Source organism: Sciurus vulgaris (genome assembly GCF_902686455.1).
Source record: "Sciurus vulgaris genome assembly, chromosome: 4".
In the NCBI taxonomy this organism is placed as follows: Eukaryota; Metazoa; Chordata; class Mammalia; order Rodentia; family Sciuridae; genus Sciurus; species Sciurus vulgaris.
The window spans coordinates 76,212,878-76,284,966 of NC_136464.1; the positions used below are offsets into that span (position 1 = coordinate 76,212,878).

Below are 72,089 nucleotides of genomic sequence, written 5' to 3' on the forward strand. Positions count from 1 at the left end.
CACAAAGAACTATCTTTTATGCTGCAGGATATGAAATCAACATATAAAAGTAGTGTTTCTATACACTAACAAGGAACTACTTGAAAAATAAAATACAATGCCACTTATGATAGATACAAAAAATACTTTAAAAATCTCCATAAAAATTCCAGGGACAAAAAAAAAAATCCTACAAATCACAAGGAACCACAAAGATCTTCAAATATCTAAAACAATCTTGAGCAAAACCAAATCTGGACACATCGTACTACTTGAATAAAGCCTTAGAGATAAAACTATAGTAATCAACACAGGATGGTAACAGCATAAAAATAGATAAAAAGGCAAATGGAATGAGAGTCCAGAAAAATAATCCATGCACTTGCAGTCAATAAGTTTTCACAAGTGCTGAGAATACACAATGAGGAAAAGACTGTCTCTTTAATAAATGGTAATACCTGGAAATCTAGCTCACTAAATACAGAAAAATTAAGTTACACTGTTTCCAAATCATATATAAATAAAAGTCAGTACAGGACAAATTAAAAACTTAAATGTAATTATTAAAGCTGTGAATATACTTGAAGAAAAAAGGAGAAAAACCCTCTCCAGCATTTAAAAATATTTTTAAACCTTTATTTTACTTATTTATTTTTGATGTGGTGCTGAGGATAGAACCCAGGGGCTCCACATGTCCAGCTTTCTACCACTTAGCCACACCCCCAGCCCTCCCTGACATTTTTAGGCGTTGATTTTTTTAAATATATAAATCTAAAGCACAACCACCAAAGCAAAACTAGGCAAATGAAATTATATCCACCTAAGAAACTTCAGTAAAACAAAGGGAAAGACCAAGAAAAGGAAAATTCAACCCACCAAAAGTTAGAAAGTGCTTGCAAGACTTAAATGGAACATGTTGTTAATATCTCAATTGAACAACTCATCAGTAAGAAAAAAAAAAAAGGCAATTAAACAATAACAGTGCACCTGAATAAATATTTTTCAAAAGAAGACAAACGGCCATTAAGTATTATGAAAAAAATGTTCAACATCCCTGATCATCAAGTAAATGCAAATTAAAATCACAATGAAATATCACACAGATAGTAGCTTACCTACTACGAAATGACAAAAATTAAATGTTATTGAGGATACAGAGAAAAAGAAGCCCTTGTACACTGTTGGTAGTAATATAAATTGGTACAGACCATTAGGGAAAAAAGTATACTAGTTCCTGAAAATATGGGAAATAGAACTATCAATTGATCTAGTTATCTCACTCCTGAATATGTAGGTCAATGAATATAAAATGTCTATGTCAAAGACATATCTATGCTTTCGTGTTTATTGCAGCACTATTCACAATCTAAGTGTCCATCAAAAGATGAATCGATAAATAAATGATAGTATATGTACACAGTGGAATACTAGTAAGGCCTAAAAGAAAAACAAACAACAACAACAAAAAAACTTCCCTTTTTAACAACATAGATAAATCTCAAGGACATTTTATTAAATAAGCCAGGCATAGAAAAATATATACTGTGTGATCTCAACTCATATGTTTAACAAACATAAATAATTAGAAGCCACAGAAGCAGAGAGAATCCTGTTCACCAAGTATTAGGGCAGGGGAGTGGGGGATGGGATTTGGTATAAATTGGTCAATGGCTAGAAAATCCAGGATAGCTAGGGGGAATAAATTCATGAGATCAACAAGACGGTGACTGCAGTCAATAACCATGTACTCTTGAAAATCACTAAGAAGTCAGTGGCGGCAGAGCGGCGGGCGCCAGCGCTCTTCCGCGGCTGCGGGAGCCATAGCCCGATGCCCGAGGCGGCTGCAGAGAAGTCCGGGGACGCCGCCCCTGCGGCGCCCGCCTCAGCCCACAGGGCTCCCAGGCCCGCAGCACTCGCCTCCATGAAGTGTCAGGATGTCTGACCCGAAGGCCGTGATCAGGAAGGCAGACCTGTTTATGAGGACATGCAACAAGAAGCCGCCTGTTTCCGTTTGTGTATAAAACACCTCTCCCTTTTGTGGTCCAAAATTATTACTTTCATATTGCTGTATTCCACCTACTGGGTCCAAGTTAATTATTTTCTTCTCAACATCATCCTTTACTTTTAATTATAATGAGGATATGCATGGGAGAAATTCTTCATATCTCCATAGGTACAAACTCATTCATATGTGTAAATTCATTCATATTTTTAAAACATATTAATATTTATTGAATCTTATTAAGATCAGGAAGGTCTCCCTATACTTGCAGCCAGTACAGAAAGCCATTAAGGACTGATAGGTTGTTACATAAACAAAAGTCTATTGTGTGTAGGTCAATAAAACAAAGGTTTAAGTGTTTATACTATTGAACAGTAAATTAAAAACAATAAACAGTGGCAGCAGCATAAATTCACTCATTGATAAACAGTATATATTATTATGCACATGTATATTTGATGTGATATTTTAATAAGGTACAAAATTTCCAGTTAAACGTATTTTCTTTTGAATTTTAAATATCACTAAACTGCTATCATATACATAGCAAAAAAAAAAAAAAATCACAGCATATCTGATTTTATAAATAATATTCTTAGAAATATGTTCTGTGATATAAAATGTATAATAAAGAATAAAATTGAAAAGATTTATGATGCAGTAAAAGTTAATAAATCTGAATGGAACAGAAATGAAATATTATTTATCAGTCTTAGAACTACCCAAAAATGGCCAATGAAGGATGTTTGAAAAAAATAAAATTACATAAAAAGGGGAGACAAGACACTGAAATGAAAAGATAAAGAGAAAAATAAGCTCTAAGTAGGTGGATAAGCAACAGTGAAGCACTGTTTTATGTATATATCATGTTATGATTAAATAACTAATAAATTTCATTTAGAATTGAAAACTCAAAAATAAGGCAGATAAAAGTTAAATGTTGGATGCAAAATGAAATTCTATTTCTACATAGCTAAAAAATTTAAAATTTGTTAATATCTGATATATAATTTCCCAGAAAATAAAATGGAGAAGCAAACCGTTTTAAACATTCAGGACATATATTAAAGGAAATAATATTGAATAAAGAAAATGACTTGATTTCTACACAAATTTCTACTCAGATTTTTCTCTATTTATGCAGAATCAGCCCTTCGAATCCTCTCAATTACCTTCAAAACCAAGACTTTTCATGAATTCAATAATTGTCCTTAGAGAATAATATTCCTTAGTTCACAGGAATTAAAAATATGAGAATTAAATTTAAAGTTTCCTATTGCGAAGTTTCATCTCTTCTTCTATGTTTGGTATTGTTTCTGGGAGTTTGATATTTACTTATTTAATTCTTTCTCACTAACACTGTGATAACCCCTCCTTTCCAATCCTAATTTCAGCAAAATAAAATCATCCTCCAAGCCATGTATTTTTCTTATTTTGCCACTTTTCTTCCTCTAACACCTGTTGCCTATTTTTCCCTCAAATAATTACAGAAATAGCTACTTGCACACATGTTCTTCAATTCTATTCCTTTACACTTTAAACCTGCATCAGCATCTCTCCACTAAAATTCTAGTGGCTCAAATTTCTAGAGGACTCCTTTTTGTTTCCGCACCTAAACACAGGACATTGTTATACTATTCTTTATCGACTAAAGCACACTCTGCTACATTTCTATAGTAATATCTTCAATCTTGCTGCTAAAACTTACTCAATTCATTAAAGAATTCCTAATTTATCTTTTAATTCATGTGCACAACTAATCTACAAGCAGGTTACAGCCGTAAGACCGCTAAAAAGTATCTCAATATTTTTATTTTTGTGTATGTGTGCCCAGATTCTTCCTTGGAGTAGCTGAAATTTCCTTCTACTCAACTCTCTACTGTCACCCCAAACCTAACCTCAAACTACCTGAGTATTACAGCCATCTGTCTCCCTTACTGATCAACTTTTAGCTCATTTCCTTCTGCTCTGAGAACAAAATTTGAGTTTGTCAGCTTTCTTACATTATGTTAATGATGAGGCCCTTTCAAATATTGTTTCTTTTAAGAGGAAAGAGAACACCAAACCAATGAACCTATGATCTAGTCTGAAGCATGCAACCTACGCTCAACTCTGCCTCGAGATTAGCTGGTATTCCACAAAAATTAGATTCTGGCATCGCTTCCGAAAACATCATTATTCAACCTTCCATATCAACAAGTCTCATTTTCATTGATACTGTGAATAAGTACACATACCTCTCTGAAAAGTCCCTGTGGTGAAAGGATTTTTCTTCCTTTCATTGGTAGGTGGGTTCAGTGGAAGCGGCAAACCCGGAAGCTCACGGCCAACCGCGTGGTTCATGTCTTCTGAACCCAAAGGCCTCCGTAGTTAATGTCCCTGCTCCCCACGGGGCCGTGGGGGGGAGGGGCGGGATCAAATCCTCCTCACAAATCCCACAGCACTTTGCCTCTAGAATGTGTGACTCCAGTGGTAAATATGGGGCTTGGGTCAACGCTATTGGTCCAGATTAATGCTAATCAGGGTTTGGATAAAGTAGCATCGCTATTGGTCCAAATTTATGCTAATGATGTTTTGGAGAACTACACAAGCTATTGGTTAGCATTTGAGCCTCGAACTTTGGCTCTGCCCTTAATTCCGTTTTTTCTGGCTGGGGGCGGGTGGTGAGAGACAGGTCAGTGTGCCCTGATTCTCCTGGGCCCTGACATGTACCTGCATGACGGGACTCATGGACACAATTAAACATCAGCATTTGAGTCAGTATCAGGCATGTTTTGTCAGATTGATTTTTTTCTAGGTTGAACTATATACATAATAGTACAAAACGTACTCAGCTTTGATAAGATCAACTTTTATAATTTGCATGAGTAAAATAATGTGTTATCTATCTTCCTGTGACTCATTTCACTTAAAATAATGATTTTTATTTTTATCCCTTTTGCTGCACATAACAAGATTTCATTATTTTTTATAGGTAAATAGTATTTCATTGTGTGCTGCATCTTTTAAATCCATTTATCAGTTGATGGACCCTTCAGTTATTTGGCCAATGTGAATAGTGCTATAATAAACATGGGAATTCAGATCCTTTTTGACATACTGATTTAATTTGTATATATTTTCAATATTGGAAAAGCTGGATCATATGGTAGCTCAATGTTTAATTTTTTTTTGTTTTGTTTTGTTTTTTGTTTTGTTTTGTTTTGTTTCAGTGCTGGGAGTTGAACCCAGGGCCTCCGTGCTTGTTGGGCAAACACTATACCAACTGAGTTATATTCCCAAACCCTCAGTGTTTAATTCTTTTAGAAAATACTTCATTTACCATTTTCCATTATGATTATGCTACTGTAGATTCCCACCAATATCATGCAAGTGTTCATTTTCTCTCCATCCTCACCAATTCTTGTTCAATATAGGTTTTCTATAATAGCCATTCTTACTGGAGTAAAATGATATCTCATTCTGATTTTGATTTGTATTTCCCTGATAATTACTGATGTGGAGTATCAGATCTTTATTGTTTTTTCTTGAATCTTGTTTTCCCAAAAAAATAATTTTTAAATTCTACATTGCAAAAGGACTTAAATTTGTTTATTATTTCAAAATAAATGTTTGTTCATTTTGAATTATTCAGTCTGAGGTATTCTGTTACAGCAGCAAGAAAATGGACTAAGTTAACTTTCTGGATTCAATTTTGATTAAATACATCACTGTCTTATCTCATGATTTCCCAGAAACTGATGGAAGCTAAGTAATTATTACAAAAGTAAGAAAAAACAGGAAGTGAGGAAATGATACAGAAAAGAGAAAAGTACCCAGTAAAATGGGTATTCCCATGCCAGCTACCATTGCGAGCCACCATCTGGTCCTAATCTCTACAGAAAAACTCCAAAAGCATAAGTGTAGCACACAACTCTGATGTATCCCCTGTTCTTCACCCAGGAGGATAGAAGACATAGAGTATTTATATCTCACTATCATCAATCTTTTTTTTTTTCTTTTTGAAGATGTCTTAAAACATTAATCCCCTGACACGTGATACCTTCCTGAATGAAAGGCTGATAAGGTACAAGAAAAAGCTCTCAGGAAGCTAAATGAGGTGCTGCTTGTGCAACCAGACGGACACATGCAGAAGCGGTAAAGACAAGTGAGGTAGTGTTCCCCGCTAGTACTCTCATACTCTTTATTTTCCAATGATCACTTGGCTGTGTCAGAGGACCAGGCCAGTTGTATTAAAATTAAATACCTCCAGTATGACTTTTTCTACTTGTCTCATGATGTCATCTAAATTGTCTCTATACTTACTGAATTTCTTAAAAATTAAAAATTAGGGGGAGTAGCGCAGAGCAGCTGGGATCGCAGTGGCGGGGTGGGGAGCTGCTCCTCAGGCCTGGGAACCCCGGACCGCGACATCCAGGCTCAGGTCCTTCACTGCCATAGGCTGGACCCTCGACCCTGACAGGAGTGTCTCCCTCAGCAACCGCGCCCGCGACCAGGGATGCAGCCCAGCAAGGCGCCGCCAAGGAGGCGGCAGGCAGCGACGTGCTGGCCCACGACCTCCGGTGCAGCCTCTTCACTGCCTCTGCACTGCAGAGCTACACGCGACTTGGTGCTGTGGCCCCTCCCCTCCTCCTACACCCACCACAACTCTAAGGACTTGGAGGCCCTGCTTGCAGATGCCAGAAAGTTACCCAACCTGAAGGAACTTCTCCAATCGCCTGGAGACAAAGACCAATGGGCCCGGGACCTGGTGAGCTGGATATTATCCTCAAAGTTCCTGACAATCCACAGTGCAGGGAAGACAGAGTTTGAAAAGATCCAGCAACTGACTGGTGCTCCTCACACGCCTGTCCCCAACCCGGACTTCCTATTTGAAATTGAATACTTCTAACCAGCCAACGGCAAGTTTTATGAGACCAAAGGAGAACGAGACCTAATCTACGCCTTCCACAGTAGCTGCCTAGAACACTTCCATTCCATCAACCATAATGACTGCACTGCAACCTGAACAAGGGCTTCAAGCCAGCTCTCCTGGTTTCCCAGCCATTGGTTTATGGTCATGATGTTCCTGTATCTGCTGTTGCTGCTCATAGTGAGTGTCATCAACTCCTCTGCTTTCCAACACTTTTGGAATCATGTTAAAAGATAATCTTTCTGGGTCTGGTGTGGGGACCACCTCAACCATGTGCCTTATGATATTGTTTCCTACCTCCTGTGCCTCATGTCCGACCAGGTCAAGCCTGGGGACTAGTTAGGGGCCACAGGACAATTTTTTAATATGCCATAAATATATTGATTGCCTTTGATGATGCTCCCAGTCACACTCAGTCAGTTGGGACCCCTAGCCCATCACTTGTAGTTTTCCCAGGAGCCCTCCCATCTGCTCCTTCCTAAGCAGACTGAGGAAGTTGGTTCTTCAGCCAGGGCCAAAGGAAAGAGTCCTGCTGCATTTAAAAACAAAGTTTCCAAGCTGTCAATGGTGTCCTTACAGTCATTGCTGGCGGAGGTTGGCCCTTTCTCTAATGCCTTCTGGAAGGCGGGAAAGTGCATAGGGGTATTAAATCACTAGGCGGCAGTGGCCTTGTGTTGGCTTGAGACACCCAAGAGGGACAGTCATGTTTCTCATAAAAATCAGTGGGATGGTTTTTGGATTCCATCCGTTCTTTTATGTGAGTGCAAAACATTTTAACAGTTTTCTCAAATCAACAAATAGGCTTCTGCTATAGCTGTACCTCACTCCCCACAAACCATGCATGAGAAAGGAGGGAGTCAGGTCCCTGATTTTTAAAAGAAATATAGACTTAACAATATAGAGCATCTCAAGGCATCTTTTTCTAAAAATTATCAACTGTTGATTATAGCTGAAATGGAACCAAATGTTTGTTTTCTGACTTTTTAAAAATAGCTACTTAACAAATTAGTCTTTGTGAGCTAAGAAAAGGAAATTTCTAAACCTAGAGCACCCTTTGGCTGGGATGCACAGCCTCTCTCCTGGCTGTATTCTAGAGTGAGGGATCTGAGTCTCAGGCTTGCTTCTGTTCGTATTCTCATGAAGCTGCCTTGATTGTGACCTGCCAACCTCAAGTGCCACATTATAGGCCATCAGTGGGCTGCTGGCCTTGGAGACAGAGGCCCACTCAGTGTGTCACAAATCCATATGATTGAGCCCCCTTCAGAGGACTCATCCTGGGCTTTAATGTGTAGGAAAAGTTTTGGCTGCCCAGAGAGCTGCAGCCTGAGTTTGCTGTGTGTGTTGTGTGTTCCCTTTTTCCTGCTGAGTTTCAGCTGTAATGGAGCCCTGTCCAATTTCCGAGTGAAATTGCTATAAAGAGGGGGAAGAATCATTTTTCTACAATTTATAAATTGTGAAAAAGCCAATAACATGGTTTTTACATTGCTATTGAAACATTTCAAAAATAATAAAGATATTTTCCTAATTAAAAAAATTAAAAATTAGTACTACACGATTGAAATTTTTGCAAAGATATTCCACAAAAGATGCTGTACTTCTTCATGCTCTATCATATCATCTATAAAATGTCCAATTCTCCTATTTTTATGATGTACCCTTTAGTCATCCACCTATGATTGTAATCACTAGATTCTTTCATGATAAAGGTAACGTTTTTTTTTTTTTGTCATAGCTACAAATAGCAAGTAAACTATGAGCTAAAATTTTTGTACTTGGAATTAACCAGCATTCATTGCTTCTTCAAATTTTAGTTTTTTTTTTTTTTTTTTATATCCACTGATGATTCTTGTCTGAGTAAATTATTTCAGAGAAGTAACAAAGGTGATATTTTACTAACATTCATTTTTCAAATATTGTCTAGATTTCTCCTGTTTATCTGTTTATTTGTTTTTTAAAGAGAGAGAAGGAATGGGGAGAAACACTCTTTCTTCAAAGGGAATAAATCATGGATTCTTTTAAAAAGATAACCTAAATGTTTATATGAAAATTTCTTTTCCTTAAGACACTTCACTGAAAAATTTGGTTTTATAGTGCTGTAATATAAGGCATAATAGTGAACACCTGTAGTCCCCAACCCAGGAGTTCTAGTATAGCCTGCACAATAGTAGTCTGTTTTAAAATTTCTGTAGTACCACTCAGTGTGATTAAATGAGACTCCCAAATACTTTCCTTCATGTACACTAAGTCATCTTCCAAAGCAAAGTACCCCTCCCAGTGCCTTCATAGAAAGAAAGCACTGCACCGGCTGCAGGCTGGCTGTGGAGATATGAGACAAGTTTGAGGCAGCTTGGAAAAGTACAAAGAAACCAAACTAGACATGGTGTTGCACAGCCTGTAACTGCAGCAGCTCTGGAGACTGAGGCAGAAGGATCACAAGTTCAAGGCCAGCATAGACAATGGGTAAGACCTATCTAAAAAGTAAACTTTAATAATGAGTAGGAATGTAGCTCAGAGGTAGAATGCAGGCCCTGGATTCAATTCCAAGTACTACAAGGAAAGGAAAAGGGAAAAAAAAAATCTGGATTCAGAGTAGACTCTTAGAAGTGTAGCATATAAACTGTACGATTGTAGTAAATAGGACTTTACTAGCAGTACTTTACTATCAATAAAACAGGGCTTGGACATCTGACAATGTACTCTACAAATGTGTGAGATGCAAAGAGCCATCAAGTCTCAAAGTATCCATGGAAACAAGGTGACATTCAAGAAGGGAATAAAAACAGGAAAAATATACCATTTTGGCAAGGTATCTGGACAGCAGACTATTGTAGATTATTACCAAACAATGCAGCTACTCTGAGTCAAACATTCAGAGACAAGAGTTTTGAGCTATCAAAACTTACTGCTCTTTGAACTATGCTTCAGTTTCCAATGCATAGAACATTGGTTTTTATCCTTTATTCTTACATTCTGGCATCTGACTAAAACCGACCCAGTATTGTTCTAATAATTGTCCAGCTAAATCCTTTCAGTGAAACTATTCACCAGATTTGCTCCCTATTTTTTACTTTAGGTGTTTACCTGAAGTAAGTTCAATTCATTCCATTGACACCATCAATAATGATCAGCCACTTTATTATTGTCCTTTCTCCCACATAGATCCAGTCATACCAATTACTGCCTGCACAAAAAAAAAAAAAAAAAAAAAAAGTAGTGGGGGCCACATTTGTGAATAGCAGTTTTAATGGTGAAAACAGGAAGCCCTTAATAAAGAGAAAAACAAGTGACTTGGTTCATCTTTCCATATAGTTTTTTGTGAGAACCTTTTGAGGGTTATCACCACAGGAGGTTGGCCAAAATATACACCTAGCTAAAGTTACATCTAATAGGGAGACAGAGAATTGCAATAAAATGTATTAGAGATAAAAAGTAAGATACATCTCTTTTGTCATGCAGGAAAATCTAAACATATATAAAAATTCTTCATTTCAAATACTGTATGTAAAATTATTGAATGTTGTATTCCCATAGCCCCTGTTATCAGAAATATGTATCATAAATAACTCGCATCTCCAGAACATAATTCTGCATACTAAAGTACACAAAGTGTAGTTTACAGGTTTTTTTTTTTTTTTTCCTAGTTAACACAATAACCCTAATGCTTCCAGGCAAAGTATTTTTACTAAGAACCTACTTGATGGATTAAAGAGAAAGTTATTTATCTCCTCAAATCAAACTGCATTTCCTCTCATTTAACTCACAGGGAATTCATTTTCATGGATGTTCTTTCAGAAATTCTCTACTGTATCAATGTACATGAATTATTTGGGGGAGAAAATGTTCCTCACTCAAATACATTTTATTTTGCAATAGCTATCCAAGCAAGATAAAAATATAAATAAGTCTGAAGATATTTTAAGGTAGATGGAGTTTCAATCTTAAAAAAGTAACTATTTTAGACATTTTTAGACTTTACTAGACCTCGTTATAAAATGATTTGCTGAGTATCTTAGCAAGGACCTAGTCTGCCTTACTTATTTTTAAAATCATGCCTCTGTATTCACAAAGAAGACCATAGCAAATGATAATTAAATGTTTCTTTAATTAACTACTATAATAATTTATAATATTTTAAATCACTAGATGTAATCACTAATTTATTCTCTTCATAGCCAGTTTTACTTCATATTACTCCACTTTTATCCACTTTTATTTAAAAATGTTTACTCAAATGTCATGTGCTCTCATCTAATTTTAACTTCCTTGTAATATGCTATTTGCTTTTTTTTAACTTTTTTTAAAATTTAGATTCATTGTACACAACTGGTGTACAATTTTGTTTCTCTGGTTGCACATGAAGTAGAGTCACACTGTGTAATCATACATGTACATAGGGTAATGATGTTTGTCTCATTCTATTATCTTTCCTTCCCGTCCCTTCTCCCCACCCCTCATTTTCCTCTATACGATTCATCCTTTCTCCATTCTTGCCTCCCCCCAATTATATATCATCATCTACTTTTCAGAGAAATCATTCAGCCTTTGGTTTTCTGAGATTGGCTGATTTCACTTAGCATGATATTCTCCAACTCCATCCATTTACCTGCAAATGCCATAATTTTATTCTTCTTCACTTCTGAATAATATTCCATTATGTGTGTATACCACAGTTTCTTTATTCATTCATCAATTGAAGGATATCTAGATTGGTGCCACAATCATAGAAATAGAGAAGGCAATCATGAAATTCATTTGGAAAAATAAGAGACCCAGAATAGCCAAAGCAATCCTTAGCATGAAGCGCAAAACAGGTTGTATCATAATACCAGAGCTTCAACTATACTACAGAGCAATAGTAACAAAAATGGCATGATATTGGAAACAAAATAGACCAACGGTACAGAATAGAGGACACAGAAACTAACCCACATAAATACCATTATACTAGACAAAGGTGCTAAAAACATACAATGGGGAAAAGATAGCCTCTTCAACAAATGGTGCTGGGAAAACTGGTAGTCCATATGCAGCAAAATGAAACTAAACCCCTATCTCTCACCCTGTGCAAAATTCAACTCAAAATGGATCAAGGACCTAGGAATTTGATCAGAGACCCTGCACCTAACAAGGAAAGGTAGGTCCAAATCTTCATCATGTTGACTTAGGACCAGACTTCCTTAACATGACTCCCAAAACACAAGAAACAAAAGTAGGAATCAACAAATGGGATGGATTCAAACTAAAAAGTTCTTTCTCAGCAAAGGAAACTATCAACAATGTGAAGAGAGAGCTGTTTGCTTTTAAATGTAGCATCTACTATTAATAAACATGGGTTAAATATAGAAACATCTTAGCATTTAGAAGTTAATATCTGTATTTTCACATACACTAAGTTTATCTATTCCATTATCTAAGCCATGGTTTTCCAGTCCTGGGCTAAATTTCTTGGGACAATATATGATCAGGTTTGCTGCTTCTGCCGATTGAAAGGATATCCTTCAGCACCTGCACTCCTCCATAGCAATGCCTGAGTGTGACTAGAGTGTGGCAATTGTCCATTTTTTTAGTTCCAGAATTTTGTGCCTGGTCTGCATACCTATCTGCAAATCAGGACAGAATGTTTGCTTTGTTATAACCTGGTTATAGAGAACACGACAAGAGGCCACACATATGCACAAAGGGAGAGGAGACAATGTTATAGGTGTAAGAATGAGGCTTAAGCCTCTTGATCATGAAACTTATGCCTTCAGAATTATTTGAGGGTAACTTATGTACACCATTAACCTAGAGAGATAAAATGCTGCCATTATGGTTCACACCAACTTTATGGATGAATGGATCCAAATAATCATGAAACTATTTGTTGGCCAATGGTTAAGTCTTCTGTCTCTTCAGGGTCCATTGGCAAGCTGTATACTTTCTGTACAAACAAGAATCTTATCTGTGAACAATGGCATGGTTTCTCCCCTAACCCCAAAGAGTTGCCAAAGCCTTCCAATTCATTAACAACCATTTTAACTTTGCATGGACCCTGAGGGGAGAGCAGCTTGTGCTCACACCAGACGCCCTATAAAGTCTCCTTTTGCTCTAGGCACCACTCATGCCAGGCATCTTTCAGGAGAATCAGTACATGGCATGGACTATCAGGCACAGATTAAGTATATATTGTCCCTCAAATTCAGAAGTCCATGTATCATTATTTCTTTCATATTATTAGAAGGGACCAGATGCAGTAAACTTTTCTTTTTTCTTTTCCAGAAAGGATATCTTGTCAAGTTTCATATTTCTGGACTGCTAGAAATTTTTGAAACTTGGCAACTTCTGAATTTTTTATGAATTATTTCCTATCCTGTGGAATGTATATGTCTCCCAAAATTCAAGTAATGTGATATTATTGTTATGATGAACCAAATGAACCAAGATGATTTTTTTCATGATGGATAGATGCTCCAGGCCGCTGGAGAGCAGATTGGGACAGTAGGGAGAACAGTTGATATATCCCTGAATTGGGACATTTAAAATGTATTGCTACTATTGAAAGTTGAAGCAAACTGCTTCTTATTGTATTTACAAATGGACAGAGCACAAAGCACTCTCTAGGTCAATAGCAGTATACAGGTGGTAAAGGTTGAATTTTATGCTTGAGTAAAGATACCATATTTAGACTAAAAGTTATGATATAAATCACCAGTTAGTTAAGTTAATAATTTTTCATATTTTTTCCCTCCAAAAATCATTGCTATCTTCATAGACCAAATAGGTGAGTTAAATGGAAATAAGATAGGAATTATCATTCATCATTCATCATTCCTATAGGAATTATTATTCATCCATACTAAAACTCCTTGATAGAACAATATTTGGAATCCATTAGTAAACAGGTATTGCTTTTGTCTTGATATTTTCTTGGTTAGGACACATTTCTAGAAACACATACTTGACCTCTTCTAATACAAATACTCTTTCATCAAAGATTAAATGATAAAAAATATCATATGTAATCTTGCTGGTGAACACAAAAAGTTTTGAGATCATATGAACTCATTTCAGTTTAGAGTTAGTGTTCAATACATTTATTTCAATGAATTGTAATCTTGAGTCATAGTGTTTTTATACAATTTCTACATGTATACACATAAGTAAGTTATGAAAATATTATGAATTAGAATTTAACAATCATTTCACATGATTTTTCATGATTTAATAATTTCTTAGATTATTAAACATTTGTATTTCAAGATAAGTTTAATGGAATTTTTTTCATTTTGTTTCTTATACATGTAACCAACAGGTTTGTTTAAAATATTATCCTAGATTAATAGTTATTAAGAAAACCTAAATACTTTACGAGATATTAGGCTATGCTTTCTTACAAATATCAATATTCAATATTATTTGTGTGCATAAATTATTTCAAAAATTATACTCACTGGTGTGTTTATAATTGTGAATCAAGAAAATGAAATTCATACCCTTACTGCAGGTATAAATGCAACTCATGATATAGGTCTGTTTTTTTACACATGAGTAAGTAGCTCACAGTAAAAGGTAAGTTAATTATTATTTTATTCATTTGACAATTTTAAAATTTAAAAATGATACTAGTAGGAAATAAGCAGTTTATTTATAGAATAAATTAATTGTATTCTGGCATATTCTGCTAATCTCCATGAGATCCACACTTAGAATGAAAGAGCTATAGTTTACCCAAAGCATGAACTAGTAGTCCTCTAATAAATGCCTTCTATATCTCCTACTCACTATAATTACAGTGCCCAGTTTACTCTAGCCTAAAGGTCTTTGCTTGTATGGTTACTCTATATGATTGTTACTTCATCCAAATTTCACTGATGTGCTTAAACTTCACTCATCAATTGAGATCCACTTTCTCAAGGAGCTCGCTTATAACTTCAGAAATGGGATCATGCCCTTGTGTTAACCACACTTTTCATCACTTGACAAAAGACCTGACGAAAACAGCATAGGGGAAGAAAGTTTATTTTGTCTCATGAATTCAAAGGTGTAGTCCATGGTCAGTGGACTTCATAATTCTGAGCACAAGTTAAGGCAGAACATCATGGCATTAGGTGCCAATGAAGAAAGCCGCTCTGGACATGGCAAGATCTCAAAAGGGACAAAATACAACATGTAAATCCCCAATCACCTATCTCTTCTGGCCAAATCTACCTGCCTACAATTACCATCCAGTAAATCCATATCCATGGGTTATTCCTGATTAGGTTAATCCAATCATTTCACCTCTGTACATTCTTGCATTATCTCATACATGAGTTTTTGGAAGATACCATATATCTAAACCATAGCCCTGCTGTTACAAATTATTTTGTCACTCAGAAGCTGTCTTCAAAAGTACTTATTGAAGTATGTAAATGTGATATTTCTATTTGGCTATATAATTCATGTCTAGATCACTATTGCTAAATGTTATAAAATAATAACTAAAAGTTATTGAAAAACTATACCAGTTAGACACTATAATCAAATGCATTATATATATATATTTTTTTATATACCTATGCTATTCTTTTTGTGTGTACATATGATGTGTATATTTATCCATATACATTATATATATATCCATATGCCTGTACATAATCTCATTTGATATTAAGGAGAGGCAGATATAATTGTACAACATAGTAGCTTCAGACCACCGATGTCTATTTCTGACCTTAATTTTTCTCATTTTGTACACAAAGCCCCTTGAGTGATTATTGGTGGATCCAAAGGCAATGAGATCTATCACATAGGATATCTCAGTAGTGTAACTATATTCCTACATTAGAAAATTTTATAATTATTTACAGTAATCAATTCAATAACTTAGAACAACCACAGGTAATATTAATAGGAAAACAATATTCACCATAGTGCACAACTTTTTAAATAACATTGTAAAATAGATATGGGAAATATCTTCCTTTCTTTTAGAACCTAGAAGAATATTTTAGCACAAATACTACATTAAATTTCAAACTAGGCATGAAATGTGATAAACATCTACACTATCATCAGAAAAAAACAAGATATCCTTTATGAATTTCATTAGTCATTATCACTCTAAAGCTCTGAGTCAGAGCACAAATGTTTGAAAATACAGTTATAAAAACAACATATTAGTTGAATTTTAGTTGCCAGGGCCAATTTTCTGATAAGAACAATAAAGAGAAGAAAAGTTTATTTTGGCTCATTGTTTCATATATTTAGTCCGTGGTGGGCTGACTTCAAAAGTGTGGGCCCTTATGAAAGAGAACATCATGGCATAGCAGAGGAAAGCCACTTAGCTACTGTCGCCCAGAAAGAAGAAAGAGAGTGTGAAGGTCCAGGGACAGAGTATAATCCCCATAGGAATGCTTGCAAAGACCTACTTCTTCTAGTCATGTCCCAGCATCCTACAATTACCTCCCAGGCATCCATTTGAATCAATAATTCATCAAATATATTAATCCACTATTATGAGAGAGTACAGCTCTCATAATTTAATCATTTCACATCTGAATATTTTTGTTACTATATAAACTTTTCAGGAGACACCTTATATCCAAACCATTACATTCTGTCTCTGGTCCTAAAAGCTCATGTTCATTTCAAGATGGAAAATTCATTTAGTCAATCTTTAAGAGTTCCCATAGGCTTAACAGTTTCAGCATTGTATAAAAGCCCTAGTCCAAAGTCTCTTCTAAGACTTAAAGCAAACTCTTGACAGCTCCTGTAAAGATCAAATGCAAACTACATTCATTCGATATCCAATGGCACAAAGTAAACATTTCCATTAGAAGAGGAAGAAATTTTTCTGTGTGTGTTAGTAAGATTTATTATTGTAACCAGAATGTTTGACAAGAATAACTTAGATGAGGAAAAGTTTATTTTGGTTCACAATTTCAGTGATTCAGTACATGAATGACCAATTCTATTGATCTGAACCTGAGGGGAGAAAGAATATCATGGAAGAAGGGCATAACAGAGAATAGAGTCACTGATCATAGGAGACTGTGAAGAAGAGGGAAAGCATGGAGAGCCTTGGACAAAATACAATCCCCAAAGGCACACCATCTCCAAATGACCTCCCCAAAGGCACACCATCAATGACCTCCTTTCAGCTATACCCCACCAAGTTACAAATACCAACCTCTAGTAATTAATCAAATTATTAATCCACCAAATGGATTAGCTCAATGATGAGTTTATAGTGACCATAATCTAATCATTTCACCTCTGAATATTTCTGCATTGACCCATGAACTTTTTAGAGAACTTCTCATATATAAGCCATAATAATCAATACATAACTTATTAACGATTCCAGATATTTTTTCAATATCTCAATATTACACAAGATAAATTATAATGAGAAAAATTAAGAAAATTATGTACAAGATTTATTACTAAAATATGTCTAACAAGATCTGAAAAAAATGTGTAAGGCATTATAATAACAAGCAATTATTGGGAGCTTATTTTGTACATTGCACTGTTCTACATTATTTGTATTGACTTATTTAATGCCTAGCAAAACTCTGCAACAGAAAAAGAGATTTTTAATTTTGCACAGTCAAGACTCATAATAAAAGGTGATTTCTGGGTTGATATTCTTTTTAAATATTTGTGTCACATTGACTTATTATGAGACACAAAATACAGAAATGAATAGGATGACTGATTTTATTTTGGAAGATTTGCTTGTACAATAAATATGGGTTCTTATCAACTCAATTTAAGCATTTCATGAAATCCAATGCATAATCTGATGAGGATCTTTTTAAAGCTATTTCTTTTCTAAAATTACACACAGAATTAGAAATATAAAGAAGTTATAAATAAAAACGTTGAAAAAGGAAAGTTTGAATATATTCTATAGGGTATCCAAATAAACTTACCTGGTATACCTATAGAGATAGTATATAAGAGAGCAGAGAAAGATAACTAATGAATAGAATATCTAAAGTATAGAGTACATATGCATATGTAGAATTATTTTGAATGAAAATGATGTTTAAATTAATTATCAGAAGCATTAATTATTAAATGAACAGTATTGAGAAATATTATATTTTACATTTGGAAAATGATGGTTTTTCTTTTTGTCTTACATACATATAAAATAAAGTTCAAATTATTAAAGACCAAGGTATAAAAATGGGACAAAATTTTTAAAAGTTAGAATTGCTTTCAAAAACCAAAAGTTGAATATAAATTGTCTCTGATATAAAGAAGTCTTTTAAAAATCTCACACAAGTGATCAGTTTAATAAATATGAGGACATTGAATTTTTAGTATCTTTTCTACATAGAAACGCCAAATACGTTGGTTAAGACATATATGTCTCTTCACTGACATCATTGAATTAGACAAAGCTGAGCCCACTGTGTGGTGGTGATACCCTCAGTTTTGTGCAGGTGCTGGGAACTAAACATGTTAATACAAGTGACTATTTTCAGACCCAGTTTTCTACTGGGCAGAAATCTAATATATAGCCAGGATTTTTTTTTTTATATTTTAGGATCCATTGAAAGTGAATCTCTAGACTGTATCTTTTTATGAGCATCATTAAAAAAAAAAGAAATTGAAACATTTGGAAAATAGCACAAGTAAATAGGGTAAAGCAATATTTGTATATATCCTTCCATAATTATAAAATTCCTTCAACCTACTTAAAAATTAATCCATGTAAGATCATATGTTTTATTAACTTGTACATCCTTGAAATCTCAATACATAATTTATATTGAAGGAAAAGTTTTAGAATCAAAGACATTCCTTAATAATCCAGGCTGGAAGAAATCTAATTCAACTATTACATTCTAAAATGAAATAGCAAAATAATTACTTATATAACCAGTTCGATGGATCTTAAAGGCCTAGCAATTTCAAAAGGCTTTGGATATATCATTCACAGGTGATTCCTCTTGGAGGTTTTAGTGTACTGATACCATTCTGGAAAACCCTACATAAAAAAAAAAAAAAAAAAAAAAAAAAAAAAAAAAAAAAAAAAAAAAAAAAAAACAGCAGTTATCATTTGCCTAAGTCTTTGTTGCATTGCAATCATGATCTTGTCTTTTAGAGAATATTACTTGTCAGAAACAAGTAAATGTTTTCCATTCTTTATGGTGATAACAATGAGAACTCAACTTAGAATGATAATTTTGCTGGTGATTGATGTGCTTATTTTTAAACTTTTTATATGACCTTTGTTTGTTAAATGCACCTTACTAACTGCTTGCTTCATTATTGGATTGAATGAATTACATAATTTTTCAAATCTGTGTAAGAAATGAATATAAATTTAACAGTGGAATATACATGTAATTATTTTTTCAGTCTTTCCCTGCAGAAACTGTCTGCTGTGTTTCAAGACCATGAGGTATTTTATTATTACTCCTTCTTGGCATTCAAAAATGTTAAAAAGGATGAAGAAACATTTCAACAAAGCACATTATTTTGGTTTCCAAGTGATTTGTGTCATGCATCATTATCAATTTTAAAATATTGAGTAATAACCCTAAAATATGATAATTTATTGATATTTGCAGTTTCCCCTTATTTTTATGACACTACAAAAGAAATACAAATATCAGTGTTTAAAATAATGAGATAAAGATAAGATAAACTGATTTAAATGTTTTGATATGGACAAATAAAATGTAATGTCATGATTAAATACTAACATTTTTCTTTAAAAGTTTTAGCTTAATACTTGATGAGATCATTATTTGAAGACAAGGTTCTCATTACAGTTTATTTCCATTATTTTAAAATTATAATTAAAAATATTTTCTAAAAGAAACCTAAATTTAAAGGAATAAAAGCCATTTTGGTGGTATTTGCTGAAATGATCACTTTCATTTTCCAGTATGAACTGCCTGCTGTGCAAAATCTTTTAAAATATAAGGTAGTACATTTTTATTTCCCTAATGTCAATTAGACAATTGGGGGGGGGATTAAAAACTTTCCCAGGTTCATATTTAATAAATTTTATTTATCAGATTACAAAGTATGATTTTACAGTATTTTAAATAGAAATCTGAGCATGTTAACAACTGATTGACTTTCCAGGTTGTACCATCTCTTTTCCTTGAGAAAATCAGTTAAAAAATCTCTGTGAGACTTGGACTAATTCTAATCTTATTCTCCATTTTTATCACCCTGCACTTAAAACTATTGACTATGTAAATTTGTTGCATATTCTCTTAAAATGGGCCTTCACAGAGATTTCTATGGACTAATTGACATGATTATATTTCCTGCTTGAAAAATCACTCTGTCTACTCATAAGAACTGTGTGGAACGGAGGAGGAAGTGGGCATATGGCCTAGTAGGATATTCAACATTGTAGGCGAGAGATAATGGTGACTCAGAAGTAGAAAAAGAACAACTGGGGTATATTCAAAGGTGATATTAATAACATTTTCCATTGAATTGGGAAATGTTTATCTAGTTTGGCTGATTGCATAAGCCTTAGTCTATCATCCTAACAGTTATAAAGAGTGCTTCACTTCAATTTCAAATGTGAATAAAGCTATTTAATTTAACCAATTGTATTCAAAATTTAGATTAATGGGGACTGAAAGCTGATTATTTGAAGCAAATATTAGGTAAAAACATAGAAAATATAATTATTATTTTATGAAAAGTCATAAAATAATAGCTTTTCATATATAGTCTTAATTTCTATTTTTTTTTGTGGAGAGGGTACCTGGGATTGAGTACCTGGGGTACTCAAGGCAATAGACCACTGAACCACATCCCCAGCCCTATTTTATATTTTATTTAGAGATAGGGTATCACTGAGTTGCTTACCACCCACCATTTCTGAGACTGGCTTTGAACTAGCGATCCTCCTGCTTCGACCTTCCGGAGCTGCTGGAAATAGAGGCATGTGCCACCATGCTGGGCTTCTGTTAATATTTTCTTTACAAACTTAGTTAATAGAGTTTCTAACAGCATTCATTATGATGTTTGTATCGGAACTTATGTATTTTTTTTAAATATGGAAAGATATTAGATTCTATCTTTTACACTGTGATTCTACTATGTCTCTGGATTATTTTTATTAACCAAGTATTCCTTGTTCTTTCTGAGTTTATAATATGAGCTATTATAGTATTTAGTATCTCAGAGAACACCAACATATTTCATAGCCCTGTGGGCAGAAACAACTAGGAAAATAGAGAAATATGATACAAAATAGTGTATGACATAAGACTATCTGAGTTTCACCTGATTCTACAGCTAAAGAAATGCATGAATTCGATTTGTAAGTTACAAATACAGTTTAATAGAATTAACTGTTACCTTATAATTTTCTAAATTGTTTGATTTCAGTCTCTATCTGATTTTAAGCTCTGTGCACATACCTTCATTTTAAGTTAAATGTTATTTGCCTCAGGAAACAGATATGTTTATAAATGTATCATAAAATAGGTGATAGAAATGAAAGTGCTGCATATTAAAATCTTCTTTAATGACTAATTTGTAACATGAAGAAAACTGTGGAGGAAGCAAATAGGAGTTTTCTATAAAATGAAATATTTTTTATCTGAAATATTTCCATAAAGATTAAATGTGTATCATTACAGATAACAGGTTATTTGTCTTTTTTAAGTTTACAGTATTTAATGTTCACAGTTTGTAACAAGAATTCCAGCCAGCACACCTGTAATCCCAGCAGTTTTAGGAGACCAAGGCAGAAGGATAGTGGGTTCAAAGCCAGCCTCAGAATGTGGTGAGGCACTAAGTAACTCAGTGAGACTCGATCTCTAAATAAAATACAAAGTAGGGCTGGGGATGGTTGAGTGCCTTTGAGTTCAATCCCCATTATCAAATTAAAAAAAAAAAAAAAAAAGTTCCAGAAGAAGGCAAGCATTTAAAGTGAGGTCTGAACACTCACAGAACTACAGAGCATGAAAACTATTCAAGACCAACAATCTGTGAACATGTAATTCAGAATTTATATTGCAAATTACTACTTCTGGAAAAGCAGTTTGAATACTGCAAGAATCAATATATTTGTAGTTGTTTATAGTTATTTACACTTTGATAAGAATTTACAGTGATTTTGATGGTAATATATTTATTAATTCATCATGTAAAATGTTCATCTCAACACTAACTTCATGAGAAGCATGGAGAATGTATACATTGATGAAATATTTGTGAATAATTTGACAAAAAAGTTATTGATTACCCCAAATAGTGACTCAATCAGGAGGGTCAATTTTTATGACCCAATTTGCCAATTTGTATCTAGAGCGTTATGTTTTGTTTTTGTTTTTGTTTTTGCTTTTTGGCACTGGGATTGAACTCAGGGCACATTACCACTTAGCTGTATCCCCAACCATTTTAATTTTTTTTATTTTACAACAGAGTACCACTAAGTTGCTGAAACTGAACCCTTGAACTCATGCTCCTCCTGCCTCAGAGTCTCAAATTGCTGGTGTTACAAGTGTGCACCTCTGTGCCCAGCATCTATCCTAGAGTGGTTTAAACATGCTTCTGGTTATGAACACCACTGAGCAATACTCTGATACTAATATTTTCTTACATTTGTCCAAAATTGATAGGAGTTGTTTAACAACATTGAAAGAAAAAGCATTAGTTGTTTTTAACAGTTTTTTTCTTTTTTCCAAATGGATATAGATTACAAAAGCCTAAGAAGTAGGAATTGTAAAGGTTGTTGTTAATCTCACCTCCAAAACTGATGAAGAAGAGTTTGAAAGAAGGCTGCCTGAACCTCTGAGCTAATAAATCACTGTTACCGAACCATATGCTTAATATTTAAGTCTAATTGTAACCACTACATTTCTGCTTTTTGAACCACTAACATCACGCTCTGAGCAGGAGTTGACCACACTGACTTTCTGAGTCCATGAACTTCAAGGACCTTCATTTAATAAATGGAGATTAGTGGGAGGGATAATCTACCTCATTTTAAGACTTATGACATACATACCTTAAATCAAGACAGTTTGCTATTTGCATAAAAATGACTCATAAATTAATGGAACAGAGTCCATAAATGGCCCCATATGAATACGGGCACTTATTTTTACAATGGTGCCAAAGTAATTCAATGAGAGAAATAAAATTATTTTCAAACAAACAAAAAAAAGGAACAGAACTTACAGTGTCTGCTGCCTTCTTGACTCTGCTATTGTAACAAATGTACTGGGTGCTCAGTCTCTTCCGGCTTTGAATATTGTGATATGCTTACAGACATTAGCTAAAATATTGACCTTCAATGCTGGTCTGAATCTGGGTTTCTGCTGTCCAAAAATAGAATTTACAGACCTCAAAGGGCATCCTGCCTGGAAATTTAAGCATGAACTGCAACACGCATACTTGAATATTGCTTTCTCCCCTTACATTATTTTTTGCTGTTAAATTATTTTGGCCCTCAAAAAGCACTTCTTTCTATCATAAGAAATATGATACCACCCTTAGACTCAATAGTTTCCATTTGGTTTCCAGCTGGATTCAATCAACTGTCTGCAGTAATTGATGAAACTTTCCTTATGACCTCCAATGTCCCATTTAGTACATATTTTAACTGAAGTTATGTGCACTTCCTGGATTCATGATCTTGTCCCTTCTAAAGTATAAAATGAGATGATGGGATAGTACAATGATAGAAATTTATTTCTCACAATTCTGGAGGTTGGAAGTCTCCTATCAAATTGCATGGTCAGGACAGTTCTAATGTGGACCCTTTCCTGGATTGTATACTCTCTGCCCTTTCTTGCATCCTCACAAGGAAGAAAAAGGGCTGGAGAGATCTCTAAGGTTTCCTTTATACAGGCACTAATTCCATTCCTAAGGACCCCACCCTCGTGATGTAATTACACCCCCAATGCTGCTCCTCTGACACCATTACATTGGGGTTTAGTATATCAGCATAAGAATTTGAGGGGAACACATCTAGTCCACAACAAAGAACATGAGCACACTAGATCAGAAAGGACTCACATTGTAATACAGACAAAACCCAACTGAGAGTGAGCATTTTACTTTGAGAAAAAAACTGTCTTCTATATGTGCTTGCAACATTTGTCCTTGTACTGGACCAACACAAGGGACATTTTCTTCATTTAAAGTATTTTCCTATGTTGCTTATAGAATATTTTGTGTAAGAGTAAAAGTGTGGAAGTTAAATGCTTCTAACACAAGAGGAGATCTGTAGTGACAGATTAAAAGACAGGTCACAAGGGGTCCTGGAGGTACTGTGACAGTGAACTTCCAGGCAACAGCAGGACCACTGGCGGTCCCCAGTTTGCTGGCTGCTGTGGGACAATTGGCAGATAAGGCGTGTAGCAGATATGCTGTTAACAACACGGGTGACCATGCTGATGACCAGGACGGTGACTCCAGGTTTTCAGATGTTATTTTGGCAACAATTTTGGCAACCAAGTCTGAAATGTGCAGCCAAATTTTTGAACTGAAGGTAGATAATGTGCTGTTTGTTGGGCACCCGACACTGCTGCAGCATGCTCTGGGGCAGGTCTCCAAAACAGTTCCGCCCCGAAGAGGGAAGCGCCTACCATGATTCTTTTTAATGTGGTGTTCGCCCTGAGGGCCAACGACGACCCTTCGGTGATCAACTGTCTGCATACCCTGTCCCGGCGCATTGCCACGGTCCTGCAGCATAACGAGCGCCGCTGCCAGTACCTCACTCGGGAGTCCAAGATGATCCTGGCGCTGCAGGATGAGGTGTCCGACGTGGCTGACGCAAATGAGGGTCCGCAGTCCCCGTTCCATCACATCCTGCCCAACTGCAAGCTGGCAAGCGACCTCAAGGAGGCTACAACAGTCTGTGCACGTCTGGTGTGGTGCGGCTCCACATCAACCGCTGGCTGGAAGTGAGCTTCTGCTTACCGCACAAGATCCACTATGCTGCCTCCAGTCTGATCCCCCTCTGAGGCCATTGAGCGGAGCCTGGAAGCCATCCGCCCCTACCATGCCTTGCTACTGCTCAGTGATGAGAAGTCCCTGCTGGGTGAGCTGCCCGTCGACTGTTCCCGGCTCTGAGGTGGATGATCAAGACCACATCTGCTGTGAAGAACCTGCAGCAGCTAGCCCAGGACGCTGACCTGGCTTTGCTGCAGGTGTTCCAGCTTGCGGCTCACCTGGTGTGCTGGGGCAAGGCTGTCATCATCTACCCTCTGTGTGAGAACAACGTCTGTGTGCTGTCTCCCAATGCTAGCGTGTGTCTGTACCCGCACTGGCTGAGCAGTTCTCCCGCCAGTTCCCATCCAAGACCTGCCATCTATCCTTGCCAAGTTCTCCTTGCTCTTTTCCTTGTTGGTGTTCAGGAGCCCCCTGGCGCCCCCTGCAGGAGACCAGGCTCATCCAGATGGTGGTGTGGATGCTGCAGCCCTGGCTCCTCATCCAGCTGCACACCAATGTCTGCCTGATGGCCTCCCCCAGTGAGGAGGAGCCCCGCCTGCGGGAGGAGGACGTCCCTTTCACTGCCCGGGTCGGTGGCCGCAGCCTCAGCACACCCAATGCCTTAAGCTTTGGCTCTCCAACCAGCAGTGACGACATGACCCTCACCAGCCCCAGCATGGACAACTCAGTGCAGACCTGCTCCCCAGTGGGGATTCATCACTGAACAAGCGGATGACAGAGAGCCTATGGCCAGTCTGTCAGAGCAGGAGCGGGCAGCCATCCTCAGTGTCCCTCCTGCCCAGAACCCTGAGGATTTGTGCATGTTTGCTAGGCTCCTTCACTACTTCCGCAGCCACCACCACCTGGAGGAGATCATGTACAATGAGAACACTCAGCCCTCCCAGCTGCTTCTGCTCTTGGACAAGTTCCGCAGTGTGCTGGTGCTGACCGCCCACGAGGACCCTGTCATTGCTGTATTCCAGGCACTGCTCACATAAGCCAGGAAAAGAATGGGGTGTGAGGGTAGGCACTGTGGGTGGCCAGCCCTGGCCTGACTGAAGACCTGCAGAACGTTGATCTTCTTGCCACAGGCACCTTGCTCCCATTCAGCAGCTGCTGTGGGATCATTACCCTCTGGGCTCTTAACTCGCACCTAGTCCTTGCAACAGCCTTAGCATCACCAGGCTGAAGGGGACTGTCTAGACTTGTGTCTGGTGAGAACCATGTCCTTACATGTGCACAGAGGCTGTTCACATGTACATACTTGATGTGACCTTGCCCCACTCTGTGTGGCTGTCAGCTTGTGTGGCCCCCTCACCCAGCCCCACTTCTGTTCACCATGCAGACTACTTCTGTTCACTACCAGACTACTGTGATCCTCTCCTGGAACCAGCCTCACCACAGCACATAGGCCACCCTTGTGGGTGGCAGCTGAACTTCCTGCCAGGTCCCTGTCCCAGAATGTGCATGTACTGTGTGGTTCTCCCTGTTGATCCGAATCCTGGAGGAAGGACTGGCTTTAGGCATATGCTGATTAGCCAGGGGCTCTGCAAAGACAAACAGCGAAGTAAAAGCCTTTATTTGGTTTTGAAACAATTAACATGGCTTTCTGAAGGGGGGAAAAAATAGGTCACAGAGGCATCAGGGCTCTTTCTCTAAAAATAATTTCAGTAAACCATATATAAATTAATAACTAGAATTATAGCAGTAAGAGTACATAGAAAGGGATGAAATTAGGATATATTTAGAAGATAATACACATGTGTTTCAATGGTAACTTAATATAAAACAAGATACGCTTCCATAGTATTACTAGGCAAACAAGGTAAATGCTTTAATTCTTAATTTTCTTTAAATGTAGTTAATAAAAGTGCCCTCAGTTTTATAATGAAGATTGAATGAGGTATTTCTGACTTAATGAGCTTTATATCACTGTAACAGATACCTGAGATTATCAATTTATTATTTATTTTGACCCATATGTTTGGAGGTTTCTGTTCATGGTGGCTTGTCCCCCATTGCTCTTTGTCCTGTGATGAGACAACAATATCCACCACAGCCAAAGTCCCTGGTAAAGCATGGCAGGGAAGTGAAGAGAAAGAAGAGACCAGGGTCTCCCAATTTTCTCTGAGGACATACCCCCAGTGACTTAAGACCTCCCACTAGGTCCAACGTCTTCGTTTCCACCACAACCCAAAAGTATGATGTTGGGGACAGTTCCCTAAACACAGGGACCTTTGGAGACACTCCAGGTCCATACTACGGTGGTCAGGTTCTTGATGAGGGATGACTTAGTTCATGTGATGTTACCTTCAGTTGGTAAGGAGTAAACAAGTTTTATTCATTAGAAATAATTGAAAATGGAATTTATAGAGATGAAACAAAAAACTTCATAACATGATTTTATTAGAGTCTTGTATGTATCACAAAGTAGAATGATGGGATGTTTTAATGGTTTATAACTAGGATCTTTAGTCTCAGAGATTAGTTTTTAAATAATTAATATGAACTCACAAAATTTCACTACAATTATAGCTAAAATAACTGGTAATATGATTTGAGGTTTTTTTTTTTTAAACTATTCCTTATAGTAGACAAAAAGAATACAAATGTTTTCCTTTTCTGACATTTGTAGGATTTGTTGTATAAAACATATAAAAATACTTTTATTTAAAAAAATTAAGATTAGATTAGATATTATTCAAATACATAATTCTACAGTTTTAACAAAACTTTGTTCAATTTTGAGCTTTTATAATCCGATAAACCACTAGTTCCACCATTTTTGGGGTTTTTATTTTTTTCATAAGTATTTCCATGAAATTATTTTAAATGTGTTTTTACATTTATTTAGAAGATCATGAGATTTTTTTGTCTATGTTTCTCTTTGTGGTGAACTGCATTTATTGAATTGCATTTGTTCAACCATCCTTCATTTTTGGAATTAAACCAATTATATGATGTTGTATGATCATTTAAATGTGTTGTTCAAAATTGCTTTGAAGTATTTCATTACGGTTTTTGGAAATATGTTCAAGAACATTATATTTTATTTTATTTTATTTTTATCTTTTTTTATTTTAAGTAAAAATCATATATTTACATAGGGCAATGTTGTTTGATTCATTCTGTTATTTTTTTCCTTCCCCCCTCCCTTCCCACCCCTCTTTTCCCTCTATACATTCCTTTCTTCCTTCATTCTTACCACCCTCCTTATCCCTAACCCTAAACCTAACCCTAACCCTAACACTAACCTCTCCTACCACCCCATCTGTCCTCATCCACTTATCAGCGAGATCATTTGTCCTTTAGTTTTTTGAGATTGGCTTATCTCACTTAGCATGATATCCTCCAATTTCATCCATTTGCTTGCAAATGCCATAATTTTGTCATTCCTCATGGCGGAGTAATAGTGCATTGTATATATATGCCACAGTTTCTTTATCCATTCATCAACTGAAGGGCATCTAGGTTGGTTCCACAATCTGGCTATGGTGAATTGAGCAGCTATGAACATTGATGTGGCTGTATCTCTGTAGTATGCTGATTTTAAGTCCTTTGGGTATAGGCCAAGGAGTGGGATAGCTGGGTCAAATGGTGGTTCCATTCCAAGCTTTCTGAGGAATCTCCATACTGCTTTCCAGAGTGGCTGCACTAATTTGCAACCCCCACGAGCAATGTATGAGTGTACCTTGTTCCCCACATCCTCGCCAACACCTATTGTTGCTGGTGTTCTTGATAATCGTCATTCTAATTGGGGTGAGATGGAATCTTAGGGTAGTTTTGATTTGCATTTCTCTTATTACTAGAGATGTTGAACATTTTTGCATGTATCTGTTGATTGCTTGTACATCTTCTTCTGTGAAGTGTCTGTTCATTTCCTTAGCCCATTTGTTGATGGCATTATTCGTATTCTTGGTGTAGAGTTTTTTGAGTTCTTTATATATTCTGGAAATTAGTGCTGTATCTGAAGTATGAGTGGCAAAGATATTCTCCCACTCTGTAGGCTCTCTTTTCACATTGCTGATAGTTTCCTTTGCTGAGAGAAAGGTTTTTAGTTTGAATCTATCCCACTTGTTGATTCTAGCTTTTATTTCTTGTGCTATGGGAGTCCTGTTAAGGAAGTCTGATCCTAAGCCAATAAGTTGAAGATTTGGACCTAATTTTTCTTCTATAAGATGAAGGGTCTCTGGTCTGATTCCAAGGTCCTTGATTCATTGTGAGTTGAGTTTTGTGCAGGGTGAGAGATTGGGGTTTAATTTCATTCTGTTGCATATGGTTTTCCAGTTTTCCCAGCACCATTTGTTGAACAGACTATCTTTTCTCCATTGCATATTTCTGGCCCTTTTGTCTAGTATGAGAAAATTGTATTTATTTGGGTTTGTGTCCATGTCCTCTATTCTGTACCATTGATCTACCTATTTTGGTACCAATACCATGCTGTATTTGATACTATTGCTTTGTAATATAGTTGAAGATCTGGTATTGCGATACCCCCTGCTTCACTTTTTCTACTGTGGATTGCTGTAGCTGTTCTGGGTTTTCTTATTCTTCCAGATGAATTTCATAATTGCTAGCTCTATTTCTGTAAGGTACATCATTGGGATTTTAATTGGAATTGCATTGAATCTGTATAGCACTTTAGGTAGTATGACCATTTTGACAATATTAATTCTGCCTATCCAAGAACATGGGAGATCTTTCCATCTTCTAAGGTTTTCTTTAATTTCTTTCTTTAGTGTTCTGTAGTTCTCATGGTTGAGGTCTTTCACCTCTTTTGTGAGATTGATTCCCAAGTATTTTATTTATTTTTTGATGCTATTTTGAATGGAGTAGTTTTCCTAATTTCTCTTCTGAAAATTCATCATGTATGTATAAAAATGCATTGGATTTATGAGCATTGATTTTGTAACCTGCTACGTTACTGCATTCACTTATTCTAAGAGTTCTAAGAGTTTTCTGGTGGAATTTCCTGGTTCCTCTAAATATGTCATCAGTGAATAGGGATAGTTTGAGTTCTTCTTTTCCAATTCGTATACCTTTAATTTCTTTGGCTTGTCTAATTGCTCTGGCTAGAGTTTCAAGGACGATGTTGAATAGAAGTGGTGAAAGAGGGCATCCCTCCCTTGTTCCATTTTTTAGGGTGATTGCTTTCATTTTTTCACCATTTAGAATGATTTTGGCCATGGCCTTAGCATAGATGGCCTTTACAATATTAAGGAATGTTCCCACTACCCAAATTATTTCTAGTGTTTTGAGCATGAAGGGATGCTGTATTTTATCGAATGCTTTGTCTGCATCTATTGAAATAATCATGTGTTTCTTAATTTTAAGTCGGTTGACATGGTGAATGACATTTATTGATTTCCAGATGTTGAACCAACCTCAAATCCCTGGGATAAAACCCACTTGATCGTGGTGTACTATCTTTTTAATATATTTTTGTAATGTGATTTGCTAAAACTTTGTTGAGAATTTTTGCACTGGTGTTCATTAATGATATTGGTCTGAAATTTTCTTTCCTTGATGTGTCTCTGTCTGATTTAGGTATCAGGGTGATATTGGATTCATAGAATGAGTTTGGGAGGGTTCCCTCCTTTTCTATTTCATGGAACACTTTGAGAAGTATTGGAATGAACTCTTCTTTAAAGGTTTTGTAGAACTGGGCTGAGAACCCATCTGGTCCCTGACTTTTCTTTGTTGGTAGGCTTTTGATGATCCCTTCTATTTCATTGCTTGAAATTGATTTATTTAAGTTGTGTATGTCCTCCTCGATCAGTTGAGGTAATTCATATGTCTCTAGAAACTTGTAGATGAGTTCAAGGTTTTCTGTTTTGTTGGAGTATAGATTTTAAAAATAGCTTCTAATTATGTTCTGTACTTCACTCATGTCTGTTGTGATATTTCCTTGTTCATATTGAATTTTAGTAATTTGAGTTTTCTCCCTCTTTCTCTTTGTTAGTGTGGCTAAGGGTTTATCAATTTTGTTTATTTTTTCAAGGAACCAACTATTTATTTTGTTAAATTTTTCCAATTGTTTCTTTTGTTTCAATTTTGTTGATTTCAGCTCTGATTTTAACTATTTCCTGCTTTCTACTACTTTTGGTTGTTGTTCTCTTCTTCTTTTTCTAGGGCTTTGAGGTATAGTTTTAAGTCATTTAGTTGTTGAATTCTACTTCTTTTGTTGAATGAGCCCCATGAAATAATTCTTCCTCTAAGTACTGCTTTCATAGTGTCCCAGAGATTTTGATATGATGTGTCTTTGTTTACGTTTACTTCTAAGAATTTTTTTTATTTCCCTCCTGATGTCTTCTGTTATCCATTCATCATATGATAGTGTATTATTTAATCTCCAGGTATTGGAGAAGTTTCTGTTTTTGTTCTGTCATTTATTTCTTATTCCAATCCATTATGATCTGATAGAGTACAAGGTAGTATCTCTATTTTCCTGTATTTGCTAACAGTAGCTTTGTGGCATAAAATATGGTCTATTTTGGAGAAGGATCCATGTGCTGCTGAGAAGAAAGTGTACTCATTCTTTGTTGGATGGTATATTCTATATAAGTTGGTTAATTCTAAATTGTTGATTGTGTTATTGAGATCTATGGTTTCTTTATTCAATTTTTGTTTGGAAGATCTATCCATTGGTGAGAGAGGTATGTTAAAATCGCCTAGTATTATTGTGTTGTGGTCTATTTGATTTCTGGAATTGAGAAGGATTTGTTTGACTTACATGGATGAGCCAATTTTCGGGGCATAGATATTTATGATTGTTATGTCTTGCTGATTTATGCTTCCCTTAGCAGTATGTAATGTCCTTCTTTATCCCTTCTGACTAGTTTTGGCTTGAAGTCCACATTATCTGAAATGAGGATGGATACTCCAGCTTTTTTGCTGTGTCCCTGTGGATAGTATGTTTTTTCCCATCCTTTCACCTTTAATCTATGGGTATCTCTTTCTATGAGATGAGTCTCTTGCAGGCAGCATATTGTTGGATTTTTCTTTTTAATCCAATCTGCCAGTCTTTGTCTTTTGATTGATGAGTCAGGCCATTAACATTCAGGGTTATTATGGTGATATGACTTGTATTCCCAGTCATTTGACTCATTTTTGTTTTTGGCATGATTTGGATTCTCCTTTATTTGGCTATTCCTTTAGGCTAGTTCCTCCCATTGCTGATTTGCATCATTTATTTTTGTCTCTTCCTCATGGAATGCTTTGCTGAGAATGTTCTGTAATGCTGGCTTTCTTTTTGTAAATTCCTTGAGCTTTTGTTTATCATGGAAGGATCTTATTTTTGTCATCAAATCTGAAAGTAAGTTTTGCTGAGTATAAGATTCTTGTTTGGCATCCATTTTCTTTCAGGGCTTGGTGAATGTTGTTCCAGGCCCTTCTCGCTTTTCGTTTCTGGATTGAAATATCTGCTGATATTCTTATTGGTTTTCCCCCTGAATGTAATTTGATTCTTTTCTCTCACATCCTTTAAAATTCTGTCTTTATTTTGTATGTTAGGTATTTCCATAATAATGTACCTTGGTGTGGGTCTGATGTAATTTTATATATTTGGAGTCCTATAAGCCTCTTGTACTTGGTTTTCCATTTCATTCTTCAGATTTGGGAAATTTTCTGATATTATTTCATTGAATAGATTGTTCTTTACTTTGGTTTGTTTCTCTAAGCCTTCCTCAATCCCAATAATTCTTAAATTTGGCCTTTTCATGATATCCCATAATTCTTGTAGATTCTGTTCATGATTTCTTACCATCTTTTCTGTTTGGTCAACTTTGTTTTCAAGATTTTGTCTTCAACGTCTGAGGTTCTGTCTTACAGGTGCTCTATCCTATTGGTTATGCTTTCTATGGAGTTTTTAAATTGGTTTATTTTTTCCTTCATTTCAAGTATTACTGTTTTTTTTTTTCAGTATCTCTAACTCTTTATTGCATTGATCTCTTGCTTCCCGTATTTGCTCTTTTAACTGTCTATTGGTGCGATCATTTAATGCCTGCATTTGCTCTTTCATCTCCTCGTTTGCTTCCCTGATTGTTTTAATTATGTATATTCTGAACTCCCTTTCTGACACTTCTTCTGCTGTGCTGTCATTGGGTTTTATTGATATAGTATCTAGGTTTGTTTGGGACATTTTCTTCCCTTGTTTTCTCATATTGGTCACATGTAGGACTCTATCATATTGCGGTGAAATGCAGAGAATCAGAGAGTGGGATTGTGGTCCAGGGACTGGGGAGAAGAAATGAGAAGGTTGGTCAGAGTTCAAAAGGCTTCAGTTTTAGAAGATTGAGTCCTTGAAAGCTACTGTATGTCATAATGCCTATAGTTTACAGTACTGTCTTGTGTACCTAAAACTTTGTCAATAGTATAGATCCTCTATTAAGTGTTCTCATTACAAATCAAATAAAAACTTTTGGAGCTGATGGATGTTTATGATACTGCTTATAGCAATGATTTTATGGCTGTATCCTTATCTCATTAAAATGTATACAATAATGTGGACATCTTTCATATTCAATCACACCCATATAAAATGGTTAAACTAACAAACAATAATGACAGCAGTTCATTATCACATTTCTGCTGCAGAATTTTCAGGGTAAGAGCTATAAATACATCTTAAATGAATGTGAGAAGTTATAAACTTATCCATTCAAATTGCCTCCAGTTCATTTCCACTTTAATTTATATATACTCAATATCTTATATTGGAGGTCAGCAAAAGGAGAAAGAAAGACTCCTGAAGTTTTCCCAGGCAAAAGAATGACACTTTTCTGATGACCCTCTCCTTCCACTCTCACAGCCTCCAGATTAACTGCTAGTCAGATTCCTACCTCCTTCAGGATATCAAGAACTTGAAAGATAAAGGTAACAAAATAGGAGAATTGATACCTTTCATTCTTATAATAGCAAGAATCTGAGAAATATGTGTGAGAATGTATATTTCTTGTGTCAGATACATAAAGACAGATAATTGTATATTAAAATAAATACATTGATATAGATTAACATTTGAAGATACATTTTTGTATCCACATACTGGTTCTAACACCTCTCAGTGATCATGAATTTTTTTTTTTAGATTTGCTTTTGGCTTTGATTAATAGCTTATAGCCTCCATTAAATAGAACCTATGATAAATGAAGTTTAGATATTAGAAGTTGGTAGAAGTTAAGATATTAGAAGTTTGGTAGAGAGAATTAATCTAAATGTCTGTGGAAAAGTTGAATGATATAAAAATACAATTCATGACCTGCTCAACTCCTACCTGAATGCATCACAGAAAAAGCTGTGAAAAATATTTCTTTTTTATTTTGGAATATGCTTTTGAAGAGAAATTCAGAATAGTTGAAAAGTTCTGTCTGGAGTTTGGGAAAACCAGTAGAAGACACAACCTCTGAAATAAGATTTCATTTCATCAGTGTTGGCATTATTGAGTGAAAAATACAGATGTCAACATGTAAACTGTGAAACAAACAAAAAAGAATTTGTCATTTAAGCTAAAGATAGGTAATGAGGACTATATCGATCTACAGTGTTGTTTTTGCAGGGACTGAAATTGTGGGTTTTAAGTTCAAAAGCAATGAACGATCCAATAAATGCTATTTTGATCTATATAACAAGAAAAAAGAGAAACTATAGGCCTGGAGAATGAAGGCTGATATGATCCACAATGAGAAAGTCATGCTCCCTCATCCAATTTGGTCTTGCATCTTCACACAATAATGATAACTCTACCAGCATCATGTTATCGTATAGGAATTCTGTGTGTGACAAGACAGAACCTTTGAAGATGCTTCTTAGAAATAGGCATCACAATTTCAGAAAAAAATATTGTTATGTAAAAAAGTCATCAGATTCATTAATCATTCTCTACATTTCTGTCTCCCATAAAATTAGTTGTTGCCTCTGATATCTAAATGTTGCTTCCCTCTATCACTCTACTGTGCTTGAAACACCTCCTTTGTAAACTTGAGAGTTGATAGTGAACCACTAGGTATTTATTTCATTTGTTTGCTAAATAAGGCCCCTACTTTTGGTTTTGCAGTGAATGCACCAGCTCTCCTCTGCCTCCAGGGAAGGAGTCAGCTTGTGCTAAGTTATCACTTTGCTGAAATCTTTATGTACTTTAATTATTCTGTTCCCCATTTCTGAAGGGCTTTGATTTTATGACTTGAAATAGGTTACCATGGAAAACGTTTCCAACTATATTGAATAAAATATGTGATGGAGACATTAAATGCTCACCTTTTTAATGACACTTCGATGCCACATTAGCTTGCACCTGTAGATGTCCTTTTCTCTCTCTCTCTGTCAACTGATAAATATTCAGTACCTCTATTATCTCATATGTCAATCTGCTATAGAAATTTTCTTTTTCAAAGCAGATATATCAGAACTTCTTATTAAGCTTGTAATGTTAAAATAGCTTTCCTTTTATCTGGTATTTTTCACTATCTTCTATTTGTTCCCATTTCTATTATATATTTTCTCAAATATTAGTCACATAACTAAAATTTGAAAAATGTAGAAAATAGAAAGGCAGGAAATATAATGTATAATTTTTAGATTGTGTTAATCATTTTATTTTTTTAATTATTAAATGCACATTTAATATAAAATTCTATATATACATACAGAAAAATACTCATTAGATAAGTGAAATTATATTCTATATAATACATAGAATACTACATATATATATAATATTATATGTAGTATTTGTTAAATTCAAAATTCAGTGCTATTTTACCAGTTGCCACTTCTATTCTCTCTTAATCTGTTACTGTAAATCATGTTTTACACTCTTCAGTGTTCAGCATTGAATTTTAGTTGTTCATTGACTATATTTAATCTATGTCTTTCAGGTAATTGGTAACACATTCAAATAGATGTTTACCTAGCTTATGTATTACCAGAGATATGTCTTGATTTATACTTAAAACCACACAATTATGATTTTTTTCCCTTACAACTCAATCCAAATGGTTCATGTCTAAAAGCCATTGCTGTTTCTTCAACAATGGCTGACAGAACTTTGAAACAGTCTTTGCATTTCTCAGGACTTGCTCCTCTAGGTTTCCATGGAGTCACAGTCTTTTGAATTTTGCCATACCAATGGTGCTCTCCATGTTCAGCCTTCTTGCCGTTTATCCTCTTTCTAACCTTTTATGATTGCTCTTCAGCAGTTGGTCTTCAGACCGCCTCCCATCTCTAGATACACCTATTTTTAATTGTACATCTACTTAAATAGTTCCAATAAATCTGCTAATGGTTTCTAAATTTGTACCATTAGGCAGGTCCTGTCTTTGGAGTTGCCTCATCCATTAACACCTCCCTCTAAATAGTCATTTGAATCCCTGTTGTACCACTGCTCACATCAAAGTGAATTGCTATTTTTTCTTATTTTTCTTATGCAACTTTTCATTCTTTGTTCTTAAAAAGTCTAGTGGATTTTCCATAATGTATCCTGGAGGTTTTATTATTTATGACACTTTCTTTTTGCCATTAGGCAGGTTCACCTGCCTTTGGATCCACATATTCTGGATTTAGTCAATCTGTCAATTATTAAGTAATTAGTTTTAAATCTATACAGAAAAAAAAACCCTGTCACTTTCCTCCGAGGTGCTTAAATAACACATGTGTGGTTAATTGCTTGGCAGAAAAACCTTAAATCATTTGCTCTGATGGTTTCAGGGCAGGGATTTGTGCTCATTTTCAAAACATTTTAACTGATTTAAAGGCAGATGGAATTTAATGAAATAAATCATATTTTGTATATTTTAGTATGTCTACACATACCTAATCACTTCTTCTAATTATATTTGTATAAGTAGTAATGGAAGTTTTTCATTTCTCCATTTAGTGGAATGATAACAGAAAATCAATGTGGACTGACCTGAAATTAGAACAAGTCTTGAACAAGACTTTTTTATCATCTTTCTGTAATTTACTCTGCTGAATGCATTATGATAAGGTTATAGGAATAGAACATGAGAAAATTTTATATTTTTTTTCTTTTTGGTATTTGAAAAGAGAATGTACTGATCTTATTAATATTCTTCCATTTTCCTGGCCATAACACTTGACAGTGGGAACATTCATATGAAAACAACATTTTATTTCAAATTGGTCTGCTTTATAGATGATTTTGGTGTTTTAAATATCTAAAATTTCAGCATTAATTTCAGTTTTACTGTGCCTAAACTGTATAATTCGTGAATTTTTTTCCCTCTTACTCCAGAAATTTTTTATGTTTTATACCGTAAACTGTACAATTTTGAAGATAATATGGGCGTGATACATATACACATAGAAGATCAGAATTTTTAGGACTAGATGAAGAGAGAGATTAAAAAATAAAGGAATAGAAAAGAAAGACAAGCAAAAAAAAAAAAAAAAAAAAAAAAACCAGAAGAAAGTACAGTGAGTGGGCTATATATAAAATATTTTGCAGCCAAATTTCATTATGGTAGGATGAAGAATGTATCTTTGGCACTTAATCCTATAGTACATAGCACCAGGACTTATGCCTGACCAAAGGGCCAGTGGATTTGTACGAAGGAAGGAATAAAGTCAAGCATGCATTGAGACTTAATGACTCGTGGACTTTCTTATGTCAAACTTACATAATTTTATATTTTACTATATTGCACTTTTCAATTCACTTTGTAACTATTTTAATGTGATTTATTCATATGAACATTTAATCATTTTATAATATATGGAATATAATACAAAATATTGGGATTCTGGTTAATAATTCATAGTTTTTGGTCTCCATTATGTTAAGATGGCACACATGGGAAATGGTCTTTGAAAAACAAATTAAAAATTAATATAAGACTAACTCCCAGATCTTAGTTTCTAATGCCATTTCCCAACAAAATAAACTTACAGAAATTACTGATTCTGGAGATAAGGCAAGAATATGCAAAATAAGACTGAAATAGCCTCTAGTACCAGAAAGGAAATATTCATGAAACAAAAGGATGGGGGCTCTCAGAGGGACATGGAAGCAAACTAAAAGACAGACCTATAGAACAGAGTTTTAGCAACTTGAGCACCAATAAGGAAAGTACGATTATATTATAACCTAAAGCAAGAAATAAATATCCATTAGTCCAAATTGATAAAAATATGTGATTGGCAAACTAAATAAATGGAGATGAGTAGACAAATATCCTGTAATTATAAATATTTGTTTGGTTACTGATGGCTCAAGGATATAAAACATAGCTTCTTTCCAAAGAATATAGCATGAAAAGAAGGCAAAAATTTAATTAGTTTTAATTGGATACATACAATCTCTGGCCTGCAATAAAGAGCACACTGTCAATTAAATAACCTTGTTGGTATTAGATATCTTTCCCATGATATGCTGAGGGTGTTGGTACTTTTCTTCTGTAAAGTGTTAATTCTGTTCAGTGTTAATTTCCTTTTAAATGACATAAAAGCTTAAAACTCTAGACTCTGTTCTGTAAAGCACCTCTGTACCAGTCAAGATTCTTAGTTGTAAGAAATAAAAAATAACCGAATACTTGAAAAAGAGAATGAATTCATTAAATGGATACTGGATAATCCATTAATGCTCTTGGTTGGGGGTAGAAAACTATGATGGGAAGCTTATTTTGTCACTCCACTAGTCACATACAGTAATTAGTTTGCACCTCAGGAAGTTTCCAGAAACACTCTCATAGTCACATTCTAAGAATATGAACTGCCACCATATTTTAGTGTTAAAAGCCAGTGCATATAATGGGAACTTTTAAAGCTCCAGTTTAGTTTAAAGCTCTCTATGATCGTTCAATTAAAATAGACAAATGTGCATTGACCACCCACTATGAGCACTTGGCTAGTCTCCGATCATGAGCTCTGCCATGTTTGACTTGGCTTGGAAACAACTTAGCCATGTTAAGTGTATTTCCTTGCCTACCAGTGAATGAGGAAGGAGAACTCTCCACCTCTGTTGGGCTTTGATACTACACAGCACATCCCTGAGAGCCCTGCTGCATCTGATATATACAGAGAGAGCAGGAAAAAGAGTAATTACAATAAGGCTTCTGCTAGCTGTGCTTAAGATCAACAAGTCAGCAGAGTGCCAATCAGTGCATTTTTGTAGAAGCTTGAGTTGGGAGCTTCCCTTTTCTCACAGCAAGATGACTGGTCTGTGGGAAACAAATAACCCTTGCATGCCTTTCCAATCTGTAGTGGCGCCACTTCAAAAAAACAAAAAAGTGAACATGCACACACATACACACACCAAATTGGGAGTGCAGAAGTGGTTCCCTGGGGTGTTATATATAAGGGATGTCTTGAAGACATTGCTCTAAGGAGTTCTTTATGGCAAGCAAGCAATTTGACCGAAGCAGCAAAACAATCAACCTTTATAAATTTGTTTATGTGTTATGGTAAAGGCCTTAGCCAAGAAACATTGTGTCAGGTCCATTATTTTTGTGGATCCTGAGACTACCTTTGTATATACTGAAATACAAAAGCTTCTGTTGGTAGCATAAACTCTTAGTCATGGGAACACCAAATGAGAGGGTGAACAAGGTTTAGTTTTTAATGATATATTGTGTATTAGAGTTTAAGCTTACTATACCTTATAAATAATAGATTAAATTTATTTGAGTATAATACAAAAGTATTTAAAAAGTAAAATTGATTTCTGACTTTTTAGATGTCATCAGTATGATGTATTTTGTAATTACAGCAATTTATAATACGCAATGAAAGTAAATTTATTAGTCTGTTTCTGTTCCTGCAATGGCGTACTGTACTAGAGGCTGAGTTTTTTACAAAGGTAAAGGTTAATTTAGCTCACAGTTCTGGAGATTCAGACTTGACATCAGCATCATTCAATTCTGGTAAAGGCATCGGAGGAGATTTCATCACAATGGCAGCACCCATAAAAGGAGAGATCACATTGGAAGACAGGGAGTCAAAGTGAGGGGAAGAGTAAGGCTTGCCTTATTATAATAGCCTGCTCCCAAGAACTGATTCAGAGTCCCACAAAACTATGTTAATCCTTCCAAGGGTACATTCCTGATGACCTTGCACCTCCTACTAGGCCTCATCTTTTAAAACTCCTATAACTTCTTCACAGTGTCACTCCAAGGACCAAGCTTCCAATATATTAACCCTTGAGGGAAAAATGCCAAGGTCCAAATTAGAACAGTAACAAAGAGGGCATTATTTGGAAATGGTAAATATTTTCTGATGGAATGAATTTGGAGTAGAAAACATAATTTTTAGCATATGTTTTCTGTTGGTACACTGTGTAAGTGCATGTGAGTATGCATGTGTGCGTGTGATGCACATGTACAAACAGGGGGGTAATGAAGACAAGATATTTTCTTAAAAATAAATGACCAAAGGCCCTTGGCAAATATATTAGCTATTTATTGCTACATAACAAATGACCTCATTAACTAATTAAATAATAAACATTTATTATCTCAGAGATTCTTGGGGTAGTTTAGTTGGATGATTTGGCAATGATTCTTTCAGTAAGTTATAGTCAAGGTGTCAACTGGGATCGTATTCATCTAAAGGCCTGGTAATGAATGTCTGGAGAATCCACTTCTAAGATGGTTTATTCAACATAGGGATTATTTGGCTGTGTTCTCACTGGCTACTGGCAAAAGAATTCACATATTGTCTCTATTGACCTACTCATAGTGCTATACCTATTCTCTTACAACATGCCAACCAGCTTCCCACAGACTAAGTATAGCAAGAGACAGAGTAACAAAAGCCACACTGTCTTTTACCTGCTCCTGGAGATCACATTCTATACCCTATTGGATGCACAAATTTTCTCTGCACAAAGCCATGAAAATCAGGAAGCGGGGATCCTTTGGGGCCATTTTGGGGACTGACAATCATTATACATATAAATGTTTATTTTTTTAGTTTTATTTTATTTTTAATTGACAAATGTAACTTTATTTATGGAGCACTATGTGATGTTATCATGCATGAATATGTTGTGGAACAAATAAGTCAGGCTAATTAACAGATCTTTCTGTAACACTAGGATGAATGTTTTTTGACAGAGTTGAGTTTTATCTCTCCATTAAGTAATGATGTATCTTAGTTCTTACCATAAACACAATGTTTTTCTTTTCTTTTGTTTTTCAGTGTTAGTGAATCAAATCTATGGCCTCATAGCACACTAGGCAAGTGTCATACCACTACTGAGATGCATCACCAGCCCTGAACAATTTCTATATTTGACTTACATGAAAACATTCAGGATACCCAAGTCTGAAGATATTTTGTCTTTATTTTGTAAACAACTTAATTCTTGGGCATAGATTGTTAATATCCCATTTCTTAACATTCCTTTTATTTCATGTATATAATTCATTGATAACATATAGATGTGTCTTACTATTTATATTGAACAAAAAAGTCAACAAAAATTTACAAATTTATTTCTTTAAGTTTTGCATTTACACTAATTATTCCATCACTCAATACCTCCTTCATCTAATGCAGTGTTGCTTCAAGAATCCACCATGAAGAATGCCTTTAGATTTAAAAAGAATGGTAATTTACTTGCCAGATCTCTCTATTGTAAAAAAGGATCTAGAAAATAGGTGTAATGGTGTGTTTCTGGAAAAATTGCACAACAGTATGATTTTCTTTCCTCTCTGTTCTTCTCTCACTGGAGGAAGGATAAATTGGGAATAAAATATATGTATTTCTTCAAGAAAGACTCTCACAATAAAACAATCCCTTAGAGAGGACACAAAGATGGTTTAAAAATCTTTAAAGTGTTCTTTTAAAGTCTATTACATTCCGAAGTATTATTTCTAAATGGAAGCTTTTTTTCCTTGCTTGATAACTTTGATTTTCTAATATTATATACAATTGCTTGCCTTAATGTGAAAATTCAAATTTCAAAAAGCATTTATTTTTCTCCAAGAACATTCAGGTTGAGTTTTGCTTCATGTTTTAACAATGGTTTTGTTTCTAGGCAGATATTACATTTCTAAAGCATGTCTTTAAGACGATTGAATAACTAATTTTTATCTACTTTGATATGATTTTATTGCCTATAACATGAAAAAATATCTGTTTTTAATGGAAGAAAGAAGATTAAAGGGTTTCAAATACAGCATTTTATATTTTCTGACTTACTATTTATCATTGAAAACAAGTTGTTACTGAAATTTATTCATTAAAATATAACATGAAAAAAATTAAGATGTTGTAATTTTGATTTGAATGATACATTTTTTAAATTTTCAGACAAAAATGGAATATTTTCAAGATGTTAGTTAAGTCTATCTTGCTCAAATGCTTTGGTCCTAATTAATTCCACAAATGTCCAATATGGAACTGCTATTACAATTAATATGAAAATATATAAATTATATTTTATAATAACCAGTGTCAGAATGTGGTTGGAGTTTGCATGGCACATTGTCTAACTTAAAGTTATGTTCAGTATTTTTGAATTAAAGAGCAAATCATTACCCTATGTAAATGTATGATTACACAAATGGTATGCCTCTACTTCATGTACAGAGAAACAAGATGTATCCCATTTGTTTACAATAAAAATAAATTTAAAAAAAAAAGAGCAAATCAGAAAACAATTCGAGATGTGGTTAGTAATAGCTGATGGGTGAATCTTGTAAAATCTTTTAGGTCATCCTAAGAAATTTTGTCTTCAATCTGTTTGAATTGACATTTTTAAAAGATGGCTCTGACGACAAATAAGAGAACTATTGCAGTATTTCAGGCAGGACATGATAACTTAGACCAGGGTGGTGGCAATGGATGCAGAGGTAATGAAATAGTTTCTGCAGAAAGTAAAATAGGAAGTAAAATGTACAGAATTAGGAGATGGATTTAACATGAGAAAAGAAAGAGATACAAAAAAAAAAATTGTGAATAAAGGTTTTGTCTTGTGTAACCGGTTTACTGGTCATATCAGTCATTGAGATGTGGCTCCTGTGTCACCGGCCAAAAGTGTGGTGTTAAGATCCCTATCCAATGATGAGGATCCTTCACTTTTTGTAGGAAGAACTTTGAAAGTCTCGATAATTAAAAAAAAAAAAAAAAGAGAGTGGTTTTTAACATTTATTCTGTTTAGACTAAAATTTCAAATTGAAACTGTATTATTAGCATAATTATGAGAAATTCGTAAGCTATTCTTAGGAGTTTCCAAATCTACCTTTATATGCAGGTATGGACTTTCTGACACTTGGTGGCAGCCACCACTTTACAGAACGATGCTTTTAGAATATCGCCCTCACTCTTTGGACTACTTAGTATATGAGAGCAGAAACTTATTTATGACACATTCTCCAAAGGGAATTGACATAAAGGAAGCCCTGGGATGGCTGGAAGAGTATATGGGTTGTTTCCCATCTCATTGTTTGTGGGAAGCCATCCATGTTTAGCAGAATCAGGCCTGGCTGAGCCATGGGATACAGAGGTCTGACTCCCAGGAACTTACAGTCATGAGAGACTGTTTCAGATAGCCTAGGGTAGGTGATCCTGTACAGAGTTGGTTCATCATCTGACATGTTAATTCTTGATATGTGAATGCTAATTCACAATAAGGGGCAGGGGGCGCTAGATTAGGTAGAGGGGAGTGAAGGGAGGGGAAGGGATATAGGGGTGCGAAGGATAGTAGAGTGAAATAGATATCATTACCTCATGAACATATATGACTGCATGATCGATGTGATCCCACAATACAAACAATCAGAAAAATAAGAAATTATACTCCATTTATATATGATTTATGAAAATGCATAAATGCATTCTACAGTCATGTATAACTAATTAGAACAACAACAACAAAAAGAACATTGTAAGTACATCACAACCCAATAAAATGTATGGACTTTTCACTTAAATTTTGATTTGATCAAAGTAAATGTAGAAAGAAAGATGAAAACTTTGGTGACAAGTTTGGTGATTGGAAGTTCAAGCATATTAAGTTGTTATTAAATATTAGGATGATAATGGTTTGTTATTATATTTCAGGAAGTGTCCTTTTTTTAGTGATACTATATTTCAGAGCATAACTGTGGCATATTTTATGCTAAATCTTTTCACAAAATAGTGGGGTATGACAATTATGGAAAGCTAAAACATGGTGTAATGATTACAGGTGATGTGCAGTGAAAGTAAACACTAATTGTTTGGATGAAATTTAGGACCTATGCAAATGTACTAGAATATACTAGAATGGGGATAGATAACAAGACTACTCATGATTAACAGTTATACTGGAATTTGTATAAATGGGAGGAGGGTATAGTTTTACTATTTTGCATGCTTTTGAAATTTTTCTTAATGTAATATTTTAGCACTTTAAGAAATGGCTTCTAGTAAGACTGAGGAATCAAATATAGGACAAAAATATTGAAATTAAATGTCAGGAATAAAAAATATACTTTACAACAAAATGTGCAGATATTATGATAAAAGAAGTATAAAGTCATGCCCATTTTTACTTTAAATTTTAATAAAAAAGACTAAATTGATGACTTTCTAGCAAAATACAACCTACTAATTATGATGAGAGGAAAAAGTTCATAAGCATTGTATATTATTATTAAGTATTAGATTTACAATTTAAAAGTTTTTCAAAACCTTTACTGATAAATTATATAAATTATTTAAAAAATAATTACTGTCAATATTAAAGTTTTAGAGAGGAGTGAAATCTGGGAAGAGTGACTAACTTGTACTATGAATCCAGCATAAACTTTATGCTAAGTAGAGAGAGATTATTAACAGATTTTGAAATTAATAGTCTCTCTCCTCATGAATATTGAAGCTAGAATCTTACAATCAACAAGATATGGAATGAATAATAAATGAAGAACATGCTGGATGTATTCAAAGAATGCTTGTTTAGTTTAACATTCAAAAAGCAGTTATTATACTTTGCCACATCCATACATTAAAGACCCAAGATTATGTAATATTTTCATTAGAGGCAAATAAAGTTGTTCATAAAATTTGACACCCATTTTAATAGCACAGACCTAGGTACTGAAGGAAATTTTTTTGACCTGATGTCACATATTTTCAGAAATATAAAGCCAACATAAAGGTGAAGCATAAGGAGCATTCTTTCTAATTTCTGAAACCTTAGTAGTTCAGGTAAAAACCAGCTTCATGTTCAAAGAGCAGGACACACTTTTCAATGCCAGAGGACTTTCTCCTGCTGCTGGAGCCAGCTCTGTTGTTCTTCTGACAGGAAGTGCCAGGGAATAAATGGTCCCAGGGCACCTCTCTTCCTGGCTGTCAGGACTTGCTATCCACACACCCCACCATATGCATCTGGTCCTTGGGTGGAATAGCAGAAGGCACATGTTCTACATTGGTTCCTAGAGTTTCTCTCCAGTCTGAAAGTTTCAGTGTCCCATGGAAGAAACTGCTATCTTTTACTGGCCATTTTACGGTTCTTTCCTTTTTCTTCTTCCTTGATAAATTATTTGCCCTAGAATCTTTGTCTCAGTGTCTGGTTCTAGGGTAATACAAACTAGTTTATAATATAATTTTTTAAAGATTGTTTACTTTGATAAGAATAAATTTCTAGCTAAAAAACATCTCTATTTTTTTTCCTCTGACTTTCCTTTCTTGGAAAAAATATAAAATGCCTAATAGTCTCACTCACAGAGTTTAATTAAAATGCATGTAGCACAACATTTAGTAGTCAGGGTCAAGCCTTTTATAGTTACAGAAACATGATTCGATATTTTTACAGACAGGTATGAGTAGACCAAATTGTGTGTCTTGTTATTGTTTATTATCAGGAACTACTTTAACTCAAATTGTAAAACTACCGACTGTTGTACTGATGGAGGTGGCTTCTTTTCATATATCTAAATGTTTATCATGAAAGTATTTAAAGTCATTTAACAACAGTGGTCAATCCTCCCATCTCATTTATTCTTCTTCCTGGGAGGAGGGGAGATTTATCTCCAGCATTGGTTTGGGAGAAGGAACTGATCCTCATTAGCTCACCAGTTTTCCTTTGAAGTCAGTTTATTCTAAAATGCATGAATTCTGGTGAAAGGCTTCCTCTCCAGCAAAGCCCTGGGATTATATTTACTGCAGATGCAGGTTGGAGATACCTGGCTAATTCATGAGTAAGGTCTGAGTAAATTCACTTAGCTGCTAACCTCAAACTCTATTCTCAGTCCAAATATCCATTAAAAGTAAAATTCTTGCCCCGTCTGATCCATTTTGAGGTGTACCTCTCATCTTGTTTTGAACTCAGGAGGAAATGAAAGGATGTTATTTATAGGCTCCCTAAAATCACAAACTAATAAAAAGGAATCTATGGGAGTGAATCCAAGACCTTTATGCTTAACAAGATCTAGAGATGATTCTAATGCACACTGAGCTTTGAGATTCTTATCGATGATATATAAGCACACAAGTTACTTTGCTGGAAAGACATGCATATTCAAAACTTTAAATTTGCAATCTTTCAAGCTTCCATGTAAGTTTATATTAAGCATGCAATAGGATTCTTAAAAGCATTACTTTAAAATTATACTACTATGAATTAATGAATCATATAATATATTTTATGCAAAAGTTTACTTAAAAAGTAAAAACAAGTAATAAAATATTTAAAATTTTTAATTAAATAATCACAAAAAAGTTAAAATCCTTGTAACTCTCAATATGTCCAACAGCATTCCAGCATATAGGGAAATTCTCTCCATGTTCTCCATGTTCATGGTCGAACAAGAACAAGAGAGCTCCCTCCAATATTCACATCTGTATTCAGTGTGCCCATGTTCCACATCTTCTGTTCAATGGGCTTCTACACACATATGAACACTTAGATAATTGCCCAAGATGGTTAGGTAGCTGGTTTGAATTAGAATGGATTGGTAGTTTTGTGTGAATACTCACATAGAACAGTTGGAATTTGCACCCCAAGCTTTCTTCCCTTTTATTTTAAAATTTTTATTTGTTCTTTTTGGTTATGCATGACAGTAGAATATATTCTGACATATATACATACATGGAGTATCACTTTCCATTCTTATGGTTGTACATCATGATATGGAGTTACACTGGTGGTGTATTCATATATGAACACAGGAAAGTTATGTCCTATTTATTCTACTGTCTTTCCCATTCCCTTCCCCACTCCCTTCCCTTCATTCCCCTTTGTCTAATCCAAAGTTATCTTTTTCTCTTTATGTTTCTCTTCAGCCCTCTGGCTTCCAGTTGAGGGAATGTGCAAGCTATCTCTGTATGTATCCAAACATTTCTGTCTTGTGCTAAAGCCAGTGTCTCTTTTGAGCATTTATTTTTTGCTTTGTGTTTTCCAAAAAGTAAAAATGGCACTGAAGTAACTAATGAGAGAGAAGAGAAGGAAAAATTTGGAAAGTACATAAATTAATGATTCAGAATATGACATAACTCTGTTAAAGAAAATCAAAATTAGGGAACTAGAACTTCCCCGTTGATTTCAAAACGTACACAAGATAAATGGAAATGTATAAATGATGAGAATCCACAGATGTGTGTGCATATGCATGTGTGCAGGTATTCATATGTTTCTAACCTTAATCTCTTTCACCCTCTCCTCTCTCTAGATCTTTCTGACCACTTTTATAAACATTGCTCCCATGTATGCAAAGGGCTACATAGTAAATAATTTAGTGAATAATTTACACAGAGTAAATAATTTACACAGTCTTTGCAAACACTTTGAGTCTTAACTCTCTCTTTAATACAAAACAGTCATATAAAATATGAAAACAAATACACATGTCTGTGTTCCAATAAAAATATTTTCAAAAGCAAAATGTAGAATGGGTTTTTCTGATTCCTAGTATTGCTTAAAAGAAGGAAAGGGTAGACTATGTACTAAATGGCACTTTAGACTTGACAATTAATATGACTACTATACAGCTTGAAAGAAAAAGCAAAACATGAGCATTAAACTTTTGAAAACAAAATAATACAATTTCTCTGAGCTTAATTTTAATATCTCTGTATTTAATGCTTTGGTGACATTAAGACCATATTGCCTTAAGACCAGCTCAAATCACTGTCATTCTAGATATAAAATTCACTTGGTTATATTTCCATAAGTATTTTGACATGGTCAAATAATCATCATTGAAAACTGATGAATAGTTTTCAGGACATATATGATTGTGGTTCAATTAATACTACCGGGAAATGTAAAAGCCTATTATTTTAGGCAGTGTCATAATCTGATTCCACTATTTTGGTTTGCATTCTTGGAATATCACTAAATTTTATTCTACTTTTCAAAAAGAAAGGCTAAAAAGAAAATTAATAATTACTAAGACCAAAGTTGAATTTCATTAGAACGAAAGGTACAAAGTTTTCTTTTAAGGTTTGGTCTCTTGATTAAGAGTGCCATCTACAGATGTGAATCCTATTTCTGTGAAGATAAGCTCTGTATATCACACCAAGCACACTAAAGTTACTCCTTATCTGTTTGCTGAAAATAGGCACTCTAAATTCTCCAAATCCAGGTAAATTGGCCCCTTCCAAATAGATAATATTCCTCACATATACTGTTTTAACTGTTATTTTAAGGCAACTCATCTAAAATATTATTTACTTGGAAACATGTGAAATGTGTCTTTCATATTTGACAAAATATTATGTTGGAATTCCAACCACAGGGAAGGTAAATAGTTATAAATGTAGCATTAACTTCTGGTAGATGGTAGACTGCTACACAATTATCACACAATTAGAATCAGATCTATAATGAGGGAAGTCTCCATAGTCAACACTTTTCCAAAATGCAGATCACCCTAATTGCTAGTAATCCCCTCAACATTGTCATTAAATCTAGACATAATTATAAAAGCATATATATTAAGGCATTGGATTTCAGAAGGATTGGTATTATTAACTAAGGAAAAATAAACGTAGGAAGGCATGCCATAGTTTAAAGTTAATGATTTAGTATCCACACCTGAATCCAAGTGCCTTCACTGAAGGAGTTTGATCATCTCTGTATACCTGTTTCCTCATTATAAAAATGGCTCTAATAATCACTTACACTTTAAGATTCTTACATAACACTAATGGGAATGGCCATTATAAATCCCAAGTAAGAAAAATCTTTGTCTGTGATTAAACAATAAATTCTGAAGTTTATTTTTTCTTCTTTTTTAGTGTATGCCACTGTTTTCTTAATATACCTTCACATAAAAGTTATTTGGTATAATCATTTTAAATCTAGAACCTTCAAGCCTTTTCCCTAGAGATTCTCATAATTGCTGAAATGGATACCAGGAATCTTTAATTGTCAAGTTATATCTTCCAATGACTATACAAGTTTGGAAAATACTGATTTATGTTATTCATTTCCATATATGAATGTTTGTGACAGATATTAAAGCCCTTGAACTAAAATTAAAACGCAGGTATGAAAAATGAAATAAAATTGCTTCCTTTTTTCTTTGATTATCTTTCTATTTTTTAAAATGCCAATCATATTGGACATAAACTCAGCTAATTTCTTCCTTTTATTGGTAGATTATATCGGGACTTAAGAAAATTCAATTATTTTACTTATAAAGATGTTTCTTAATAAGAGAGATATGTCAGAAACAATTTGGACATTTTTCTAAATATAATGCCCAGAAAATCAGTTTTGAGCATGCTCTAACATTTATACAAAGAGAAATGATAAATAATCATTCCTCAAGTTTATTTCTCTTGGTGAAATAATACAGCATTGACTATGTTGTCCTATGTAGATATGAGAAGAATATATCCTATTTAACAAAATTGAAACTAGGGATTTTAATTGGGATTGTGTTAAATCTGTATAGTGCCTTTGGAAGTATAAGCATTTTGATGATATTACTTCTGCCTCCAAGAACATGGGAGATTCTTGCCATCTTCTAAGGTTTTCTTTATTTCTTTAGTGTTCTGTAGTTCTCATTGTAGAGGTCTTTCACCTCTTTTGTTAGATTGATTCCCAACTATTTTTTTTTAAGGTTATTGTGAATAGGATAGTTTTCCTAATTTCTCTTACAGAGAATTCATCACTTATGAATAGAAATGCATGAGATTTATGTGTATTAATTTTATATACTGCTACTTTGCTGAATCCATTCTAGAAGTTTTCTGGTGGAGTTTTTTGGATCTTCTAAATATGGAATCATGTTGTTGGCAAATAGTGATAACTTGAGTTCTTGTCCCATTCATATCTCTTTAATTTCTTTGGTGTGTCCGATTACTGTGGTTAGTCTTTCAAAGATGATGTTGAATAGAAGTGGTGAAAGAGGGCATCCCTGCCTTGTTCCAGTTTTTAGGGGGAATATTTTCAGTTTTTCTCCATTAAGAATGATATTGGCCATGGGCTTAGCTTAGATAGCCTTTACAATGTTGAGATGTTCAGATTATCCCTACTTTTTCTAGTGTTTTGATCATGAAGGGGTGTTATACAATTCCAATTAAAATTCCAATGACATTCCACATAGAAATAGAGAAAGCAATCATAAAATTCATCTGGAAGAATAAAAGACCCAGAATATCCAAAGCAATCCTGGGTAGGAAGAGTGATACAGGAGGTATCACAATACCAGACCTTAAACTCTATTAAAGAGCAATAGTAACAAAAACGGCATGGTATTAGCACCAAAATAGACAGATAGACCAATGGTACAGAATAGAAGACACAGAGACACCAACATAAGTACTGTTATCTCATACTAGACAAAGGACCCAAAAACATACAATGGAGGAAAGACAGCCTTTTCAACAAATGGTGCTAGAAAAACTGGAAATCCATATGCAACAAAATGAAACTAAACCCCTATCTCTCACCTATACAAAACTCAACTCAAAATGGATCAAGGATCTAGGATTTAGACCTGAGACCCTTCACCAAATAAAAGAACAGATAGGCCCAAATCTTCATCATGTTTACTTTGGAACAGATTTCCTTAACAAGACTCCTGGAGCACAAGAAATAAAAGCAAGAATCAAAAAATGGGATGAATTCAAACTAAAAAGCTTTTTCTCAGCAAAAGAAACAATCAATAATGTAGAAAGAGAGCCCACAGAGTGGGAGAAAATCTTTTCCACACACACTTCAGATAGATCACTATTCTCCAAAATTGATAAAGAACTTAAAACACTTTACAACAATACAAAGAAACCAATCAATAAATGGGCTAAGGAACTGGGCACACAAATCACAGAAGAAGATGTACAGGTGATCAACAAATATATGAAAAAGTGCTTGTCATTTCTAGTAATTAGAGAAATGCAAATTAAAACCACACTAATATTTCATCTAGCTCCAATTAGAATGACTATTATCAGGAACACAAGGAATAGTAAGTGTTGGCGTGGATGTAGGGAAAAGGGCACACTCATACATTGCTGGTGAAGTTGTACATTGGTGCAGCCACTTTGGAAAACAGTATGGAGATTCCTCAGAAAACTTGGAATGGACCCACCATTTGGCCCAGCTATCCCACTACAAATAACTTAAAATCAGCATACTATAGTGATGCAGCCACATCAATGTTTATAGCTACTCAATTCACAATAGGTAGATTGTGGACTCAACCTAGATGCCCTTGAATTGATGAATAGGTAAAGAAACTGTGATATATACACACAATGGAATACTATTTAGTCATAAAGAAGAATAAAATTATGGCATTTGCTGGTAAATGGATGGAACTGGAGAATATCATGCTAAGTGAAATAAGCCAATCCCAAAAATCCAAAGACTGAATGTTGTCTCTGATAAGCGGATGATGATACATAATGGGAGTGGGGAGTGGTGGGGTAGAAGAAGAACGGAGGAACTTTGGATTGTGTAGAGGGCAATGGGAGTGGAAAGAGGTGGGGGAAGGAAAGACAGTGGACTGAAACAGACATTATTACCCTACATACATGTATGATTAAAAGAATGGTGTGAATCTACATTGTGTATATCCATAGAATGAAAAGTTGTAACCCATTTGTGTACATTGACTTAAAATGCAGTCTGTAAAAATAAAAAATAATATATATATATATATATATATTAAACCATTTAAATTAAACTTTTGCAGATGGCTAAAAGAAAAATGAAATCAGCAAAATCCAGAGTGGAAAGTCTATAGAATATAGGACAATCATTCTGGTTTCATGAAAAATAAAATGATACATAGAAAAATCCATAGATAACAAGAAACTTTTATTATTATTATTTTTATTTAGCTTTTAATTTTTTACAGACTGCATTTTGATTCATTGTACACAAATGGGGTACATAATTTCATTTTATGGTTGCACACAATGTAGATTCATACCATTTGTGTAATCATACATGTACATAGGGTAATGATGTCTGTCTTATTTCACCATTTTTCATATCGCCCTCCCTCTCATTTTCGTCTTCAGAAATTTTCAGATATAACTTTGAATATAATTTACACAAATTTAAATAAAAGAAGGGGGATAATTTGGACTTTTAGACTATATAAACTTAGATAATGGAAATATTAGTTTATTCATTATTCAAACTAAATATGTTTTGCTAAATTTCATCTAACTGATAAATTATGAGCCATTATTCTGACTTATGAAAGCATATTAAAATTTAATTCTTTCATTCAGTGGTTATGACAGTCTTTTAGAGCTTTATATCAGTTCATAGTTAATGTTATGAGATGCAGTTGGACACCATGGTATAAATTTGGATTTTGTAAAAAAGCAGAATCACCTTGTGATTTTTGAGTTGAGAAGGTATATGTTTTAATTTCTGCTAAAACAAAAATAAAGTCCAATTTCTGTCTGTCTAACAGAATCAAGGGGAAAAAACACATTAACAGGAAGCTCATTGTCTTTTGAAATTATAAATGAGGTCATATCACTTCCTTGTTTAAAATGCTTAAATCCAGATGAAATATGACTTTCATCTTTGGAAGTGTTGTGATTTAGATATGAGGTGTTCCCAAAAGCTCATGTGAGATAATGTAAGAATGATCAGAGGTGAAATGATTAGATTCTGAGAATTGTAACTCTTTGGGTAGATTAACCCACAGATATGGGTTAACTTGGTGGTAACTGAGAACAGTTAGGGTGTGACTGCAGAAAGTTGGTCCCTAGGGGTGTTATTATGGAGTTTATATTTTGTCCCTGGTGAGCAGAGATCTCTCTCAGCTTCTTGGTTGCCATGGCCTGAACTGCTTTCCTTTTTCTCATGCTTCTGCCATGATGGTCTCCCTTACCTTGGGCACAGAATTATGGAGTTGGTCAACCATAGATGGAACTTCTGAAACCATGAGCCAAGATAAGTTTTCCTCCTTTAAATCTGTTCTTCTTAGGTCTTTTGATTACCATAATGAAAAGTTGACTAAAACAGGCAGCTGGGGAAATAATGAGAAGCGATAGATATATTTTGAAGAAAGAGCCAAGTAGACCAGAAGCAGAAAATGAAGGAAAGAGATAAACTGAAAATAACTTCTTGAGTGAGTTTTACACCAAATAACTCTGGATAAATGCTAATGCCATAAACTAAAGTGGAGAACTCTAGAAAGAAAAACAGTTTGGAGCACAATAAAAATTCTCTTTTGAATGTGCTGTTTTTAATCTTAGGTACCCAGTGGGAGTGTCAAGAGTTGGATATGAAGAAGAGAACTAATAAAGCTGTTAGCAATCTGAAGTGAAAGGATCTGAGGTGAACCTGAATGAAATCAGCCAGAGCAGATATAATGACCATGAGGAAAGTTGAAGATTACTTCTGTAGTACTCTTAACATTTAAGGAAAGAAGAGACACTGGCATAAAATTCTGAAAAGAAGCAGACTATCATGTAGGTCAAGAAGTCTGTTAGCATGGAATTCAGGGGATAAAAGAATTTCAAGAAGTCAGTGATTATAAGATGGATCAACTACTGTTGAAATGTAAATAAATTTTCTGAATTTACCATCTAAAGACAGAGAATAAATTTGTATTAACTGAGGAGGTTTCAAAGGAATTGGTGCTTAATACATAAATTAAATTAAAATTTCATTAGTTGAGGTAGATCATCTGATGACAACAACAGGTCTAAACATTTCAATGCAACAGACGCATGGTTAAGTGTTTCCATAAGTCCCTGAGTTCTGAAGTGTTCTGTAGATATTTTACATCAAAACAATAAGAAAAGGAGAGAAGAGAGAGAAATTAAGAACAAATACAGAACTTTAACTGCCCTGGATAGGGAATGATACATCACTTTGGTTAACTTTCCATTGGAAAGAACTAATCAATATGGTACGTGGGGTGAAACTTTACATTTAATGTTGTGTCCTGAAACAGAAAGTAAATTCAGTAACTTCTGGCCCATCTTTGTTACATAAATATTTTTCAAGGTCACTGTAATGTCTCTAATTACTTTATTCTCTAAAAGTACTTGAACATTATTTCATTGATCATTAAAGCCAGTACCTTAATTCAATATATGTGGTCTCTGCTTATACCCTAATTACAGACTTTTCTAATGATGGTTTCTATGCAATTTAAATGATTTGATTTTCTAATTAGCTTACCAAGTACTCATGAAATAATTTAATTCACAGAAGAAATATAGTTTATATAATTTCATCAGAAATATTTTATTCAGACTGTCCTTTATGCTATTAAAGTAGAGTGAAATACAAATATTCAGAGTATTATTTAGAAATTTTAAAATACCATTGCTTTTCTGTTTTAACTTTGGATTTATCACTGAGTTATGCCTTCAAGTCTACTTACCTATTTCAGTCAAACATATTAGATCTTAGAAGGCAAATATAGAATTTTTAGTGGTAATATTATGCTCTATTTCCTTAGCTTAGAAGTTCATCACATTATGGGAAATTTGATAAATGGAAAATAAGGATGGAAAAGTAAGAAATATTTTATTTGTTAATATTCACTTAAATTAGACTTTTTAGTAAAATCGCTTACATACGCAGTACTCAATAAGTTTTTTCCCTGATAACAATTGATAAATTAAAAATAATATATCCACAACTCCTACTAGCATATTACTAGCTATATAAACAGTGACTATTTAAACACACAGCACATCATTACTTTGAATTATAGTATTTGAAAAGAGATTTCTTTAAAGCATCACTATTAAAATAGTGTAAACTTTCCCAAAAAGAAATGGTTAGGTGAACAAGACACCACTGACCTGCTGAAATACCATAGCAAACACTAATGAATTGACTTTAGCTGTCCTAATAGCAGCTCATCATTCCCACACAATTGTTAAAAATAATTAACAAATGTTGCAGAGACAACCTATGCCTATGATATGCATTATATGTTATGAATTAATTATACATAAGTTTATTAATAATACATTCATAGAAACCATGTCAATAATTAGAAATAGCTGAGAGTTGCACAATGGGCAAATATAAACAAACCAATGTGCTAGTCTTCACTCTTTTCTGACTCTAAATTCAGTTTCAACTTGTATTGATTTAAGGATTAGCATATGCAATTTTTATTCATATTTTAAAACACTTGGAGAAAGCATAAAATTAAGTATTTTATGTGTTCGCCATCACTAGTCACTAGGGGAAAGGTAAAACTCCGATTGTATTCTTATGGCAACTCTATTATCTATCTCCTCAACTCTTAGCAGATTAATTAAAAGAAAAAAGAAAATTCAAGGTTTTGGTAAGGATATATAGCAAGTAGAACTGTTGTGCACTGCTGGTGGTTTAAGCTAAAGACAAACACAAGCTATGACCCAACAATTCCATTCTTGCTCCACACCACACAGGAAGTCATAGAACTGTACAAATAATTTCCACAGGGATGCTGCTTGTAATAATTTATTATTGCATCTTTTTCCCCTATAACCAAATATTAGGTGGAGAAAATCCTGGTGAGAGGGAAAAAATGTCACTTTGATATTTTCAGAGATTTTGAATTATTCTATTACAAGAATGTGAGTACACATAATTGTCTTTACTTCCATGATCTGTTTGCTAGAGTACAAACTCTCTCTCGTCCCCCTCTACCCTCCTACTCCTCTTTCTCTTTCCCTCTCTTTCCAAAATAAAGATTTGTCAAACTATTATCATTTATCTGTTGTTCATCCATAGAAAAGTAGTGAATTATATGAATTTTATCTTTCTTATTTATGACTCTATCACTGTTAAGTATATGTCAATGATTTAATAGTCACATATTTAATAAAAAGCATATTTAAATGAGTGACTATGAATACATGTGAAAATTTTTCAAAGCAGAGTTTTTAAAAATGAATATTTACCCTATTCAGCTTGGATTTATATTCAGGTCTTCCTGTTTTCTCTATTTTTTTAAAATTGATTCTCAAATGACCAGATCCTGACTTCTGTCTGTTGTTCATCAATAATACTTAGGAGCCTGGTTACATTAAATTTGCTCATCTCCTACTTATGATGTAACACCACCTTATTTTTCAGGATAAGTTCATTACACTGGTCTTCTTGACAACCTTCTCTCAAGGGAGGAGATCAAATCCACAAAGCACCAAAATGTTAATGAATCAACAGGACATTTCAATAAGGATGAAACCACTATGCCCATAACTCCCTAACTACCTTTAGAAGAACGTATTTTAGTTGATTTTGAAAATGATCATGGACTGATACAATGAAAAGAAATGACCAAAAGAATAATGACATTGCAATCTCAGGACAATGTCATATTGTTTCAAGTTTCTGAACACTCTCTCGAGTTTCTAAGTACTTGCCTCTCTCCCATTTGATACTTATCTCTTCATAGACAGTCATTTAGTTTGAAGACACAGGTTCGTGGTCCGCATATGGTGCTCTAAATTACATAAGAGAGCACCAAGATCACGGTTTCAGTAGGAAACAGATAGCATACTCAAATTTGGGAGTTTTAGGGAGGTTTAAGTACAGCAGTTATATGCAAGTGTATGGCCAATGAATAAGGAACAGACAAAAGATAGTAACAAGAATCTCTATGAGAATTCTTATTCTCAAAAAATATTAAGTAAGTCAGACGAGGTATCCCAACAGATAAATTCCTGATCTGAGATTTAAGCCAAATCATGCTATACTCCCAGAAATATAAGAGATGCTCTTTGAGAAAGCCTAAATTGAATACCTGAATCATGTAAGGATTAGAGATGATAGACTACTGAGTTTATGAATGAGTATATAGTAATGTAGTGCAGAACGAATACAAAAGTACTGGACAGACAGAAGCAGAGTAATCAAAAGCAAATACTGAAGCTTATCAACATGTATCTACCAGAATAAATTACAGAGTTCCAGAGAACATCAGAAAGAGATTACTGAACATGTGACATGGAGGAAAATTAGTATTAATGAAGTGAATTGAAATATGAGAAAAGTGATGAAGGTGTGATCCAGCAATTTATATTTGAAAGTGTGTAAGAGATCCCAATCAACACAAAGACTACATTGGGAAATAATGGAACTCAAAAGTAGCTCTCAGTCATTTAGGGACTTGCACATTAGCAAATCATAGATGAAGAATTTTTAATGATTGCTGATATTATATGTACATAATATGAATTTTTCTTTGTTTTGTTGGTGAATAGTAAAAAGAATTTTGCAGGTTGCATGTTCAAAATAAATCATGAAGAATGGAAAACTGTAATAGCTTCCACTTCAGAAATTCATTCTGGGATCCAAGATGGCAGACTAGAGGGTGACTGCATCTCCAGTAGCTCCAGAAACCAGGATTCAAGAAGGTGAGGCATTGAGAGACTTGGACTAAAATAGAACCATGGGGTGAGTCTCCCCCACCCGGTGAAGCTAGCCAGGCAGCAGGCCCGGATTCAGACGGCTTATTAGAGTAGGGTAGGGCACCTAGAGTCTCCCCAGGCAGCCCTGAGCACTCCGGAGGTGGGCTCCTCTCACAGGGCCTGATCTCCAGCTTCTCGGAGCAGGCCCCCCAGTGAGAGCCTTTCTGCACAGAACCAGCTCCAAGTCTCTGAGCCATCGCGGGGCGAGCTCTGGCACGCCTACAGGTTGGTTCTGAGACCAGGACAGGGCAGCCAGGGACTTCCCTAAGCAGCCTGGCTAGCTCCGGCGGGAGTGCCTTTCTAGGCAGGTTTCTCGGAGCAGACCGCCCAGTGAGAGCTATTCTACACACAGCCAGCCACAAGTCCCCAAGCCACGAGAGAACTCCGACCCGCAAACAGCCTCTGGGACCAAGGCAGGGCAGCCAGAAACCTCTCCAGGTATCTCTCCCTGGAACCAGTAGCGGGCTAGGGGCAGTTTTTTTTTTGGAAGCACTGCATTATCAAGTTGCTCCAAGACTTCAGGCTACTGAAGGCTGGGAGGTGATACACTGGAAATCTACAGGGACACTATAAGCCAAGAGAGGAAATATGCAATATCACAGAGTCCCACTGACATCTGACCAGAATGAGAAAACAAGGGAAGAAAATGTCCCAAACAAACCTAGATACTATATCAATAAACCCAATGACAGCACAGCAGAAGAAATGTCAGAAAGGGAGTTCAGAATGTACATAATTAAAACAATCAGGGAAACAAACCAGGAGATGAAAGAACAAATGCAGGCATTGAAAGAGGAGGTGAAAGAACAAATGCAGGCATTAAATGATCACACCAATCAATAGTTAAAGGAGCAAATACAGGAAGCAAGAGATCATTTCAATAAAGAGTTAGAGATACTGAAAAAAAAAACAAACACAAATCCTTGAAATGAAGGAAACAATAAACCAAGGTAAAAACTCCATAGAAAGCATAACCAATAGGATAGAACACATGGAAGACATAACCACACATATTGAAGACAAAATATTTAAACTTGAAAACAAAGTGGATCAAACAGAAAAGATGGTAAGAAAAAATAAACAGAATCTACAAGAATTATGGGACATCATGAAAAGGCCAAATTTAAGAATTATTGGGATTGAGGAAGGCTTAGAGAAACAAAACAAAGGAATGAACAATCTATTCAATGAAATAATATCAGAAAATTTCCCAAATCTGAAGAATGAAATGGAAAACCAAGTACAAGAGGCTTATAAGACTCCAAATATACAAAACTACAACAGACCCACACCAAGGTACATTATTATGAAAACACTTAACATACAAAATAAAGACAGAATTTTAAAGGCCGCAAAGGGAAGAATCAAATTACATTCAGGGGGAAAGCAATAAGAATATCAACAGATTTTTCAATCCAGACCCTAAAAGCTAGAAGGGCCTGGAACAACATTTACCAAACCCTGGAAGAAAATGGACGCCAACCAAGAATCTTATACCCAGCAAAACTTACTTTCCGATTTGATGATGAAACAAGATCCTTCCATGATAAACAAAAGCTAAGGGAATTTACAAAAAGAAAGCCGGCATTACAGAAAATTCTCAGCAAAGCATTCCATGAGGAAGAGACGAAAAACAACGATGGAAATCAGCAATGGGAGGAACTAGCCTAAAGGAATAGCCAAATAAAGGAGAAACCAAATCATGCCAAAAACAAAAATGAGTCAAATGACTGGGAATACAAACAATATCACAATAATAACCCTGAATGTTAATGGCCTGAACTCATCAATCAAAAGACATAGACTGGCAGATTGAATTAAAAAGAAAAAGCCAACAATACGCTGCCTGTAAGAGACTCATCTCATAGAAAGAGATATCCATAGACTAAAGGTGAAAGGATGGGAAAAAACATACCATGCACACGGACACAGCAAAAAAGCTGGAGTATCCATCCTCATTTCAGATAATGTGGACTTCAAGCCAAAACTAGTCAGAAGGTATACAGAAGGACATTACATAGTGCTTAAGGGAAGCATAAATCAGCAAGACATAACAATCATAAATATCTATGCCCTGAACATTGGCTCATCCATGTACGTCAAACAAATCCTTCTCAATTCCAGAAATCAAATAGACCACAACACAATAATACTAGGCGATTTTAACACACCTCTCTCACCGCTGGATAGATCGTCCAAAAAAAATTGAATAAAGAAACCATAGATCTCAATAACACAATCAACAATTTAGACTTAACCAACTTATATAGAATATACCATCCAACAAAGAATGAATACACTTTCTTCTCAGCAGCACATGGATCCTTCTCCAAAATAGACCATATTTTATGCCACAAAGCTACTGTTAGCAAATACAGGAAAATAGAGATACCACCTTGTACTCTATCAGATCATAATGAATTGAAATTAGAAATAAATGACAGAACAAAAAACAGAAACTTCTCCAACACCTGGAGATTAAATAAAACACTATTATATGATGAATGGATAACAGAAGACATCACGAGGGATATTAAAAAATTCTTAGAAGTAAACAAGAACAAAGACACATCATATCAAAATCTCTGGGACACTATGAAAGCAGTACTTAGAGGAAGAATTATTTCATGGGGCTCATTCAACAAAAGAAGTAGAAATCAACAAATAAACGACTTAACACTACAGCTCAAAGCCCTAGAAAAAGAAGAGCAGACCAACACCAAAAGTAGTAGAAGAGAGGAAATAGTTAAAATCAGAGCTGAAATCAACGAAATTGAAAGAAAAGAAACAATTGGAAAAATTAACAAAATAAATAGTTCTTTGAAAAAATAAACAAAATTGATAAACCCTTAGCCACACTAACAAAGAGAAAGAGGGAGAAAACTCAAATTACTAAAATTCGAAATGAACAAGGAAATATCACAACAGACATGAGTGAAATACAAAACATACTCCAACAAAACAGAAAACCTTGAACTCATCTACAAGTTTCTAGAGACATATGAATTATCTCAACTGATCGAGGAGGACATACACAACTTAAATAAATCAATTTCAAGCAATGAAATAGAAGGGGTCATCAAAAGCCTACCAACAAAGAAAAGTCCGGGACCAGATGGGTTCTCAGCCGAGTTCCACAAAACCTTTAAAGAAGAGCTCATTCCAATATTTTTCAAAGTATTCCATAAAATAGAAGAGGAGGGAACCCTCCCAAACTCATTCTATGAAGCCAATATCACCCTGATACCTAAAGCAGACAGAGACACATCAAGGAAACAAAATTTCAGACCAATATCCTTAATGAACATCGATGTAGAAATGCTCAACAAAATTTTAGCAAATCGCATACAAAAATATATTTAAAAGATAGTACACCACGATCAAGTGGGTTTTATCCCAGGGATGCAAGGTTGGTTCAACATCTGGAAATCAATAAATATCATTTACCATGTCAACCGACTTAAAGTTAAGAATCACATGATTATTTCAATAGATGCAGAAAAAGCATTCGATAAAATACAGCATCCCTTCCTGATCAAAGCACTAGAAAAAATTGGGGTAGTGGGAACATTCCTTAACATTGTAAAGGCCATCTACACTAAGCCCATGGCCAATATCATTCTAAATGTTGAAATACTGAAAGCATTCCCCCTAAAAATTAGAACAAGTCAGGGATGCCCTCTTTCACCACTTCTATTCAACATCGTTCTTGAGACTCTAGCCAGAGCAATTAGACAAACCAAAGAAATTGAAGGGATACGAATTGGAAAAGAAGAACTCAAACTATCCCTATTCACTGATGACATGAATATATATTTAGAGGAACCTGGAAATTCCACCAGAAAACTCTTAGAACTCATAAGTGAATTCAGTAATGTAGCAGGTTACAAGATAAATGCTCATACATCCAATGCTTTTTTATACATAAGTGATGAATCTTCAGAAAGAGAAATTAGGAAAACTACCCCATTCACAATAGCATTGAAAAAAATAAAATACATGGGAATCAATCTCACAAAAGAGGTGAAAGACTTCAACGATGAGAACTACGAACACTAAAGAAAGAAATTAAGGAAAACCTTAGAAGATGGAAAGATCTCCCATGTTCTTGGATAGGCAGAATTATTATTGTCAAAATGGCCATACTACCAAAGTGCTATACAGATTCAATGTAATTCCAATTAAAATCCCAATGATGTACCTTACAGAAATAGAGCTAGCAATTATGAAATTCATCTGGAAGAATAAGAAACCCAGAATAGCTAAAGTAATCCTCAGTAGAAAGAGTGAAGCAGGGGGTATAGCAATACCAGGTCTTCAACCCTATTACAAAGCAATAGTAACAAAAACGGCATGGTATTGGTACCAAAATAGGTAGATCAATGGTACAGAATAGAGGACATGGACTCAAACCCAAATAAATACAATTTTCTCATACTAGACAAAGGGGCCAAAAATATGCAATGGAGAAAAGATAGCCTCTTCAACAAATGGTGCTGGGAAAACTGGAAATCCATAGATGCAATAGAATGAAACTAAACCCCTATCTCTCACCCTGCACAAAACTCAACTCAAAATGAATCAAGTACTTTGGAATCAGACCAGAGTCCCTGCATCTTATAGAAGAAAATGTAGTTCCAAATCTTCAACTTATTGGCTTTGGATCAGACTTCCTCAACAAGACTCCCATAGCACAAGAAATAAAAGCAAGAATCAACAAGTGGGATAGATTCAAACTAAAAAGCTTTCTCTCAGTAAAGGAAACTATCAGTAATGTGAAGAGAGAGCCTACAGAGTGGGAGAATATCTTTGCCACTCATACTTCAGATACAGCACTAATTTCCAAAATATATAAAGAACTCAAAAAGCTCTACACCAAGAATACAAAGAACCCAATCACCAAATGGGCTAAGGAAATGAACTGACACTTCACAGAAGAAAATGTACAAGCAATCAACAGATATATGCAAAAATGTTCAGCATCTCTAGTAATTAGAGAAATGCAAATCAAAACTACCCTAAGATTCCATCTCACCCCAATTAGAATGACGATTATCAAGAACACAAGCAACAATAGGTGTTGGTGAGGATGTGGGGAACAAGGTACACTCATACATTGCTCGTGGGGGTTGCAAATTAGTGCAGCCACTCTGGAAAGCAGTATGGAGATTCCTCAGAAAGCTTGGAATGGAACCACCATTTGACCCAGCTATCCCACTCCTTGGCCTATACCCAAAGGACTTAAAATCAGCATACTACAGAGATACAGCCACATCAATGTTCATAGCTGCTCAATTCACCATAGCCAGATTGTGGAACCAACCTAGATGCCCTTCAGTTGATGAATGGATAAAGAAACTGTGGCAAAATATATATAATGGAATATTACTCCGCCATGAAGAATGATAAAATTATGGCATTTGCAGGCAAATGGATGAAAGGAGAATATCATGCTAAGTGAGATAAGCCAATCTCAAAAAACTAAAGGACGAATGATCTCACTGATAAGTGGATGAGGACATATAATGGGGGGTAGGAGGGGTTAGCGTTAGGGTTAGGGTTAGGGATAGAATGGAGGATGGAAGGACTGTATAGGGGGAAAAGAGGGGTGGGAGAGGTGGGGGAAGGGAAAAAATGACAGAATGTATCAAAGAACATTGCCCTATGTAAATTTATGATTTTTAATTAAAAAAAATCTTAAAAAAAAAAAGGTAAGCCACACACTACTTGATTTTGAATTTTAGGCAGAGTAGAAAAGTTTTGCCTTCAAGTTGCCTTTCTTGCCAAGATTTTAAAGATCAATTGCTAGTAAAATGTCATTTTACGAGAAATGTAAGCATGACTTATTATTTCAGAAATAAATCCAAATGGCTCACCTGGAAAAAAAAAAAAAAGAAAGAAATTCATTCTGAACTTTAATTGAGCCTTTGAAAAAAGTTTGCTACAAGGCAAAATTCTCACCTTTCAAAGTTTACCATTTTCCATCTGTTATTCTGCCATAAGTACCTTTTCATTTATATTAATTTTGCAAAATTACATGTAAAACATTTGTTATGGATAATAGCACCTGTCTTAGTTTGTTAACCAAACTATAATATAAAACCAATTATGCAGTTAATTGATATTTAATAAGTTTTGCATGTTTGGTTATATAATAAATCACAAGTATTTTGAATAAAAGCCTTTCACCCGGCAAGTATATAATGAACCCTTAACAAGCATTAATATTCTGGTCCAGAGTATTTGAAAAAAAACCTAGTAGGCAAAAATGCCATCAATCAAATCATTCCAGTTTAAAAAGTTATAAAATAGTCCCCATGTTTCTTAAATAAGAAGGCACACAAAATGGTAGACCTTCTTTTCTACAGGCTTTGAATATAAAGTGTTATAGTTATTATTATAGTCAATGCTGAAGATTAAAGTTTTATTTATCTACTTGGACTCACTAAGCTACAATGAGTTTATTGTGTAGCAGAGGATTTATAAATAAATTTTGCCTATTTAAACATTTAATTTATATTAAAGACTTTTAATATTAGCCCTTTTAAAATGTCAAATTATGTAGGCATATCTTGAAGACATATTCACTTGGTCCAAATACAATAGTGAATTGTAGAACAGTGTTTAAAAGTGTCTTAGTTAAATGAATTTTCATCTTTTCCCCTTCTCAGTGACTGCTGGTTCCTGCCCTGAAAGTACAACTTTCAAATTTTGCTTTTAAAACTATAAGGTGGTGATTGAAAAAATGATTGTCATTGCCAGCATGACATACTCTACCACATTTCCCATTTGTAGTATTTTTTTTAGCTTTAAAAAGCACAAGTCACAGAACTATACATTTTGGAACAATTAGAGATGTAACTAAACATAAAACCAACCAGGTGATATTACCAAACATGTGTTTTCAATTAGATACCCATAGTCTGCAAGTTAATTTAGTTAGACCAATGTATCTGCATCATCAACAAAAATATTCATCATCATTATCACTTTTCAGTTGGCAGAAATTAGTAGCAGATGTTATGGAAGTTTTCCATGTTTATATTCAGAGATGTTCAACATTCTCCCATGAATTCAAAATAGGAAAACACAATGAATCATGTCCCTACAGTCATAGCAAACTATATTTTGCATCATAATAACCATTTGTCTAACAGAAATTCATCTCATATTTGTTTCCCCGCAAAGGTAAGGAAGTTGCAGAACAGTTGGGTGTCAATAAAAATGTCCTTCATATTAGCCAGACTAAAAAAGAGAAAATAGTTTTGTTTATAAAATGTTCTGCGGAATCCAATGTAATAACCAGGGTATCTCTGTGTTGCATCAATTTCTTTCTCAACTTTTATATTAATGAAATATTTATTTAAGGTTTATAGTCTTTTATTACTGTACCCTTCCAAATTAATGAAGATCACTCTTTTGGATGTCAAGTACAGAAGTACCTTATTCAAATGCAGTATGAAACAGAACGAGTAAACATAAAAAAGGACAAAAATAATTAAGTATTTTAATGTTAGGAGACACTGAAAATGAGCTTGCAATGACAATTAGACATTGCGCTTAGCACTGGGTTTACTCAGAGAAAAGTCAAACAGAAGCTCATCTTATAAGCATAAATATTTTTCTAATATCAATTCTAAGAAGTAATTAACAACATGGGTCTTAATATAAAAAGATGTGAGTAATGTGGTGGATGACATTTTCAAATGAGTTTGCAATAGAAATAGAAGCATTTTCTAAATGATATAACTTACATCAGCACTGATGAACACTAGAAAATGACATTTAATTATAAGCCCTAAAAGCATTTTAAACTGAGTGGGTGTTAAACTGGACATATAAATTTCTGATGATGTTAGTAAATAGAACATTAGTGATATCTCATTTGCGAGTTCTAGAATGACTTCCTTAAGTTTTTCTTTGGATACTAAATCAATAAGATATTCAGATATAAAATGCTCTTCATTTTAATAATATTGGGAGTTATTACCTGGCATCTTCCTGTTAAATTTTCAAAATTCTTATTAGTACTGTTAAGTTCAGTCACCAACAAATCTGGTTATTTTGTAATTTAATCATAAAACTTATTTTCACATAATATTATATTCACCTAGTGATTTCTTCTTTAAAGAATATTTCAGCAAACAGATTTTTAAATTTTGTCATATGGCAGGATGTGCCTAAGTAAAGTAAATCAACGAAAACACTTGACCATCATGACTGGTTATCATTAAGCATGTTGTTTCTTCTGATGGGTGCCTGAAAAAAAAACCAGCATTATATTTGTTGTTTTTCAGAGTAGCTAAGTTTTACTTAATACACATGTGACAACATGAGCTCTTGTTAAGGAAATTAGGAAATGGAATTTGAACTCAAATGAAAGACCAACTTGCTTTTTGCCCAGAATTGTGTCAAAGTCCTACTGGAAAACTTTTCTTTAATGAAAAAAAGACTTTAAATGTGCTTAAATCTCTTGGAGGGAGGAAGGGGGATATGCTTGAAAATATCTGAGGGTGAATACCAAGAATTAAACCCTGATAAAAGAATTTTTTTAAATATATCTGTAAATTTATTATAAAACCATTCTTTTGGCATTAGTTGGTTACAGTGATAGCAAGATACTGTGAGTGTAGCATAGCAGCTCTAATGTAACAGCTGTATTCCCTGCTTACTAAACCAAAATTTAAGTTAGCTCAAAACCATTACATACAAGTTATCTGTAGTCATCACTGATACAAATCCTTTAAAGAAAAGTTGATGCTAAGGGATTAGATTAAATGTTGGTAAGACTACAAAAGTAGTATTTTCTTTACAGGACTTTTTTTTTCTCCCCCCTCCCCTCCAATTACTTTACTTTAAAAAGAATCAAATTTCTTAGAGCTAGTCTGAATAGCAGCAGCACCCAAAGAACATCACACTTAGTTCTTGTTAAAAAGCAATACCTCTGCAATGCATATTTAGGCCACAGGTAAGGGAATGATCGCTCTAGTTTCAAACTCCTCATTAGAATCCCTTAAAAAAATAAAAGCAGTCCATCAAGTTCTTCTGGATGGTATTATTGCTGTACATTTGTTGAGAAGTCACTTTCTCTGCTGTGTTTGCTTTGAAGGGATCTTTCAATATATCTCCAATATTCCTTTCTTATAGTGTCCTTTTCTTTAGCTAAGATTTCACATAACTCTAATGCTTTATTAAGAATGTCCTCTTTGTTGTCACATTGGTTTTCTAGCATATCTTCATAGATATCCACAAGAAAGGCAATTAGGTAGGGGGAACTGTGACTTGGTTGTAAATCAAGTAATTGATTTAACAGATTGGGATATTTGGAAAGACCACGATCCTGCAAAATCCCTTTCAAATAGTTCCATGCACTTTCATTATGTGGTGCAAGTTTTGTCATTTCCAGAGTGTACTGGACTTCTCTTTCCAATATAGCATGATCACTGTAGCCAGTGGTATTAGAAATGATGAAGTATCTTTGGTTCCAGATTGAGTTATTTCTTACATCCTCTTTTAGAAGTTGGTCTACATATTGCAGCTCATTATCCCAAAGTTTAAATTCCTGAATGACCCACTGTCAATGCTGCCAGGCATGATAATTCTTTGCATCCTGGTTAAGAATATCAGCAATAAATTCAAGCTCCTGAGATGGATCTTTTAGCCATTCTACTAATACTCGTCTATGGTGCCAAACTTGATAGTTTTTGGGCTGTTCCTCAATTATTGCAGTGATGTAGTTCATTTCCTCATGTAGATCCTTTTGAAGTGACTTTAAGAGAACTCTCTGAAAATGCCACACTGTATAATTGGCTGCATTTAACTCAATAGCATCCTGGGTGAGCTTAAAAGCTTGTTCACTTCTTTCATCACGCTGTAGAACAGCTCGGAAATAATCATAGACATCTCTAAATTTTTCACTATAGATGATCTGGACCTCTGGATTGGGACCATCATTCTGTGGTACTGGATCTATATCAGCCCATTCTGCTCTGTCCCTGTACAGGACATAGGTGGGCGAGTCCAGGCTCAGAATCCCGTCGTCCATAGGGGACGCCACTGCTCCTCCTCTTATCCTTGGATAAGAATTCTTATCCAAGAGTTATGTAAAGAAGGGAGGAAAGCAGGACAGGTAGGGGCAAAAAGATATATAGTAAATTATTTATATAATCAATATGTCTTCTAAGCTCAGAAGTCTCACCTCATACTGAGACTGCAAGGGACTGTGTAATGTGTTTTAGGGTTGATGTGAGGAAGTATGGCCCTTTCAGTCATATCTAGGAATGTAGCCTGGGCAGTTATCTAGAGAAAGGTAGAGCTATGAAACAGGGAGAGCCAGTCAACTCTCACTACCTAGTAAGGGAATCAGAGGAGAAGCAGCAGCAAACAACATCTGATACAGTAGTTTAGTCTATTAAATTGTAAAAGTCTAGTAGTCTTTTTTTTTTAATAATTGTCAAACTCTACATTGGCAGTTTATAGACAATATAAAATTAGGAAAGTGATAAGTAAATATCTAAAACTAGATTCGCTCAAGTTACATGCTATAAAACATGTTTATACAATTCTACTCAAATGACACCAGGTTCAACAAATCAATAAGTTGAAAATGTAGCTGTTGAACTGCATATCAGAACCAAGATTGAGTCCCCCTCCTCCGGTGTTTCATATCTCAGTAATGGCTCTACCATGTAACCCATTATCCAAGTCTTATAATTCAGGAGCTATCCTTTTTTCTTTTCTCTGACTATTCATATAAGGCCTGTTTGAGTTCTTTCTTATAGCTCTGAAATATCTCCTGAATCAATTTACTTTCTTTTTAAAACATTTTTTAATCTTATTGAGGTATAGTTGACAAAAATGCTTGATATTTTCATATACATACACATATTATAAATGAGTTGAATCCATTTATTTTCCTTTTTTTTTTTTTCTAGTCAGTTCACACTTCCATCATCTCTAGCTTAGTTTCTGGGAAAACAAAACAAAACAACAACAACAAAAAATACTCATGTGTTTTATTTCATTTGGTCTTGACCTCCTTTACCATATTCTCATATCACAGCTGTATATCCTATTTCATATTTTAAAAATAAACCTGTGTAAAAAGTGCTGTTGGATTTCTATCTTAAATATGTTCTAGAAGATATTTATGGAATTTGTCTTCTGCCTATGCTTCTAGCCTCTTTTTTTTCCCTCACAGTTCTGTGGATCTTGACCACATTCTCTTTCCTTCAAGTACTCAAATGGCACATACTTCCTTCCTCGTAATGGTCTTCACACATTTCCATCCACCAGACATTCTAATTCCCTGCTCATGAATACATACAAACACTTACAGAAACATGCAAGTCTACATGCAGCCTTCCTCACCAGAGCACTCCTGAAAGTGAATTCTTTGCTGTATTTAAGATCTCCTGGAAACCACTGGTTTCTCACAAAGAACTGAGAAATATCTTGAGCACTCACTCACATCCTCTTAGCCTTACTTCCAGCCAAATATTGACCGCTTTTACCCTCAATTGCTCACTTTCCAAATGATACAATGTGGGATGCTGCTGGAGACATTTCTGCTCTCAGCAAAAACTAAAACTGTTGGTTAGCACTACCCCACGAAAACGGCAAGCAATCCTCCTCTCATCATTATCCAGAATTATCCAGAAATAGATCATTCTGAGGCCAAAGAGCAGAACTCCCGGTGAGGAAAAAATAAGACTTCTTTACAAAATAGTGGATAGATACACCACCTGCATAACAGATATATAATCCTTGCATGGCTTCCTCTTCTTTCTTGATTTCATTTTCAGGCACTCCTATTCCAATGCATCATTCTCCCGTAACACACCCTTTATCTCAGTCTCTGAGTTTTAGAGTAAACCTCAGTTAAGACAGTTGATACCCACGTAACTCTCATCAGCTTTCTGATGAGATTCTGGAAGTGAATCACTTAACAGTGCCGGACAGATACACAACATGACTAGCGATGTGATGAATGGTGATAATAGTGGCTATGTGGTAACTTCACATGATGAGATTCTTTCTAGTCTCCACCAGAGGTTTGGGATGAGGGAGAACTGAAAAGTAAAATGTTGCCTGATAAAGTTATACTGGCATCTGAACAGAATGGTCTATCTTATCGAGATCATTATCATCTCCAGATCACTACATGCAATTAATTGTCAATATTCAGTCTTATCTTGATCTAACAGTATTAGACCTTGAGTAATTGGAAATCATGGTCTCTAATTCTCAGGCACATCTTCTGAATAAAATACTCTCCTGAATAATAAATAAATTTCACCAACTTTGGAATAATAGAAATTCTTATGAATAAATCTCCACTCCTGTTCTTTTGATTATAATTTTCTTCCTAAGTGAGTTCATGTAGCATTATAGATTCTAATACAAGTCTTAATCTGAGAACAGTTATTTTTTTTTTCTTTTTTGCAGTGTTGGGGACTGAACCTAGGGCCTTAGTGCTTATGAGGCAAGAATTCTACCAGCTGAGCTATATCCCCAGCCCTGAGGGCAGTTAATTTTATCTCTCTCAGTCTTACTCCCTCTTTACATTACAAACTGATATATTCAAGTTGTCTCTCAATATCTCCAATAGCTATTAAATAGGTATTACTCTCTATTTTTAATATCATTTTCTCTTTCTCCATCTGTGCAAAATCCATCAATATTCCTATCATGTTTTCCTTGAATTTGATTACTGTTCACTACTCCACCAACACAGTTCAGACCACCATCATTGCTCATCTCTCTCTGGCATAAGAACTTGTCCTCAAATCTACACCCCCTATTTAATGCTCCAGTCTTCACACCCTATTTTTACAGACACTTGCCACCAGGATCATCTTAAACACAAATCAACCATGTTACCCCTTTGTCAAAACCATTCAATTTATCTTGATCCACCTAAGTCCTAATTAGTGTCAAAATTACTTTCCAAGTTCCACTTTTGGTTAACTTTCTGAACTTACCTCTTATATTTCTTGGTACTTATGATGGTCTAATCATTCTTGATTTTTGCTCTTCCTTGATCATAGTTTCCAAGAATGTCCATGTGACTTACTCCCTTATTTCTTTTAGATAATCACTCAAATATTATTTCTATAAAGACAGCATTGTCTTAAAGCATTGCTCTATATAACATTATCCATTAAATTTTGTTCTTATTTATTATAAGCTCTGGATGTGTTTATGGTTAGATTGACTCTAATATAATGCACATTCTTTGCAAGCAAGATCTTCATTTTGTTTAATTTTCATTTTATAGTACTGGAGATAGTAACTGAGACATTGTGTGTGTTAAACAAATATTTTTTTATTGAATTTAAGAATGCTGGTTCATTTTTATATTTCAACTAAGCCAATATAACCTCTTTCTGTTTGTTTAAATGTGTCAAGACCTCTAGTCAGATACTTTTCTTACTTTTTATCTTGCCTCTTTTTTTATTCTTGATTCAGAAAAATTTCATACGAGACTAAAAGCAGATATTGATATTATATATAATTATTTAAAACATGTATAATTATATGAACACACAGAGAACTAAAAATCCTATCTTCTGTGTATGGCTTTCAGATCATGAGTAATTTTTTTCTTTTTTTTTATATTTTTTAACACCTTAGGAAAAAGCAATGGATAGAATGGATATTTAACAAATAGTCTTAAATTGAAAAATGAAAACAATGGTATTTTTGGTAAAGTCACTATCATTGTAAGCAACTGTCAAGTTAACTTCAATCAATAATGATGCTGTGTCCAAATAAGAATGGTTATTATACTATTTGCTATAAAACTTCACTCAATAAAATTTTATTGTAGAAAATTGCTATAATACAAAAATTTAAATCAACATCATAGCAGATTACTTCATTTCATTTATGGTAGCACTCAAATGTCTAATAGGATTATGATATTAAATTCCTATGGCTGGGTCTCAAAGCTATCATTATGTGACAGCACTTCATCTCCCATCCCCTACAAATTTTATTTCATTTTCCTCTAGAGTTCAATACTTCAGTTAACTTTACCTGCACAGCAATATGCCCGTTATCACATATCTACCCTTTTGATGGAAGTCTAAACCCACATTTCCCATGAAACTGAGAAGTAAATTTAACTAAAAGTGATGTAAATTTGATGGTGGTATCAATGAAATAGGGGATTATTTTTCTTCTAAGAATGCTATAGGTCAAAACCTAAAGACATAAACCTGTCTTAATGTGATCAGTATATAGGCTTATTCTATCTTGTCTCCCTTCAAGACATAGCATCTTGGATTTTTTTCATCTCATTATTATTGCCTTATGGTTTCAAGGTGGCTGCAAATGAGACAAAGAGGGAAAAAGCAAAGGACAGCAGGAAAGTTTAAGGGATTTTCCTACAGAATAGCCTTTCAGCAAATTTTAAATGATGCCAACTCCAAGGATCTTTGCCCACATAGTACTACAACAGACGATGACAACTCACCACTCCTAATGCCTTTCTACTAAGCTCCC

General features: G+C 34.7%; 3 pseudogenes across 3 annotated transcripts; 2 read left to right on the forward strand and 1 right to left on the reverse strand.

Annotated features, from left to right (window-relative positions):
• Positions 1-1,913: 1,913 nt before the first annotated feature.
• Positions 1,914-7,123, forward strand: LOC306658928 (protein mono-ADP-ribosyltransferase PARP16-like; annotated as a pseudogene). Its single transcript has 2 exons — positions 1,914-1,988; positions 6,422-7,123. The product of its transcript is annotated as a protein mono-ADP-ribosyltransferase PARP16-like (transcript).
• A 17,076-nt stretch (positions 7,124-24,199) lies between these two features.
• Positions 24,200-38,780, forward strand: LOC306659752 (GATOR1 complex protein NPRL3-like; annotated as a pseudogene). The gene is made up of 2 exons (XR_013766630.1): positions 24,200-25,809; positions 38,752-38,780. The product of XR_013766630.1 is annotated as a GATOR1 complex protein NPRL3-like (transcript).
• A 27,354-nt stretch (positions 38,781-66,134) lies between these two features.
• On the reverse strand, positions 66,135-67,641 carry LOC306658808 (protein farnesyltransferase/geranylgeranyltransferase type-1 subunit alpha-like; annotated as a pseudogene). The gene has a single exon. The product of its transcript is annotated as a protein farnesyltransferase/geranylgeranyltransferase type-1 subunit alpha-like (transcript).
• Between the last annotated feature and the right edge of the window lie 4,448 nt (positions 67,642-72,089).